This window comes from Castanea sativa, chromosome 6, assembly GCF_040712315.1.
Source record: "Castanea sativa cultivar Marrone di Chiusa Pesio chromosome 6, ASM4071231v1".
Classification (NCBI taxonomy): Eukaryota; Viridiplantae; Streptophyta; class Magnoliopsida; order Fagales; family Fagaceae; genus Castanea; species Castanea sativa.
The window spans coordinates 52,705,090-52,777,178 of NC_134018.1; the positions used below are offsets into that span (position 1 = coordinate 52,705,090).

The 72,089-nt window shown below is 34.9% G+C and overlaps 2 protein-coding genes and 2 pseudogenes across 4 annotated transcripts; 1 reads left to right on the forward strand and 3 right to left on the reverse strand.

Annotated features, from left to right (window-relative positions):
- The first annotated feature begins 2,811 nt into the window (after positions 1-2,811).
- On the forward strand, positions 2,812-4,419 carry LOC142641089 (zinc finger protein ZAT5). Its single transcript, XM_075815465.1, has one exon. It carries the CDS (start codon positions 3,085-3,087, stop codon positions 4,306-4,308), a length of 1,224 nt encoding a protein of 407 aa, XP_075671580.1. The 5' UTR covers positions 2,812-3,084; the 3' UTR covers positions 4,309-4,419.
- A 24,532-nt stretch (positions 4,420-28,951) lies between these two features.
- On the reverse strand, positions 28,952-32,998 carry LOC142640170 (monocopper oxidase-like protein SKU5; annotated as a pseudogene).
- Positions 32,999-38,900: 5,902 nt separating this feature from the next.
- On the reverse strand, positions 38,901-43,337 carry LOC142640171 (monocopper oxidase-like protein SKU5; annotated as a pseudogene).
- Positions 43,338-45,544: 2,207 nt separating this feature from the next.
- On the reverse strand, positions 45,545-51,881 carry LOC142638909 (ras-related protein RABC2a-like). Of its 3 annotated transcripts, none has more exons than XM_075812983.1 (6): positions 51,470-51,881; positions 50,581-50,649; positions 49,682-49,747; positions 48,846-48,925; positions 48,479-48,607; positions 45,545-46,152 (listed from the first exon to the last, which is right to left on the reverse strand). In XM_075812983.1, exons 1-6 carry the CDS (start codon positions 51,603-51,605, stop codon positions 46,036-46,038), a joined length of 597 nt encoding a protein of 198 aa, XP_075669098.1. In that variant the 5' UTR covers positions 51,606-51,881; the 3' UTR covers positions 45,545-46,035. The 3 variants fall into 3 exon arrangements, with proteins under 3 accessions (XP_075669098.1, XP_075669097.1, XP_075669096.1); XM_075812982.1 differs by having other exon boundaries at positions 45,545-46,146; positions 48,846-48,967; XM_075812981.1 differs by having other exon boundaries at positions 48,846-48,967.
- Positions 51,882-72,089: the final 20,208 nt, after the last annotated feature.

Sequence of the window (72,089 nt, forward strand, 5' to 3'; positions counted from 1 at the left end):
CATATCATCCAATCAAATTAATGAACCTCTATGATTGGCTTGAGCATAAATTATGCCGCAGATTATTTTATAAATCAAGTAGTCATTTGGTTATTCAAGAGGTGACACAATAATTAATGAAAACTAGATGGATGGGTGGGTCACTAGCACATGAACTGATTGATTAGAAAGGAGTATGCATAACATAATAATGCATTATGTAACAATCACAAAGATACTAATTTTTTTTTTATAAAGAAATTCTATGTTCATATATTTTTTGAAGCTTATTGTTTACAGAAGAAGTAGAAGAAAGCTAGAGTACACACTTTGTTATGAGTATTACATGCAACAGAGTTTAGATTGCAGAGTCTCAACAAGATACCCCTTCAAGCAACAAAAAAGTGAAAAAAAAACCGCAATACTCCTCCTCACTTTTTACTTGTAAAGGACCCCTCCTCTTTTCCATCTTAAATTTTCTTGCAGTCACTTTGATTGTGTAGAAACTAGCTAGAAAGACCCTTATCAAAAAGCAAGATTAATGAATATCTTAAAAGTAGAAAAAGTTTCAACTCTGAAAATTACATATCAATAATAAGGAAATGTAATTTGAGTGTAATAACCATTTCCAAATGAGCGAAATAAGAAATACAAAATTTTTCACAACATGATATAATTTGTTGTAATTCAAACATCAATTTCACCTAGATCTATCACTAACATCATTTTTATCATGCAATACTTACATATAAGCAATTATGAGAAATGTTATATTCTTACTTTTTTTTTTTCTCAATATTGGATACAAATAGAAGTGTAAAACATCATTGGATGGTGGATTTGAGAGTGTTTTCTTGTTATTGTTAACTTGGCTTTTAGCTTATTTTGGGTGAGTGTTAACTTTTGACACAATAGAAGTGTAAAACAATAGTGGATTTGAGAGTGTTTCTCTTGTTATTATTAACTTGGCATAGCTTATTTTGGGTGAGTGTTAGCTAGAAAAATAGAAAGAGGGCACACAAGAATTTGATGCAATGGTTGGTAATGCAAGCATGAGGGCAAACATAACATATTAAGAGAAGGGAGAAATTAAAAAGAAAGGGAAAGAAAGTGGAGGGAGCACCGCAGATTCCGTGGGTTCCAGGCTTGCACTCCAATCATCTCATGCACAATCGTTGAGACAAAGTAATGGGTTTTGCTTTGCTTTGCTTGTTACCCTTCACACACACACCCACCCTTATCCCAAATCTCTCTCTCTTTCTCTCCAAAATAGTATGTACACGTCTAAATTTGGAAGCCGTATTCAATGCATCCGGTGCATATATCCTTTTTCTCTCTCACATAAAAGTGGACCCCACACGTAATTTGCTCCTAAATCTGTCTGTTATTTGCTTTCTAGTTTCTACTAGTATTATTTTTTTCTTCAATAAAACGTGTGTGAAGTAACTAAATTAAAAGTATACATAGCACTGTTACTGATCCATACGCGCCTTCAAAACCATCACTACAGCATAATGTAACCTGCTTCCCCCTTTTTTCTCTCAGGTCCCAACCCAAATAAAGAAATCTCTCATGTACTCTGTGTGTTTGTGTGGGCTTCAAGTCCCAAGCTCTGTGCCTCATTAATTAATGAATAAATATATTATATTTCATGAATTGGAAAATAGCTTTAATATAACCAGGAAAAAAAAAGAAAATAAGAAGAAGAAGAAGACTATTGCTTCCTGTTACTAAAAAGGTTGGCACTAAAAGTAATGCAATTTTTGGTATTATATATCATAAACTATTGGAATAATAAATTTAATAATGATAAGGTGTAAAAATCCTTATTTCCGTCCTCTAGTATCATATGTCATATGTCATATGTCATATGTCATATCACACTCTTATTAATACCATATTCAACTAACATAATATATACTTTCTCAAAAAAAAAAAAAAACTAATATAATATATAAAAAAGATAAACGTTTGGATTCAATCAACTTCAGAAGATATGACCAAATCCTAATTAAATTCAATCTCAACTATAAATCATATTATAATTTGGAAATAAAATTAAGTACCATTAGAAGTATTATGTTCATAATATTTTCACAATAAATTTTAAGTAACAAGTTATTACGGGTTTTTAATATGAATCTATTATTAAAATTATTTTTTTTGCCTATTAGTAACAACCAATAATAACTTACCACGTAAAATTTGTTATAAGAATATTGTGAAAATATCGTAGACATAACATTTTTTTTAAGTATTATATTAAGAGAAATGATATGTCCACAACATTTTTACAACAAATCCTAAGTGGCAGGATGTTACTGGTTGTTATTGTTAGGGCAAAAAAGTAATCTTAGTGTTAGGTTCAAATTTGAACCAATAACAACTAACCACCTATGATTTGTTATAAAAGTATTCTGAACGTAACACTTCTTTTATATTAAAATCTAAATGATGATAAATAGCGAGTAATATGCTGACAGCCTTTGGAATGTGCTTGTGCTAGGACATGGGACAGTAGTAGCGCGTGAGGTTTGGATAAATATATATTTAAAATAGGCAAAAATTAGGGGGGGTAGCACGCTTATTTCGTGCAACTAAGCCTTGGTGGTGGGATTAGTTTTCAATTGGTGAAGAGTGCGTTGGCAAAGTGTGAGAAAGAGAGTGTGAAACGGACTTCAATACGCTTAACAACCTTCACCATTCTTTTCCATCCCTCTAATTTTGCCTATTTTCAGTTACAAATTTTGTTTTTTTTTTTAGTTTCCACCCTTTGTTTAATTTTGCCTAAATACAATCTCTTAGTTTCCAATTAACTCTCTCTCTCTCTCTCTCTCTGCTTCACTAAAAATCCCATAACTTCCCAATTCCATCCAAACTAGGCTAATATGTGTAACTTCGGGGGTTAAAAAAACTCAACCAAAGAATCATTGGCAGACTAATTCACACTCACTGTTCTATTGGGTATCCATAATATTTATATATCCCTTTCTCTCTATATATAAATTCACAACCCCACTCTCCTTCTCTTGCTTCTTTCATACCCTCCTACCTTTCTCACAAAAGCTCTCTTTTTTTGTTTGGGGTATTGGAGGAGAGGAACAAATGGAAGCTCAAGAAGAAGTCATGATGGGGTCTAGAGATCAAACCCACATCGCCAAAGGCAAGCGCACCAAACGCCAAAGGCCTCAATCCCCTATCCCTTTTGCCATGATCACTACTACAAGTGGAGAAGATATTATTGGTGGCGGTGGCGGCAGCGGCGGCACTACTACTGGCGGCGATTGTTACAATGTTGATATCCTCAATACCAACAATATTATCAATTGGTCACCTGCTGCCACTACTTCAACTGAATTACAAGATAGCACTGAGGAAGAAGAGGACATGGCCAATTGCCTAATCCTTCTAGCTAAAGGACAATCCGTTCGCAGCCGCGGTGAGTCCCTCAAACAAGTTGAAGAAGATGTTGCTGCTGCCGCTGTTGCTTCTGCTTATAAGCTTAATAGTCGAAGATTCTTAGAGGCGGCAGGCGCGGGGATAGGTCCAGGCACAGGCACAGGCACGAGCATGGGCATGAGTACGGGTACGGGTACGGGTACGGGTACAGGTACAGACACGAGTAATAAGGCTGGATGTTATATTTACGAATGCAAGACATGTAACCGGACATTCCAATCGTTCCAAGCGCTCGGTGGGCATAGGGCAAGTCACAAGAAGACTAAGGCCTTGGCGGCAGCAGCAGAAGAAAAGAAGCAATTTTTATTGTCTTCAGAGGATGATAGTATTGAAGAAGCGCAACAACAACAAGTGATCATCAAGAAGAATAATAATGATCATTTCTCATCATCTCTTTCTCTACAATTGAGTAATAGTTCTAGAGGTTTGTATAGCAATAACAACAATATTAACAGGTCATATAATACTAATAATAATACTAATAATAATAAGGTTCATGAGTGTTCGGTTTGTGGTGCGGAATTCACGTCCGGACAGGCCTTAGGTGGTCATATGAGACGGCACCGTTCACCTATGGGGACAAGTAGTAGTACTAGTTTGTCTTTGACAGCTCCAATAGCTTTGGAATCTGATCAATATCATCAGGAACAACCACCAAACAAGAAGCCAACACACATGTTTTCATTGAATTTGGATCTCAACCTTCCTGCCCCAGAAGATGATCATGATCATGTTCATGGAGTTGAACAGAAATTCCCATTTGCACCAAAGCAACAACAGCAACAGCAGCAGCAGCAACAACAACAACAACAGCAACAACAAACTAGTCTTGTTTTCTCCGCCCCAACTTTGGTGGACTGTCATTACTAAACAGAAGGGTCAGAAATTTTTTATTTGTTTATTTTCAATTTGTTTATCTTCCACGATTTCTCAATCTCATTTGAGGAGAATTATATACGGTAATTTGTTTTTTTGTTTATATATATTTTACCATTCAAAAACTATTAAGATTCTTTCAATTATTTTTTATTTTTTTATTATTTTATTTTCCTTCATATATATGGACTTAAAATTCTTTGTTAAAGCAAGTTGTGTTGTGTTCTTAAAGGCATGTTTGTAATTCATGAAAAGTGCATGATATAGAGTCCTTTTCATCTTCTTTTTGATTGGTTTTTGTTCTTTTCAGTGGGAGGGAATGTGATAAACACTTTGAGAGAGGGAGAGAGAAAACTATGGGTGTTTGGCTTGGGTTGTCACCTCTCACCACCACAACCAAAAGCGTGGTTTAGGTTTCATTATTTTGTTTACAAAGAAAGCCTCTCTCTCTCTCTCTCTCTCTCTCTCTCTCTCTCTCTCTCATATATTATAGCCAATGACAAGAATAGAATAAAAGTATAGAAAGCCAGTAAGTAACTGCAATTCCCACATGAATCCACCCCTTGTCCTTTTTCTCTTTTTTCAATAACAAAGTGGCATTAAAGTAATGTTCTTAATTACCCATTTTTGTTCTTTTCCTTGCTTTGTCCACCTCTCTGTTAGTTAACAGCCTACACATTACACCTAAGCAACATGACCCACAAGCCTTTACAATGCTCCAATAGGTTCTGAATCTTCTGATACACTACTTTAATTCAACTTCTCAACTTGGGGCATGTGAAGTTTGGTTTCATCAAATCTTAATTTAGTAAATCCGATCAGAGGTTTCTTCTTTAGCTGATTCAATATGATTTGCACCAATGCCACATTTTTTTTAGAAGGAAAAAAAATTAATTTACTAGTTAAACAAATTAAACCCATGATTAGAAATTTTATTTGGAAGTTAGTTACTAGATCTCAATTAGCGAATTTATTATTGTTTTTGCTTAAATGTGGTTGACCACTAGATATATTTGTGTAACTAAAGTAGGATGATTAGTTTAAAAAAAACAACCAACGGTTCACATGTAATAGGTAACAGATTTACATCATTTGTACTAATAAAATTAGTTTGAGTACATGTTAGCACAAAATAAGGGATAATGCCATTAATGGTAGGATTAAGTAGAGAGAGATAACCTTGTACCAAACCATCGTCCTAGTTTTGTGGCATTGTTAAACATCAATTAGCTGTTTTTAAACTAAGAGTAGGTGTATGTCTACCTCACAAAGAGAGAGAGAGAGAGAGAGAGAGAGAGAGAGAGAGAAGCAACTTGTGACTGTGAGGTTGCTATTGAGTATTGACTGTGCCAAGTTGAGCAGCGTGCTAAATTGGGAGTTTGGTCAATTCTTTGAGCCAAATAAAAGATAAGTAACTTGTGAGGTTAAAGATGAAAGTGCCAAATTAGGTAGTTATTTTTGTGATTTTCTTGAGCTACATATATTTTTTTCCCCTTAATAATTCTTCTTCTTTTCGTTGATATTTAATATATGTGGTAATCTGTGAGGGATTCACCAATTCAGATAGTTTCATTTCAATAAGGCTGTTTGAGTTCAACAAGTCAACAACTATATGTGGCTTGAATTTATGAAGCTAAAAGATTATGAATAAATATTCAATTTGGTAAATTACGAAAGTATTGGATTTTTTTTTTCTTTCTGAAAGATAGTTTCGACCTATAGTATCTGTTCTTGATAATTACTCTTTATGATTATTAGATTAAGATACCAATTAGTTTTTTGTGTAGGCAGTGATTGAATCTCAAATATCTTATTTGATGACAACAGGGCCAGCTCAATAGTATAAGCCATTGATGCGGCCGTCTAAGGCCTCAAGTGAAAAAAAAAAGGCCCCTAAATTTCAACCAATAGTATTAATTAAGCCAAAATATTAACCAATAAATAAAATAATATTTTCTTATCAAATGAAAAACAAATAAAAAAAGAGAAAGAAATGTTATGTCTACGACATTTTTCACAACATTTTTACAAAAAATCTTAACAGCATATTGTTAAAGGTTGTTATTGACAACAAAAAAATAATTTTAGTGGTAGGATCAACTAGAAAACAAGAAGCAACTTAACACCTAAGATTTGTCATGAAAAATATTCTGAATGTAGCACTTCTAAAAGAAAAAAGAAAAGAAAAGAAAAAAAGCAATTCACAACATTTTTCACAATAGTCAAGTTAGCAAATTTTTACTAGTTTTCAACTAGATTCACCACTGACATCACTTTTTTACTCATTATTATCAATCTGCCATATCAACAAATGTAAAAAGTTTTGTCAAATTTTTTTATGTTTATAAACTTTTTTTTAAAAAAATTCTACATAGCTAATGTTGATTAATAATAATTTTATATATAAAACAAGATAATTAATTTTCGCCTTAGGCCTTAAATCAGGGTGGTCGATACCGTACCGGCCAGTGCACCGGTACCAGTACACTTCTATTTTGTACCAAAAATATACCGGTCATACCGGTCCCGTACCAGCCATACCGGCCAATTTCGAGCAATACCTGTCGGTACCAGGCGTACCGGCCGGTACAGAAAAAAGCGTTTTTTTTTTTTTTTTTTTAGTTTTGTAATTTTTGAATTTTTGTAAGGGCATAATGGTAACTTATTTACATTAACTTATTAGTATTATTTTTTTTCTTAGTATGCAATAAACAACTAAGCTTTCTATTTTTTATATTTTTTTTTCCTTTTAATTGATACTAAAGTCTAAAATTATGAATAATTTATTCTGAATTGAGGTAATGTTTTATGATAAACTTTTATATTTACTATAATATAAGTGAAATATTATATGCTTATAAACATGGTTCTAGAGATTTTGGTGTGTGTATATAATATATATATATATATATATCGTACCGGTGGCCAAACCGGTACAGCCTCTGATACGGTATTGACTTCCTTGCCCCAAATGCATCAAGTCACCCCTACACGACAATAATTACATAGTGCCTTCACGTCCACTGTGGAGCAAGTCTACTTATTTATGCCCTTGTTATAAAAGTTCTTCAAAGAAAAAAAAATGATGGAGATATTAGTCATAAACCAACACACCTTTCACGTGTTCCTTTGAATTAACTTTTTCATGAGTTTATTAACTTATTTGTTAAGTACATTTAAAAAAGAAAATTACCAATTTTAACAAATAATTTGATCTGGCAAAATTGGATTCCAATCTGTTAACTTATTTGTTTATGTACATTTTTTAAAACTTTTATTTTTACCGACTTCTAACAAATTTCTAGCAAAATTGGACCGAAATTTAGCAATGAAAAAAAGGTTAGTGGTAGACACACACAAAAAAATAAATAAATAAATAAAATACGGAGCATTATAGATTTGTGGTGTGGCTTATTGAGTTTCCAAAAAAATTTCTTAATGAATAAATTCAAAGAAACTATTGCCTTAGTGTTCACTGTATAGTGATACTCAGGAAATTGGGCGTACAAAAAATGTCTTTGAGGCATTCCGAGTTTGTAATGTGCACGTCTGAGTTTGTAATTGGTTGCGTAAGAAAATCAGTCACCGTGGGGCGTGGAGTATCAAGTAACTCAGTTTTCGTGTAAATCATTTTTTTTTTCCTTGGAAATTAGCTTAGAGGAATTGGGTGGAAAATGGATTCCGTAAACATCATGAACATTGAGCAAATCAAAGTTGAAATGACAAAGGGACCAAATGAAATATTAGGAATTGTGAAAAGTTGAATGAAAAATAACAATTAAGATTTTGTTTTTAATTTTAAGACACGCTTGCATGTTAATGTTGACGTCCAGAACATGTTTTCCTTTTGGAAGTTCCATGAATTTTAGTATTTCTGTCCCGTTTGGACAAAGAATGATACTATAATTTCAAACTTTTGATTCTCTGAACCCCATATGGATCATAAGACCACAATATTATCAATTTAAAAAAAAAATTAAATACACCACAATATTATGAAATTAAGGGTAGTTCTATTACGTATTCAATTATAATAAGTTTAAAAGGTGAGACTCAAAAAATAGAATTGATTAATTTTAAGTCAAAATGGTCAAGAAAGTTGATCAAAGATTATTCTGTTATTATTCTCTAACAACCTGGAGTTAAGCATTCTTTCTTTTCCTTTCATTTTCACTATACCAAAATTATTGGGAAGAATTGGAATAAATTCTTGGAACATTTATCTTTGCCATAGCCAAACGCCAAAGGTTGATACCAAAAGTAAATAATAAGAGATTATAATAATATATTAAACATCAAGAGAATAGGTGAATGAATGCACATGGCTAAAGAAAGACATATTTTGGATTACTTACGCCCCTGTTTGGTAACACCACAAAAAAGATCCACACCCATTCCATTTGTCAACCCTCACTAGTCACTTCTCTCCCACAAAAGAGTCAAAACTCAAAACCCAAGTGAGAGTGAAACAATAACAAGAAATTGACTAACTCACCCCCAAATTAATCTTTTAAAGTATGCACTGTTAATAGACTAATTGTCTGCTTGGCAAAAAAAACTTTTTTGCTTTTTCTCTCAAACTTTATAAAAGCAAAAAAAAAAAAAAAAATTGCCATACAATTAGCATAAAAACTATATCTTTTTCCTCATATATAGAAAATAAACTACTAGAAACTATATATGGAATACCAAACGAAACAAGTGGTTGCCTATATTGATCCATGATTCCGTGTATCTCATTCTTTTCTCCCATTTTTCTTTAGAACAAAAAAAATAATCCAGAATACCAACTCCTTGGCCAATAGGTCATTAAATTTCTAATACTTATCCAATAAATCTGGAGGATGACTCTCCTTTACTGGCACTGCTACTATTTTGTTTTTGTTTTTTTTGGTTATTTTATACCATTTGGTCCATTCCTATCATTGGTGCCTAATGTTGAATATGGCTTCTCCCGTGGAGCATAAATCCAAGTCCATATGATCACGGCAACAAATTATTAATAATTGGTACTAAAATTGACAATTTTAAAAAAAAAATATTAGCCAACCTAATAAATTGTACTTAATGTGCTGCAAACACAATAATGGTCATACCTTTTAGGGACATTTAGAGGGCGTTTGGATTCAGCAGCTGCGTTTCCACGTTTCAGTTTTCACGTTTTGCCTTTTTTTTTTTTTTTGTTTATGCTGCAGAGGGGGACATGTGCGCACTGTGCGGCACTGTGCGCGTACTGTGTGGCACTGTGCGCGCACTATTCATGTACTTTTTCATCAATTTTTTATTAAAAATGGGTCCCGCATCACTATTCACACATTTAAAAATTATTTTGCTACAGTATTTTCAGTTTTCAATTTTCAATTTTCAGCAATAAGTTCTATCCAAACGAACCCTTACATAATTATGATCGTAATATAAATAGTGATGGCAACTACATGGTACATCAGCGTACTCCTATTTTCATAAGAATGAAGTAGTGAGTAAAACATAAGAGGTTTATATTTGGTTAAGTGCGTGAGTTTTTAGCTTTTAGTTTTTTCTTCTTTTTTTGTGCCCCTTAGAGCATCCACAACGTATAGGCCAAATGGCAAATGCAAAGCCAATTTCTCATTTAGCTCCAAAACCATCACTCCATTGAATATTGTAAAAGTCAAGAATTGTAAATATTTTTACAATCCGGCTACAGTGTCATTCTAAATGTAGAATGCACTGTAGCTTAATGGTAAATACAAACCATCACTTTCTCTCTCCTCTCTCTCTCTCTCTCTCTCTCTCTCTCTGCTCTCTTCCTTCTCTCTACAGACCCAAAACCCATAGCCACGGCCACCACACCACGGCGAGCCACCACACCACAGCAGACCGGCCTCTTGCTACCATTCGCCTTTTCACGCAACTTCTCCTGATTCTTCTCTTCACCTTCTTCCCAATTGTCTTCTTCCAATTCAAAATCAACAATTACGGTATCGCCGGAATCTCCAGCTTTCTCTTTGTCGAGCCTTCCATGGAAATTTGGGCTTCTTCGTCTTTGTTCTCTTCCACCGCCGTTTCTTCAATAATTTCAGTATCTTGATGGGTCTGAGTTTGCCGTGGGTCTGAGTGGCGATTGGGTGTGCTCGCCGTGGGTCCGAGTTTGCCGGCGTAAATCTGGGATTTGCTCACCCTGGGTTTACCGCCATGGGTTTGGGATTTGCTTGCCGTAGGTCTGCACTTGCTCACCGTGGGTCTGTCTTTTTTTTTGGTGGTGGGTTTTGTTCACAGTGATGCTCATCAGTGGTGGTGGTGGTGCAATGGGTTATGGTTAAGGTTTGTGTTCATGGTGGTTGCTGGGTATGTGGTGTGGGTTGGTTTCAAGTTCGATGGTTCTTTGTGTTTTGGGTTTCTTGTTTTGATCGGCGAGTGGAATGAGTTTCTTGTTTTGATTTTGGGTTTCTTGTGTTTGATCGGCGAGTGATTTGGGTTTTTCTTGTTTTGATTTTGGACTGAGAAGGTTGACTGAGAAGGTGGACGGTGGTGGTGGTGTGACTGAGAAGGTGAACGGTTGGGGTGGTTTGACTGAGAAGGTTGACAGAGGAAGAGAAACAGAGAACAGAGAGAGAATTGAAAAATATTTTTATACTTTTATTTTTATATTATTTTAATGTGTAGTATGGTAAAATAGAAGTTTGGATGTTGGTGAATTGAAAATTGGTATTGTATAATTGATAAAGTGATTTTTAAGATGGTTGTAAGTGCACAAGTGCACCTGGCCCCAAGAATAGTTATGGGCTCAGACCCAATGAGCCTTAAACAATATGAATTTGTAGAGTGTGGGCTTGAAACCCAGGTTAGAAGTGTGTGGGGATTAAATGACAAACTAGAGGTTGCAAATACTTGGAAACAACAAGGGATATTGTAAATCGGCCTTCTCGGACGTAAGCCAAGAACTGTTCTTATATTATATCTTTCTCCTTGTCTTTTTTTCTTTTTTAGGTTACAAAAAGTTCGTCCCTTTGTTCTGTCTTTGATTGCTCTTTAAATACTACTCTTTTGAATACTTTGTACACGTGTTGCCTCACCTCCCCCTTAGCCTAGATATTTCTTTTCTCAATGCCTTTGAATAGTAACCAGAAGTTTCCCTTCCACTGTTCAGGTGTCACTTCCCCATTAATGTGGCCAGGGTGGTAGGTGCAGGGTTTTTAATGTGGAGGTAGCAGCCTTTATCTTTGACATTTCTTCAACACCAGCGCTTCTGGGGCGTTCTAGGGTTCCCCCCTTTTAACCATTGGCCTTAACCGTGTCATCCCCTAATCCTTACTATGAAGTCCCGAGTTCTTCGGTGTTCATCCGAGGGTAAGGTCACCCTCGGCTGGATCCTCGGATCCTCGGCGAATGGGCCGACCCATAGTACTAACAAATTCTAAACCCAGGATCAGGTCGGCCTTCCTTAACACGGCCCAAAAGGCCCACGTTCCCATCAGGATCTTTTTGCCCCCCACAATAGCCCCTCAAAACTCTAATTTTCAACGTCCGAGGAGAAAAATAGGGTTTTGATCCGACGAGAACCTACTCCACTCACTTTGTGAGTAATGGCACGTGTGGAAATCGTTCCGCGTCCCAGAAGATGCCACTTGGCGGTTTTATTTTCAAAAACGCGCGCATTTATTACTGTAAGTTACTCTTTGTCTCCCACGTTCAACGATGAGATGGGCATCCAACGATCCTCGTTACTCCACGAAATTTTTAGGCGGGACAAATATAATTTCGAGGCCGCCTTTTCGCACGTCGTGACGCTTCGGGAACCCGCGCCTTCATTTAATTCATCAGGGATCAATCCCATCAAAACACCAACAATCATTCTTTACCAGCAGAAAACCGTGGAAACCCGTACCTTCAACTTTGTAAGTTCTTGCTCTCTCTATTCTTAACCCTTTCTCCTCGGATACAGTCCTCGGCTATCTTCGTAAACATTCTCCCCTTTAGAGTTTAACCTTTCGTTCTTTTCTAATGGGTAAGTTTAAGTATCTAGTTGATACCGCCGCTGGGATGGAAGGCTTTAGGGCCAAATACCGTATTCCCAGCGATGTAGGACTAAAATATTGCCCGGCAGAAGCCGTGGCTGGTTCTAGGAAAGAGGGAGAGGTTATCATCCCTATGATAGCCTTTATAGAGGGTGGGATGACCCTTCCAATGAAACCTGTAACTAGGGAGTACCTTCGCAACCACCGGTTGTGTCCCGATCAATGCCTCCCAAACGTTTTTAGAGTTCTAGGTAGTGTAGACGCTGCAAACGAGCAGGATGGAGTTTAAACCTCACATGGCACGATGTCGTGTTCCTATATGAGTCCCATAAACTTTCTAAGGTAGGTTATTATATTAAATCTCGGTCCCGGCACCGTTAGGCTAATCTCTTACGCCCAAATCAAACAAAGGCATGAAGGACGACTACTTGATCGTGTGCGGGAGCGGCACGGCGGCTTCGCGCCGAGTTGAGTGGGGGGATCCAGGTGCGACGCCGTAGGATTAATCTCCCCACAACACAACTTTTTCTAACACACACGAAATGCGTATTCGTACTAACTTAAATTTGTTAAATATACGTGTGAATCGACCGGGTTTGTCCGTTTTGACGTCGTTTTTTGCAGGATAAACAGCACGTGCGTCCTCGTGCGAGTCACCGCATGGCATCGAGATCTAAACCCAGTACTTCGCTGCGAGGTGTTCGTTAGTGAAGACTTACAACTCCGGGCTGCTCACCTTATTTTAGGGTACACTCCCCTTTCCTCGGACTTCCAGGAGATAGAGAACGCCATAATTGCGGGCGACCGAAGACGAAGGAAGATAAACGTAGCTCGGCCCCACTTTACGGACGACGCGACCTCACGGACGCTCACAACACCATTACGTACAACCGGCCAATAGCGGCGGTTCCCTGCTTGTGCACTCACTGGCAGCTTGTCGTTCCGAGAAGCGAGGTGTCTTCTTCACACACACTTGATGACGAGATAGATCAATTCCATCTCGAAGACACCGAGAAGACCTCGCGGGAACCGGTTTGTGGTACTTTCCGACGAGGAGGAAGAAGCCACCGAGGCCTGCGGAATTGCGGGGTTTGTGGTTGCCCTTCCCGAGGACGAATTTGAAGAAGACATGGGAAGAATGGAGGGTCTTCTCACCAATAAGCTAAAGTTGCGAGAGAAAAAGAAGGGGCGTCTCAGTTCCCCGTCCTTACCACCTCCCCCTCCATCCGAGCCAAAACTTCCGGCCGAGGATCCAAAGAAGAAGAGAAAGGGGGACAACGAGGGGACGATTAATAAAGACCCTAAGAAATCACGACAACAACTCCCAGAGCGGCAGCGAGAAGGTGGACAAGGGCAAGGGTAGGGCCGCTCGGTTGAAATCGGGGAATTCGGGGACGAGGGCGAAGTGCGCCGAGCACGACCACACTGGTCCCAGATCTAAAAGCGGGCCCGAGGCGCACCCATCTCCGCAGTCCGGTATAAGGGCGGTTCAACAAGGCCATGCCCACCACTTGGCCGAGGTTTTGGAACGCCCCTCCTGTTGCCCCGAAGGACATGGAGACCTTGGAAAAAATGGGCCGGCCACAACTATTCCTCTCACTAAAAAGAGATCTAGCGCTGGTAAGTTTTTCCCCTTTTTAGGAAGATTCCACTTTTAACAATATTTATAAGTAAGTTTATTTTTTACTATTCCTAACTCTGTCATCCTTTGTTATAGGCTATCCAGGAGGTCTTTGTAGCTGAGAAGTTTATAGAAGACACTCGGAAGGTAGCCAGAACTGAGCTCGAAATCAGGATGGAAACTGAGAAGTCCTTAGGCACAGCCCTTGATGAGAACGAGAAGTTGACCTCGGAGGTGGCTGATCTAAGAAGACAGCGCAAGCTCCTTCGTGAAAGAGATGAAGGGCTCTCCCAAGCTCAAAGGGAGTGCTCGGATCTGAAAAAGCAACTGGCGCTGATGAAGGAAGAAGCCAGCTCCTTCCACCTCTCTTGAGGGCGCAGCCGAGCGGCAAGTTTCGATGAAGGGGTAGCAACCACGAGAGGAGCGAGTGACGGAGGAATTCGCGGCTTTATGCGGGAATCTTGTCAAAAGTATGGGGGAAGCTTTAAACGTAGCGGAGTTCCTCCATCTTCGGATGCGAGGAAGTTCAGAGAACGTTTGGCTTCCTACGGAAATACGGGGGAGATTGAAGAGGCTCTCGCAACTCCTACCCCCGAGACAACTCTTCCTGCTCTTCCTCCGGTGGTCCCACAGCAAATTCCTGATCCTACAGAACCTTCTGGTTCCCACAAAGAGAAGGAAGGAGGAGGGGATGCAGAGAAGGACTTGAGCCAGACAGCGGAACCCAACGTCCTTTCAACGAAGACAGCAGATAAGGGAAAGCAAGTCTTGACTCCCTTTGAGCTGGAGTTGAGAAAGACCGAGGGCACCAGTACCTCTCAGCAAGATCCTCCTCCAAAAGCTTAGGACTTTAGCTTAGGGCTTCTCTTTTTCCATTTTTGAATTATATATGTAATGTACATTGAACAGATTAATGAAGAACAACCTCGTTTGCTTTTCACTTGGGTTATATCTGTTTTTACTTTATTCCTTTTGTACTTATTACAAAAGCTTCCCATTAAGTCATAGCAAAAGTTTCTCAGAGTACACAAATCTAACTCCAAGGATTGCACAATCATAACTTCCACATAATCATGCGTATATTATTAAAGATTCAATAAAAGGTGACATGGTTAATATATTTGAACAATGCCTCGATTAAGAAGAAGAGAGGGCCTCATATAACGATTAAACCCTTGTAATGCATAGCTCTGTTTCTAGTAAGATGTAAGATCCGAGGACCATTCCTTACACAAATTTGTTTAACAACCAAAGATATAAAACTTAAGATCCGAATTTAATAAACAGTAACGCATTAACATCCAGTCATAATAAGGAGACAACCTTGATCAAAGTTGTGGTCCGAAGATGAGACTTAACCAATTTTCCGTTTGATTCTTAAAAGTTATAACTTTAAATGTTAATTTTCCAAAGTAGGAGACCCAAGGACCCGACCTAACTAAGGTTCTGTTTAACAAATGACAAGACATCAATTTCCACAAGGTTTGTGGTCCGAGGACTGCACTTAACCAAGTTTCTGTTTGATTCTTAAAAATGATAACCTCAAATGTTAACTTTTCCAAAGTAGGAGGTCCGAAGACCCGGCATAACTAAGGTTCTGTTTAACAAATGACAAGACATCAATTTCCACAAGGTTTGTGGTCCGAGGACTGCACTTAACCAAGTTTCTGTTTGATTCTTAAAAATGATAACCTCAAATGTTAATTTTCCCAAAGTAGGAGGTCCGAAGACCCGGCGTAACTAAGGTTACGTTTTAACAAATGACAAGACATCAATTTCCACAAGGTTTGTGGTCCGAGGACTGCACTTAACCAAGTTTCTGTTTGATTCTTAAAAATGATAACCTCAAATGTTAATTTTCTCAAAGTAGGAGGTCCGAAGACCCGGCATAACTAAGGTTCTGTTTAACAAATGACAAGACATCAATTTCCACAAGGTTTGTGGTCCGAGGACTGCACTTAACCAAGTTTCTGTTTGATTCTTAAAAAATGATAACTTCAAGAATCAGAACTACTCATAACTTTGAAATATATTGACAAAAGCTCACTTTCATTAATAATAATACCTTCTAAGATTATTTACATTCCATGGACGTGGTACAATTCGTTCGTCTAGGTCAGCTAGCCTATACGACCCTATGCCTGCTATTGAAACAATGCGATAGGGGCCTTCCCAGTTAGGTCCGAGCTTACCCCAAGCTGGGTTCTTAGAAGCGCCTACAACTTTCCTTAATACAAGATCACCAGGCGCAAGCGGCCTTAGCTTCACGTGGGCATCATATCCTCGTTTTAGCTTCGCGATAATAGGCCATTTGGACCATAGCCGTGCCTCACGCCGTTCCTCGAAGTAAATCAAGATCTTTCTCTAGTAGTCCCTCGTTATTGTCCGGGGTAAAAGATCTTGTGTTTAGAGTAGGAAAACCAGATTCCAAAGGTATCACCGCCTCGGCTCCATAAGTCATAGAGAATGGCGTTTCTCCGGTGGATGCGCGGTGTGGTCCGGAAGTACGTCACGGGACATGAGGGAGCTCTTCTACCCATTTACCTTTCGCATCATCCAACCTCTTCTTGAGCCCGTTGACTATGACCTTGTTAACGGCCTCGGCTGCCCATTTCCTCGAGGATAATTTTGGGGTAGAATATCTATTTATGATACCCATGTCACCACAATATTGCCTAAAGGCGTTCTTGTCAAATTGAACGCCATTGTCTGAGATAAGTGTATGCGGTATACCAAATCTAGTAACGATATTTTTCCATATAAATTTCTTTGAATCAACATCTCGGATATTTGCTAATGGCTCAGCTTCAACCCATTTAGTTAAGTAGTCTATTCCCACGAGCAGCCAACTTTTGTTGCCGCACGGCCCTCGGAAATGGCCCTACAATGTCCAAGCCCCACTGTGCGAAAGGCCAAGGGCTGGAGAGAGGGTTAAGAACCCCTCCAGGTTGGTGGATATTAGGGGCGAACCTCTGACATTGATCACATTTTTTGGCATAATCCTGAGCCTCCCTCTGCATATTAGGCCACCAATAACCCTGAGTCAGGGCTCTATGGGCTAAGGACCTTCCCCCAGTGTGGCTCCCACAAATCCCCTCATGCAATTCCTCCAGTAATGCTTCTGTTGATTCAGGGTGTACACACAACAAATACGGTCCTGAAAAGGATCGTTTGTATAGCTTCTGGTCCTCGGACAACCAGAAACGCTGCGCCTTTCGATGTACCTTTTCTACTTCAACCTTGGCTTCGGGAAGAATGTCACTTTTAAGAAAAGATATGATCGAATCCATCCAACTAGGACCAGGCCTTATTAGATGGATGCGAGGTGCGTTAGCAGTTACAAGAGAAGGTTCTACCAAATCCTGAACGAGGATAACCCGTGGTAAACCTTGAGCCGAGGATGTTGCCAACGTAGCCAAGGAATCTGCATGAGTGTTTCCACTCCTAGAAACGTGAGCTAAGGAAAAGGAGTCGAATTCAGCCTGCTGGCGTTTGACCTGGGCCAAATATTCCTGCATTCTGGGGTCTCTAGCCTCCATGGTTCCCATGGCTTTGGTGACCACTAGCGAGAGTACGAGAACACCTGGATTTCCTTGCCACCCATCTTATGTACCATTTGCATGCCTACTAAGGCTTGCTTCATACTCGGCCTCATTATTAGTAGCGAGAAGGCCAATCTCAAAGATTTTTCGAAGACAATTCCTTCGGGGGGACATTAGAACAAGTCCGAACACCGGACCCTTTTTGATTAGCAGCCCCATCCACATAAACTCTCCAAGCCCAGGGGCGATACGTACGTGATCACACCAACTGATTTTTCACCCATGTGTGCTTCTTTTGAAGTTTCTTCTAACAATGGTTCAGTGAACTCTGCCACCAAATCAGCGAGGACCTGTCCCTTTACCGAAGTACGAGGCCTGTATTTAAAATCAAAGGCTCCCAAAATGGTTCCCCATTTTGCCACCCTGCCAGAATAATCAGCACTACGCAACACAGCCTTAAGAGGCAACTGGGTCAAAATAACCACAGTATGAGATTGGAAATAATGAGGAAGTTTGCGCGTGGCGTGGACTACAGCCAGAAGTGCTTTTTCCAAGGGCAGATAGCGCACCTCGGCCTCATTCAAGGACTTACTAACGTAGTAGATCGGTCTCTGTACTCCGCTTTCATTCCTTATAAGGACTAAGCTCACCGCGTGAATAGCCACGGCCAGATAAGCGAATAAAACCTCGTCCACCTCGGGGCGAGATGAAATAGAGTGGCCGAGAAAGATATTGCTTTGGCTTGGAAAGCTAACACGCGAGCCTCGGTCCATTGAAACCCTTTCCACTTGTGCAACAAGCTGAAAGAAAGGACGGCACCGATCGGTGAGCCAGAAATAAATCTATTCAATGCGGCAATCATTCAGTCAATTTACGGAATCTCTTTTGGGTTCCTAGGCGAGCAAATTCTGAATAGCCTTAACACACTGGGTTTACCTCATGCCCACTATGTGTAATCATATATCCCAAGAACTTTCCGGATCCCACGCCAAAAGAACATTTGGAGGCGTTAAGGCGCAACTTATACTTCCTTAGCACACGGAAGGTGTCGGCCGAATACGTCATGTGTGAAGGTCTTGTCTTACTCTTCACCACCATATCATCTACGTATACTTCGATGGTTTTCCCCGATTCTTGTTCAAACATTCGGGTCATCATTCTTTGATAAGTAGCCCCGGCGTTTTTTAATCCAAATGGCATGACCTTATAATGATAGTTCCCGGTTGGAGTAATGAAAGCGGTCTTCTCCCCGATCCTCTAACGCCGGGGAATTTGGTGGTAACCCTGGAAGGCGTCCAAGAAACTCATCAGGGGTGTCCAACGAGTAGCATCTACCGGTTGATCAATCCGTGGCATTGGGAACGAATCTTTAGGACGAGGGCCTTGTTCGGATCGGTAAAGTCCACACATACTCTCCACTTGCCATTCTTCTTTTAACAACAACGGTATGAGCCAACCATTCGGGGTAGAAAACTTCTTTGATAGCCCCGCCCTTTTGAGCTTAAGAACCTCTTCCTTCACAACCTCGAATGTTCTCGGGAAGATCGCCGAGGTGGCTTGCCTCCTCGGAACAATGGCGGGATTGACGTTTAAACGATGACAAATAAAGTTCGGATCTACGCCTGGAGCCTCATAGGGGTCCCACGCAAAGACATCTAAATTATCCTTGAAATTTCAGCAACTCCATCTTCTCTTGGTGTGGCAAAAGTATGCCAACTGGAAGAACCTCTGGATCATCTGTTATTACAAACTTCTCTAACTCCTCACAAACGGCCTCGTCTCGTCATCGCTCCGAGTGCCTCGAGGGCTGATAGTGCTATGACCCCTGGATGGGCAAAGTTAATGACTCAATTCCCGGCCCGACGTAGCACCGCGACCGATATGCATTGCCTAGCTGTACACGGCTGCCGAGGATTTCCTCAACATGCTCCCCCGAGGGGAATTTCACCTTAACATGTAAGGTAGAGGAGACAGCTCCCAAAGCGTGCAGCCATGGCCTGGCAAGGATGGCTGTATATGGAGAGTACGCGTCAACCACAATGAAATCTACCTCAACCGTTTCTGTGCCGGATTGAACGGGTAAACGGATCTGTCCCTTCGGCACAACGGCCCTTCCTTCGAAGCTTATAAGTGGGGAGTCGTAAGGGGTTAGATCTTCCAACTCCAATCTTAGCCCTTTAAATAGATCAGGGTACATGATATCTGCACCGCTACCCTGATCTATCATCACCCTTCTCACATCATAGTTCCCTATCCTGAGGGTAACCACAAGAGCATCGTCATGGGGCTAAATAGTCCCTACCTTATCCTCCTCGGAGAAACCCAAGACAGGTAAAGTGCCCCTTAATCTCTTCGGCCTGCTACCCACATCCTCGGCCTGCGAATGGGAAACCGCCATCACCCTAGTGGGACCTGAGCCGGTCCTACCAGGTGCAGCGAAGATAACATTAATTGTTCCCAATGCGGCGAGATGAAGCTTGTTCCTACGGTTGTTTGAACCAACTTGTGACCTTGCCCGGTTGAGACGACACAGAATCTTCTTTAACTTTCCCTCACCGACGAGTGCTCTAGATGGTTCCACGGGGTGCGGCAGGTTCTCGGTAGTGTGACCCACATCCGGTGATGCGACGAGAAAAGGTTTTGATTCCTTCTCGCGGGGTCCCTGCCATCTTGCCGGGCCATCTAAAGAAGGGCTCTTTATGAACTTTTTCTAATAAGCGGTACCTTTGGTTCTCGGAAGATAGTATTTACTGAGTCTTTGCCCGACCGGATTGTCCGAAGTAATCCCTCCTCGGCTTGTTGTTGTGATATCTGTCAGGCATCCGAAATCCCTTCTCTGGGGGATAACCTTCTCCTTTCCTTTTCCCTGCTGCTGGTCTTCCTCTACCTTTTTGTATTCATCAATACGATCCATAAGACGGCGTACGCTGCGGACGGGCTTTTTCGTCAAAGACTTTCTTAGGTCGTGATCAGTAGGGAGACCCACCTTAAAGGTATTAAGCGCCACCTCATCAAAGTCGCCATCTATTTCATTAAACATCTCCCAGTATCGGTCGGAGTATGCTTTCAGTGTCTCCCCTTCCTTCATGGCCATGGATAGCAACGAGTCCAATGGCTGAGGGACTCTGCTACACGTAATGAACCGTGAAGCAAATGCCCTAGTTAGCTCCCCAAATGAGCCTACAGATCTCGATTTGAGACCGTTAAACCATCTCATAGCCACAGGGCCCAAGCTGGAGGGGAAGACTTTACACATCAAAGTCTCGTTGTGAGAGTGCCTTTGCCATCCTTTGGTTGAAGTGACTCACGTGCTCCACGGATCGGTCCGGCCATTATATATGGTAAAGGTGGTGGGTGAACCTCCTGGGAAGCCTCCCCTCTCGATCCTCCGTGAAAACGGAGATTTAGGCGGTGCAACGCCTACTCATGGTATCGTTGCCTAAGCCCCTAGAACGAAGCTTCTTACGTCTGCGGGCTGGCGGGTCGTCCTCCTCACCGGAGGATGTTGCGCTGGTGGGGGAACATGACCTTGAACTATAGCCAAGTTCCCTATCCTTCTCCGAGGAAGAACTAGACGAGGACGGGGAAACCTTACGTTTAGCACGGCGTAACTTCCTCTTCAAACGATTGATTTCCTTCTGCATGGATTTAGAACCCTCATTATAGGTAGTGCTACCCCCTCCATGAGTACGGCTAGCCCCTGGGTATTCTGTATGGACGCTTCCCTCACGATCCCTATGATGTTCAAGACGTTCAAAGTGATCTTCCGGTTGTGATCCTTGTGACTCTGCATGGTGAGAGCCTAAGCCTGCCATAATATCCCTACCTCTTCTAGACTAGATCCCCACAGACGGCGCCAATTGTAAGTGCACAAGTGCACCTGGCCCCAAGAATAGTTATGGGCTCAGGCCCAATGAGCCTTAAACAATATGAATTTGTAGAGTGTGGGCTTGAAACCCAGGTTAGAAGTGTGTGGGGATTAAATGACAAACTAGAGGTTGCAAATACTTGGAAACAACAAGGGATATTGTAAATCGGCCTTCTCGGACGTAAGCTAAGAACTGTTCTTATATTATATCTTTCTCCTTGTCTTTTTTTCTTTTTTAGGTTACAAAAAGTCCGTCCCTTTGTTCTGTCTTTGATTGCTCTTTAAATACTACTCTTTTGAATACTTTGTACACGTGTTGCCTCACCTCCCCCTTAGCCTAGATATTTCTTTTCTCAGTGCCTTTGAATAGTAACCAGAAGTTTCCCTTCCACTGTTCAGGTGTCACTTCCCCATTAATGCGGCCAGGGTGGTAGGTGCAGGGTTTTTAATGTGGAGGTAGCAGCCTTTATCTTTGACATTTCTTCAACACCGGCGCTTCTGGGGCGTTCTAGGGTTCCCCCCTTTTAACCATTGGCCTTAACCGTGTCATCCCCTAATCCTTACTATGAAGTCCCGAGTTCTTCGGTGTTCATCCGAGGGTAAGGTCACCCTCGGCTGGATCCTCGGATCCTCGGCGAATGGGCCGACCCATAGTACTAACAAATTCTAAACCCAGGATCAGGTCGGCCTTCCTTAACACAGCCCAAAAGGCCCACGTTCCCATCAGGATCTTTTTGCCCCCCACAATGGTAAAATAGGATAGAATTAGAAAAAATGAATGCGGATGCTCTTACACTGTGTAAGAAAATTCAAATCTAAGTTTTATCTGGAGAGATCTTGAAACAATATCATTAAATTACAAAACTGTCGTCATATATGGTATATAAACTATTCAACAATAAAAAAAAAAAAAAGAAGATAATTTACACAATGTTAATAATATATATAGACCACACGCATACATTTTCTTCTCTAATATCTCGAAAGTTGAACACCATGTTTAGCCATGCAGATTAATGTAATTATTTCATATTATACTGCGTTTGACATGTGGTTCACCATAAATACATCTAAATAATTAAGAGACAGATTACTTCTATATGTAAAACTTTATTACCCAAGTTCCAAATTCTGGTACTCCTATCAAAATTCTATTACTAAATGTTTCAACTTTCAAGAAAATTAAAAGAATTTTTTCATAATTTATTTTAATTATATTTGATGGCAATAAACAAGTGTTCTTCGTCCATAGTAATCGTTCAATGTCAGAACACCCTTCAGAAAGGTAAAGTAGAAGTACACATCACAAACAAACAACAAAGACTTATACGCAGGTTCATCCATAAAAGATTCAGTCGTCCACACCATATTCAAGTATGGACGACCAATAAACACTTAGTAAAATTTTGAGTGTTTTCTAGAACTTTAAATGGTTAGACCACTAACCCACATCTCGGAGCATGGGGTGAATTTCCCGAAATTCGCTCCACTCTCTCCACTAAGTCCACACATCTCCCACAATGTCGATATTTCATGACAAATAGATCTACTCTCAACTCTTTATAAAAAGACCAAGCCTCATTCAACCAAGGTACGTTCTACTATTCACCCACTCACTATCCTTGTGTTCTAGAGAGAAAACTGACTTAACCGTCAGTAGGTCCTTAGTCGGTTCACTCTAATCACCCTTGACAGTCTCTTTCTTTCTCTTCAGGTCATCCAACCGTCGTTGTAGTCCAGAGCCTTCAGCCTACTGATTTTTGTGCATCATCAATATTAATCACTTAGCTTCTCTTCTTTTCTTTTTTTTCTCTTTATCTTTTTTTTACAATCTATTAACCAAAATAAATTTTTTTTCCTTGTGAGTTTAACTTACCCTTCTCTAGAGGTGGGTGTTCGTAGTATAGTTGTCAAACTAGCTATTTGTGTTAGCTTAGCTTGATACATTACAATTTTTATTGCTTTTTTTTCAAGAATACACTCTTTTTTCAAACTAGCTATTTGTGTTAGCTTAGCTTGATCCACACCCATTTGTCAACCCTCACTAGTCACTTCTCTCCCACAAAAGACTCAAAAGTCAAAACCCATTGAGAGTGAAACAATAACAAGAAATTGACTAGCTCACCCCCAAATTAATCTTTTAATGTATGCAGAGCCGGCTGAATGCTAGAGCAAAAAATGCGATCGCCTAAGGCCCCAAGCAAAAAAAAAGGCCTCCAAATTTTAACCAATAAGGTTATTTATAATAAATAAATAAAATAATATTTTTTTTACCAGATGAAAAACAAATAAAAAAGAGAGAAAAATGTAACGTCCATAATATTTTTCATAACACTTTTACAACTAATGTTAAGTAGTAGGTTGTTATTGATGGCAAAAAAATAATTATAGTGATCTTTTCAAATAGAAAACAAAAAGCAACTTACAACCTAGAATTTGTTATAAAAAATATTGTGAATATTGCACTTCTAAAAAATAATAATAATAAGAGTTGAGTTAGCAAACTTGTACTAGTTCTCATTTAAGTCTACCACTCACACCGTTTTTTTATTTACCACTATCAATCTGCCACATCAACAAGTATGAAAAATTTTGTCAAACTTTTTCTATTTATAAATTTCTAAAAAAAAGAAAATTTTTTACGTAGTTCATATTAATTAGTAGTAATTTTGCATCTAATATAAGATAATTAATTTTTACCTTAGGGCCCCAAATGCATCAAGTTGCCCCTGAATGTATGCACTGCTAATAGACTAATTGTCTGCTTGGCAAAAAAGAAAAAAATTGCTTTTTCTCTCAAACTTTATAAAATCAACAATTTTTTTTTTCATACAATTAGCATAAAAACTATATCTTTTTCCTCATATGTAGCAAATAAACTACTAGAAACTATATATGGAATACCAAACGAAACAAGTGATCGCCTATATTGATTAGTGATTCCATGTATCTCATTCTTTTCTCCCATTTTCTTTAGAACAAACAAAATCTAGAATACCAATTCCCTGGCCAATAGGTCATTAAATTTCTAATACTTATCCAATAAATCTCGACGATGACTCTCCTTTATTGCTACTATTTTGTTTTTTGTTTTTTTTGGTTATTTTATACCATTTGGTCCATTCCTATCATTGGCGCCTAATGTTGAATATGGCTTCTCCCGTGGAGCATAAATCCAAGTCCATATGATCACGGTAACAAATTATTAATAACTAGGAAGTTATCTATAAGATACACGGATAATATTGAAAATTTTTATGTAAAACGGTTTTAAAGACTGTTGTATGTGTATTATAACATAATTGTTATATAATTTTATTAGTAATGAGTTCATCATAAAAAAATAACAATTATAAATTGAACACACATATCCGTTATAATTATTCAATTGAAGCAATGAGAAGAATTTAAATATAAAAAAACACAACATCTGCAACAACTTTGAAGGAATATTATAGAATAAAAGTTGATATAGAATGTGTCTTTCTCTTTCTCTTTAATTCTAAAAAAAATACACATCCTAAACACTCACAATCAATCACATCATTTACAAAACCCTCAAATCTACAACGTTAGACCTTAACATCAAAATTGTAATTGTCAGTCAATATAAAATGCAAGCCCTTCTTCGTTGGTTATAGCAAACTCATACGGGTTGGGATTAGATAAAACAACAATGTTAGAGTTAGGTGGGTGTCTTTGAAAGATTGAAGGTAAATGATATTATTTTTGGTCTGTGTGTATTTGACATAGGATGGCATGAAGAGCTATGAGTAGGTATATATAAGGGGTAGAAGTGCAAGAAGTGAAAATAGTGAATTAAAATGCAAAGAGTTTTGTGTGCATGTGTGAGGGATGAAAAGTCTTGAAATATTGAACCAAATAATACAAAGAATATTACTGTTTAATTAGAAAAGTCTTGAAACATTGAACCAAATGAAACAAAAAAAATTAATATTTAATTTGTTCTTATCTTTAATGTGGCACTTGAGAATATTTCAATTATATTTGCATAGAATGTGCTACTTGGCAAAATCTCATACTTTTCCAAAGTAAGGTCTCTACTTTTATATATACTAGTCGCACACCCGTGCATTGCATGTGATAATTTTTTTAGAATTATCTCATATATATATATATTATTGTTTTACTTTTATCTATGTAACTTATGCATAATTCTTATATGGTAAAATTATCCAAATCATGCTATGTAATAAAATAATATTATATTCTTTATAATGCAATAGGATAACGTTTAACAATAAAAGAGAACAAAAAAGAAAAAAAAAACTTAAAACACAAAACTAAATTGCATCAACTCAAAGTAGAGTTTTTAAAAATACAAAAAAATTAATAACCTAAAGCAGAGATGCAAGAAAAATAAAAATGTTTCACCCAAAAACTTAGCGTAAATCAGTACTTATCCTTTGCAAGTCAAGAGGCTACACATACAATCTATCATACATTATTACCCAACAATGTTTCAACTCACCACACAGCAAAGTAATCATATAAATGAACTTTAAAATATCCATTTAGTGTTACGATCGATGGTATGTAGCTTTCAGGAAAAAAATATATAGTAGTGGTAAATTAAACGACAATACTATTCAATTATTCAAATTTGTCACGATATGAGGAGAATATGAATGCATTATGATCCCTTTGTTCCTTATGTTACAATTGATTTTTAATTCAAATGATTTAGATGACCTAATTAGTAGGGTATATGCTCCACAAACTTTCAAAAGATTAGTAACATTAGTTACATAGACAGACCAAATATTAGTTTCTCTCACACTACTTTTAAGGAACAATGTATAACTTAGAGGAGACGATCCCTATAAAGCAAATTATTGTAGAATTTATTTTACTTTTATTTTATTTTTCATATTAATTGCTCAATAGAATCCATGGCCCATACAAAATTTAAACGGTTAGAATAAAGAAGTAGTAGATTTCTAAATATATAAATATAATAGCTTTTGTTAGAAGTCAATCACTGCATATGAGGAGAGAAAAAAAAAATCAAATGAAAAGATAACGTACCAAGTCTAAAAGGAATTTCATAGAACAAATGTCATGTTGTACAAAAATAACATATATAGAACAACTAAATAGGTGAATTTAAAGCAACCCAAACTAAGAATTTAAAGAAAAACACATGTAATAAAATTAAAAATTTAAAAGAGAAAAAAAAACTTAAATCACATAACTAAATCGCATCAGCTCAATATAAAGTTCTAAAGAACACAACAATTATCAACCTAAAGCAGAGATGCAAGAAAAATAAAAAATTCACAAAAAAATTGAGAGAGAGAGAGAGAGAGAGAGAGAACCTTTTTTGTGAGGAAAAAGTATGTAAAGAATGGAAGAAAGAATGACAAATTTATAGTAAGAGTGCGTGAATAAGAAAAGACAAAAAAAAAAAAAAAAAAAAAGGAAGATATAGAGAAAGATGAAGAGTGATATTAAGGTAGAGGGTAGTAGGGAGATGAAAAGATAAGGTAAAGGGTAGTGGGGAGATGAAAAGTGATATTAAGGTAGAGGGTAGAGTGGAAATGAAAAAGTCATAAATAGAGAGGTTAGAGAAAGTGTAAATATTTTTTTTTTTAAAGAGTAAATGTTAAAAAAAATTATAGGAAAATTGGAAAGAAAAAATGATAATGATGTGGATACTGATATGGCTCAACTGAAGCAAAGCAACAATAAATGCTACACTTCAGATTTTAGATATAATATATATATATTGATGATTGATTGGTATTAAAATTTACAATTTTTTAAAACAATATTAGCCACCCTAATAAATTGTACTTAATAATAATGGTCACAACTTTTAGGGACATTTACATAATTATGATCATAATATAAGTAGTGATGGCAACTAAATGGTACATCCGTACTCCTATTTTTCATAAGAGTGAAGTAGTGAGTAAAACTTAAAGGTTTATATTTGGTTAAGTGTGTGAGCTTTTAGTTTTTAGCTTTTAATTTATTTATTTTCTTCTTTTTTTGTGTCCCTTACACCATGTAAGAGAATTCAAAGCTAATTTTTTTTTTTTAGAGAGAATTTGAGACAATATCATTAAGTTACAACTCTCGTCATATATATATATGAAATATAAGCTATTTAACAACTAAAAAAATGATAATTTACACGTTGTTAATAATATATATAGACCACACTGGTAAATTTTCTTCTCTAATTTCTCGAAAGTTGAACACCATGTTTAGCCATGCAGATTAATGTAATTATTTCATATTATACTGCTTTTGACACGTGGTTCACCATAAATACATCTAAACGATTAAGAGACAGATTACTTCTATATGTAAAACTTTATTACCAAAGTTCCAAATTCTGGTACTCCTATTAAAATTCTATTACTAAATGTTTCAACTTTCAAGAAAATTAAAAGAATTTTTTCATAATTTATTTTAATTATATTACATCACTTACTTTGTTTTTTCTCTCTTTTTTTTTTTTTTTACAATATATTAACCAATTAAAATTTTTTGTTTCCTTGTGAGTTTAACTTACCCTTCTCTAGAGGTGGGTGTTGGTAATATATAGTTGTCAAACTAGCTATTTGTGTTAGCTTAGCTTGATACATTACAATTTCTATTGCTTTTTTCAAGAATACACTCTGAAAATTGGCTTATCATTCTGGATGAGATTATACATTCTTTACATTGCCTAGTGTAAGGACCTGTATTTCTTTTTTTGGCTTTCATCCATAAACTGCCCATAAAATAAGAAATTCCTTGTAACTAGGACAGTTCCAAGAGAATTCTCACAAAGCGCAACTTCCAAAAATTATAGAGCCCCAAAGTTCATGAACGATTTCACATTATAAGGAAGTTCGGTGAACATTCCTGAATAATAAGGAAAACACCACCTCTTACTGTTGATGAATGTAGAGAACTGTCACAATTATAATCATGGCATTGTGGAACCTACCAACAAGAGCAACAAGAGACGAAAAGATATGTTAGTGAAATGATCAAAAGGGCAATTATTTAGAATCACAAGAAATTGCATATTCTTGCAGTACTGAGACCACATAATAAAACACGTGGAAATAGTTTCATAGCAGATTCAACATCTTGATTACCATGATATTTGTGAAGACAATCCACTAGCCGACGGTGGAGGTGGAGGTAGGGGTTGGGGTGGGGGAGCTAAAGGTTGGTACTTTCCTGTAAACAGCATTAATTAAGAAACAAAATAAGCTACCGAAACATAACTTGGACAAAAAGAAGATAAAAATAAGGTTAACTTATTAAAAGGAGATTTTGAGATTTTTAACATTAATTCATTATAACTTTTTAACAAATGTCCAATTTGTTACATCTGTTAATTTTGTTAAATATAAATGAGAACAAATTCAATGAAGAAATTGATTTGAAAGTTGGATGATTTAACTTAACATGATTAACAGTTGAGAGGTCAAATATATTGGAGGGAGAATAAGGAAAAAGTTTTTCTCATGATAAGTTTGAATGAATCTTCTTGCAGTGATTTATAAAATTGTCCACTTATATAAATCACATAATTTATTGAAATATTTAAACAAGACACATAACTTATTAAATAGGGCATGCACTAACCACAAAGAAGGAGATTTTCTCGGGGGTGGACGCTCCTTGGTAAGGTTGGGATCAGCATCGTAAACTCTTAGATAGAGTTCTTGGCCCAAGTACCAATTTTTCAAGAGTTGTGATCTCAAGTTCCACGTTCCAGGATTGTCAATATATATATATATATATATATATATATATATATATATATATATATATATATATGCACTCCATCTTCCAGGGTATACCTAAACATGCATGTACACTAGATTTATTACCTTGTGTTGTAAAGGCCCTTAAGCCTTATGTCTTGTGGGGGAAAGTGGTTCTAGTTAAAATTACAACTATTATTTTGAAGAGAGAGAGAGCGACCTGAACGGTTGAACGAACAACAGGATCAAAAAGGTTGTAAGTAGAGCGTGATTTAGGTGACCATTTTCCTTTACCAAAGCTAAAGATAGATTAACAAAAGACATTAAGTAATGTTAGAATGATAATAGTTAAATAATTAATCCATCATATTTTCTAATAATTTAAAATCTTGAAACAAATCGTCATTTATCACATAATTTTGCAATATTATTTTAGATTTGGCTTTTGTCTAATGTAGTGAACTGCTATACGTGATACGGACACAACACATATCCAAAATTGACCACATGTCAATTCTCGTAACTTACTCATTACTTTAGTGCACTAAACTGAAGCCTTACCCTATTGTTTCAAGGATCACACGGTTTTGACAAACCGTCTGACCTTTAACCTTTGCCAACTGATGGTAGGGAAAATCCAATTAAGCTTCATGAATCATGATGGAATTAGTAATGAAGAGGCTTACCCTACAACATAAAATCCGAAACCATCAAGATGCCAAGCATCTAGATCATTTTTAAACACCAGTTCTATCCAGCCTTTGTGCTTTCCAGTTGCAACAAAAACTCCCATAGACTCAGGATTCGTAAAATTAGTCGAAAACTCATCGAGTACGTAAACACCAGACCCATTGGCAAATTGATCAGCCAGTTTTAGTGGGGTATCTGGGGTCAGATAGGACACATTGTTAACTGTGTAGCGAGGTGCACCATTGATCTCTGCTGTTGATGCACTGAGAATGAAGGTCTGAGTCTCTGAGAAAATGTCACGTTTGTTACATTGAAAGTTCCTTGTGGGTTAGGCCTTGCAGCACCTGCTGTCATGTTCCATCTTCACAACAACAAAAAAGACAAGAAATTGTTAGACATTTATGGAAAATATACAACAATGTTACAAAAAAATCCAAGTAGAAAGCATTCTTTGTTAGTTCATGTGTCTTTTAACCAGGTACTATAAGAGCAAACTTTAATAGGTACACTTTTTTTTTTTTGATACAGTAAGTACACTAAATATATGGGAAAGTTATCAGAAGAGAGCCTAAATCATACCTTGTAACCTATAATAACGCCTCAATTATGTGGGCCTCGGTTATGCCAAAAAAGCAATCTTAAGAACACAATTTTTTTACAACAATTTTCACAACTTGTTAAGATGGTATTTTTTTTTTTTTGAAAGGGAGTTAAGATGGTATGTTGTCATTGTAATAATATGACTTTCAAATAGACCTACCACTAATATCATTTTTTTTTTTTTATGTACTAATTATAGCTGATCTTGCCAACCATTGTAAAAAAAGTTTATACCTAGACTTATTGTATGCAATATAAGAATATATACTCGAACTTTTATTAAATATAAACTTAGCCATAATTGGGAAGAAGAATCTCACGAAGGCGTGGAGGAACGTAACATTACCTAATGGATCTAGCTTGATTGATGGAGAATTCGAGATCAAATGGGTCAGGCCCACTTGGAAGAGGCCCAGTAGGAGGGGTAGTAGAGTTAACATAGTGTAGCACACCAATGCCCACAAGCCCACTTATTTCAGTGGCATTAGACATTTTAGGACTTGCCACAATGAAATAATCTGCAGTGACCTGATCGGCTGTGACAAGAACCATAATATTATCTGACAATGAAATAATCAAGAGAGTCCAAAGTTATCTGATTTGTGTAAGATCCTTCTGTTTCAACCACCACCATTCTATGATTCTGAATTCTGAAATTGAAACTCCACGCAATACCTACATTTGATATCCTAAACCTGTATGTCTTCCCTGTATAAAACCATAATATTGTCAGAAAAAATTAGAACTATGTTGAATAGCCCAATGGGCACAAAAAGTTTGGCTTAATGGCCCATTGGACAGTCAGAAATTTTGTCTTTGTACCTTGTGTGACATTAAAGGACTCATAGGTTTTTTTTTGATAGAGGGTTCAAAAATGGGCCTTTGCCATTCATAAGCATCATATCTGGGAGGCTGCTATTGGCTACAACCGTGGTGTTCATCGAGGACCTGACTGTAACATTTTTTTACCACTTTTATTTAACATTAGTAGTATGAGCTTGCAATGCACGTATTAATTAAAAATTATATATAAAAAGAAAATTATCAAATATTTAGTGAGTCATTTGAAATTTTAATAGAGTTTCATCTAATTAGCTTATTAAAATGCAAACATACATTGGGCTACTTCGCTTAAGGATCGTATGTAATGTGTAAATTCTATTATATTAAAATAAAAAAATAATTATGATAGATGATAAAAAAAAAATTAAATTAAAAATTTTAAATTCTTGAAATTTCTGTTGATATAATTTTAGTTGGAGAATTTTATATTTCTTAATATTTAGCTAATAGAGTTTTGCCTAAGCTGAATTATGGTTAGAGTAGAATTTTAAATTTCTCAAAATTAAGTTTTTTAAACCATTTTTTTGTAAGGAGGAGATAACCATTTGACACAATCATGGTTTTTAGACCCAACTTTTCTTAGATATTATATGATATGAGATTGCAATTATTATCAAATTTACAATAAAAAAATAAAAATAAAAAACTTATAAAGTGACGTGTCAATAAATGTAACTAGTCTCAAAAGATGGTGAAGTGGAAACATACCTTGTAGCCCAATCACCAATAAGAAGATCAAATTCAACTTCTGGTTTGGGAAAGGGTACTTTGTGACTTCCCGATTGTTAACTCGAATTGGCCCAAACCCACCACCAGCTTCATGGAAGTTGATAGAGGGAAAATAAAAAAAGCTCCCAATTTGGTCCTTGGTCTGGTACATATAAGTCCAGTTCTTACTGGGCTGGATTGGGCAATTTGTGCCAGACACTCCATCTTGCCATGAGTTCAATCTTTGTTGTATGCCATTCCTGCACCACCACTATGGTATTTATCTATATCTAAATTTTCTCTTCTCATCTCGTATTTTTATATGTTTTGAATAAACATTATCCAGTTGTGGTGGATAAGAAATAAGAATGAGTTTCATTTTGAAGATCAATGTTATGTTTATCTTATAAACACTTCTATGAAAAATTCTAGGACCATCAAATAGTAAGTTTATCAAGTCAAAATTGTGATAGGTTATCCATTTACAGTCTATCACGTTAAAATTGTTACAAAAAAGTTATTATGAAATAATTTGTGATCCTAAAGCTACTTGTTTCATATTGAATAGTAGTTGAAAAATATTATTATTCTTTTGAAATTTCATTTTCAAGGTTTGTCTCCCTAAAAGAGAAGGGTTTTTTTTTTTTTTTTTTTTGCTGAATTCAAATAAAACCAATTATGTAAGAGAGAGAGAGAGAGAGCTCTATACCATGTTATCAGTAGGGACTCATCCATATCATTGAACACGTTTACATGAATATTATCATTGGTCGATGCATTGATAAGGGGTCCAGGAATGAGGAAACATTCCATTGATGGTAATGATCTGCATGAACACACACACACACACACAAAACTAGGATTCAAGCCACCACCAATTCCAGCTATCCCTTTTCATGGGGTTTTGAAAAAGATGTTATTGTATCATTTATTACCGGTTGGTCCATGGACACTGGCTTGATTGTTGTGTCAACTGCGATGTGCCATTCCAGAAAAATATCAACACCATTGGCTGCTTTCAGGAGAGAAAGAACAGTTGCACACACAAGTAGCCATGAACAATCATAAGGCCAAGCCATGGCATAGGCTTTATCTGATTAACTTGCCCTCCTGTTGGCTCATATAGCTATTTATTTGAACTTCAAATAGATTTGTCTCCTATTTGGTTTTGATGTAGACAACCAAAAATAAATAAAAATGAAAGTGTTGGAACTTCAAGGGAACACAAAGAGCCAAGCATAAAAATTAAAGATAAAAAATAAAAATAAAAATTAGGAAGAGAACGCCAAATGAGTAAATGTCAAAGATTTGAAATAACATAATGGTGTTTGCTTCTACGGCAGGCCTTGTTTATTCAGCACCTATGAAGCACGGGTGCGGGTGCGGGTACGGGTACGGGTGCGGGACTCGGCAATTTTTGAATAAGGTGGGTGCGGGTGCGGCGGGACTCGGCAATTAAAAAATTATTAAAAATATTTTATTTATATTTTCTATATATTTTTACTATTAAAATATTCTTAAAAAACATATTACTAATTTACTATGCCTTGATTCACAAAACAAAGAAAGAAAAAAGCAAGAAACACAAAACACAACACAAAACCAAAAAGAAAACACAAAAAAAGCAACAAATATTCAAAATAAAATTAAGGAATGATAGATTTAGGGTTTTTGGGTCTCATTTAGAGCTGTTTTCGGCTGTTGCAGCATGATTCGAGGCCTGTTTTGGCCGTTTCGGTCGCCGGCCAATACGTTCCGATACGGCCGATTCTGGCCGAATCGGCCTGAATCTGCTCGAATCGGCGCCGCGTCGGCACGATTCAAGCCGCGTCGGCGCGAGTCGACTGGAAAAAAAAGGACAACACGTGGCCGACGTGGCCCGACGCGGCACCGACGCGCGAGCAGCGGCGTCCCTTGCGCGTCGCCGCGTCGCGCCGCGTCGGACGCGGGTGCGGCACCTCCGGCGCCGCGTTCGTGCTTCCTAGTTCAGCACAATGTTTTAGCTTGCACCAATGAAGAAATCAAAGGGGTTTTTTTTTTTTTGTTTTTGTTTTTGTTACCCATGAATATTGTTTTAGAAGAAGTTTACCCATGATGTGATTTAATAATATTCTATATAAGAGTAACGTTTATTCCACGAATTTTTGGATAACAGGTTTTGTTGATCAGAATTTTAGAAAAGTATCTTTGCTGTGTCGGTTTTCCTGGCTGAAGCCTCTCAGGCCAAGTCTCTACCTTGTATAGGACTCTTTATTCAAATTATCTATAAAATTTCTATCTTTTATTTTAAATAATTTTAGAAAAGTATCGATTTAGTATTTGTTTGAAAACAACTTATAACTTTTTGCTGAAAATGTGAGAAACAATAAGATTTTAAAAAGCTGTACGTAAAAGATAAAAGTTAAAAGCATTATATAAAAGATAAAAACATTACATAAAAGATAAAAGCTAAAGTTAATATCAAACAAACTCTTAATATAACGTCTCAATCACTCTAACCGAACACTCCAAATAATTGGACAATAAATTTAAGTGCGATGTTTTATATTTAAATATAAATCAAATAAATTTCTAAAAAAGATTATCAATAAATTTAAGTGCGATGTTTTATATTTAAATATAAATCAAATAAATTTCTAAAAAAATTACCAATCAAAAAAATTTATTTAAAAGTAACCAAGCCAAGATTATTTTGATATATTAAATACATAACTTGATAATTTAACTAATCAAATCAAGGTTAATTAGGTTAATTTCATATAGAGTGATAAATTGATGATCAAAGTATTGTCTAATTTTGAACCCCGATTACGACTTAAGTAATTTTAGGCTAATTTGACAATTAAGTCCAATTATCAAAATGATTAATCAATTAACACAATCATAGATAATAGCATGTAAAACAACCCAAGAACTGGGTAGAAAAAAACTCTCAACAGCTTCAGCAACAAAATTAATCCACTAGAATAGATTGTTACAGTAAACTACATATACAGAACCCTTCAAGTTAAGATGCAAGCAATGTACTCAAGTCCTCCAAACCCCTGCTTGCAACCAACTTCGCGAGTCCATTCTCCACTTCAGCTTTGTATCCACAATTGAGCTCCTATTGCCAACACCAAGTCTCATCGGTAATTCAATTCTGAGTTGCTCCAATGATTCTCAAGTTTCAATCAACACTCACAACTTATAGGTAGTGATGTGTATAATGACCTTAATCTCCTCTCATGGTATATGGCTATTTTGAGAGGGATAAGGTAGATAGAATTGAAAGTGTTTGGCTTTTAAATTTGCTGGATCTTCTCTCACATTTCAAGTGGGAATTAAGGTTTGATTTTGTGGGAAAATGAGGTATATATATGATGGGCAAATGTTGGAACAAAAGGATATTTCTTAACTGAATTCTCTCCAGTTTCGTCAATTTTACTTGACCAAACCCCCCGCAAGTGTCCCGTGAACTTGTTGCCTTAACCACTTTGCAAAATCCAATCACATGCTATTTCACTAGACAACCAATTTCACTCGACCGAAAATGATGACTTATACAACTTCAATTTCTAAAACCTCAACTCAATTACAATTAGACCCACAAATTACAAAGTGATTGAATGATTAATTATATAAAATAAAATAAAATAAACTTTGGCACAGAATATGCCAACACTCTAAGATCCTAACATAGGAAATCAAACATCATAGTTCAAGTATAAAATTTAACCCAAAAAAAAATGAGAATTTTTTTCTTTATAAATAGAGATTTACTCTAGTTTGGATATAAGATAATGTATGGTAGAATAAAGTTGTTAAAGTCTTAAAATGTTAAAGAAAATTACTGATCATTAATGATTTGACACATTTACAAAAAGAAACTTCAAAAATTAGTGTAGAGTTAGAGATGAGAAAATTAGTGTATGAACATTTTTTTTTTTAAATTCAATTATTATCATTAGATTTGAGGTTTTTTTTCTCAAATTAGGGTGTGGACTTTTTATAAAGAGAGGTTCTACATCCACAACATTTTTACAACATTTTTACAACATTTTCACAATAAATCATCTATGGTTGGTTGTTATTGGTTCAAATTTGAACCTAACACTAAGATTACTTTTTTGCCCAAACAATAACAACCAATAACAACTTGCCACTTAAGATTTGTTGTAAAAATACTGTGAAAATATTGTGGACATATCATTTCTCTTTTATAAAGGGGGTGAGAGTTTTTGTAACAAAAGCTTAAGGCCGGCCCTAAAATAAATAGGTGAATAACTAAATTGAATTAACACATACCAAATAAAATGTGGGGTACATGAGTGATTTACAAAAGGTTAAAACTTGGTAAACTCCTCTTATTTAAATCTCTCTCTCTCTCTCTCTCTCTCTCTCTCTCTATATATATATATATATATAAATTTATCCCCTTATGTTTTTTAATACATAATCTAATAATCCTAGTTGAAAACAAGATTAAAAAAGTTCTGCTCTTAACGAAAAAAAATTTTATTTTATTTTGGATGCAAGATAGAATTTCTACTCGAGTCTAATCTAAGTATATATATGTGTGAAGCTCCTTCTTGGATATTTGAACTCCGGCCTTTACCCCCCATACTTCACAAGCACTTATACTTGTAGAGTGACCATCGCACTTAACGAAAAGTTAATATGCTATGTAAACTCCTATTATTTAATTCTCAAAGAAAAAAAAAATCTCTTATGTTTTTTAATACATAATCCTAGATGAAAATGATATTAAAAAAGTTCTAATATATATAAAATAAAGTTCAGCTGCAAAATTAATTGTAGCCTTAGGTTATAGCCTTAATATATTTTTATTAAAAGTACATTTTGACAAATCCACTATTGGATTACATTTTCTTCTTATATCCTTTATGCTTGTAAAATTTCTAGAAAATTAAAGATCAATAGCTATGTCATCATTAAATTGTTTAAATTACAAGTTTTTGTATTTTAAAATTATGCATAAAATATAATTTTATAGATCATATAATAAATAATATTCGATTGGCACAAAATTTGATATATGTATTAAGAAAGTAAAGAACATACAATCCAACATTTAAATTTTTGAAATATATAGTAATGTTAATGATATTGAGTAAGGTTATAACCTTAAACTACAATAAATTTTGCAGCTAAATTTTGTCTATATATATATATATATACATATATACATATATAAGGCTGGATTCAAGCTACACTTGGTATAACTTTAAGTAATGTTACATCACTCAATATTTTTTAATTGGATGCGAATTTTGACAAATCCATCGTTAGATTATATTATTTTCGTATATTCTCCATACTTGCAAAATTTTAAGATGATCAAAGATTAATAGTCATGTCATCAATCAATTATTTAAATTCAAGTTTTTGTAATTTAAAATAATGCATAAAGAATGAGTCTATGGATCGAGTGATAAATAACATCTAATTAACATGAATGTTAAGAACATATAGAACGTGTAAGTCAAGTAGTCAACAGTGAGATTTTCAAAATATGAATTCTATAACATGTTATTGGATAATTCATTTCCATTTTTGACATCTCCTCCCTTCACCTCCCCCCTTGTGCACGCATCTAACCAAATATCTGAATCAATACATATTAGCCCATTAATCACCACAATTAAAAAAATAAAAGAGTTTCTTTCCTTTTCAATGTTGGATTAAACATTCCATTAACTTCTTATTTTCCATATTAACTCACACATATTTACATTTATATTATAATATATATCCATTTTAATTAATAAATATTAAAATGCTCCAACAAAATATATATATATATATGAAAAACATAATTTAATAAAAATATTTAAATTAAACCATTATAATATTGGTATATACGAATGGAGAAGAAGTTATTAAAATGATTTTTTTTAATATACCATAATCGGTTGATTAATTTTAAAATATCTATTTTTTTTATAAAAAAAATATATATATATATATATATATATATATATATATATATATATATATATATATATATATATATGCACTCTCTTTCCATGGAACACATGTAGCATGTTATATTAAGTCTAAATTATTATATGAGTTTAGAACTATAGTATTTTTTTTCTTTCCAAATATATGTATAATGCATATATTATTAAAATTTGAATTTTAAGGTAATCTTTTGAATACTTATCATTTTTATTGTTTTTTAGGACTTATATAAATAATTTCTAATGCCTATTTTGTTTGTATTTTTTAGCCCAAAACTAAAGAAATGGGCTCAAATATAATAAAATTTCATAATTTTCAACTCAAAAATTAAAGGCAAATAAACAAAATTTTTATGCAAAAACTGGGAAACCTACAAAAAGAATTAAATTAAAGTCCAATTACTCCAAATAGACCGAATTGGACCAAATAGACTGAATGGGACCAAAGTGGATCGAATCTGACCGAAGCGGGCCTAAATGGACTGAATTGTAATCGAATTGGACTGCATTGGATTGGATGGACCTAAATTTACCTAAATAGAATGAATTTGACCGAAAAAGACTGAATTGGACCGAATTAGTTTCTTCCGAAACAAAAATAATCTCTTAAAAAGACGAGTTCCATGTTTTCAAAGTAAATCCTACCATTCGTTTCCTTTCTAAATAGAGCATGATATAAGATGATCACATAAGCTTAATGAGTCAATGGCCTAAGAACTCTTGCCCTGCAGTAGTTCACCGCTCAGTAAACTCTTTCAATTAGACATAATTAAGGAACTTCAACTTGTACCTATTCTTCTTGAAAATCCACATGAATAAATGATTAGGAGTTTCTCGGGCACGGTCTAAATTGAAGTAAAGAAAATATAGCATTCTCATAGTTGTCATGATCGAGAAACCGAATAGTATTCTGTTAAAAATAAAAATTATTATCAAACTTTGCGGAATATCAATACCAGACAAAATGATGGATTCAATTACAAGGTTATAATGATTATACATAGGCATTATTGCATCAAGACCGAATAGGTATGGATCTAATCACTATTCTTGTCCACCCTGCAACCTGAGATGGTGGACTTGCTGGAGGAAGAGAATGAGGATCATCATACATACCTGTAAGTAGGTGACCACAAAAGAGGTCATTTTAGAGACATAGAATAATAATGAGTAAGACTAAGCTAAAGTACTATTAGAATTGTGTGATTAAATGATTAAATTTACGATATCTCAATAGCTTAAATTTTTGGGACCATCGGTAATTTAGCAAGTACCATAAAGAATAATGTTTATATTAAAAACCAAAGGAGGAGCTTATTAAAATGCACTAATTACCACATCGAAGGAGATTTTGAGGTGGTGGGCGCTCTTTGGCAGGATTAGGATCATCATCATGAACTCTGAGGTAGAGTTCTTGACCCAAATACCAATTTTTCAAGTTTTGTGACCTTAGGTTCTACATTCCTGGGTTATCTAAGAATGCATAAACTGCACTCCATCCTCCTGGGTACAATTGTACAGTGGATCGAACAACAGGATCTAAAAGGTTGTAAGTCTTGCAAGACTCCTGTCCATTCTCCATTGCCAAACCTAAACATGCAAACAAACAATTAAGGTAATGCCAGGGATGGAGCCGGAGCCAGAGCCAAAGGTTTGGAGGGGCAAAGTTTGGACTTAAAAAAAATTGCCACTTCAAAAATAACAAAATTTTCTGGTCAATTTAATATTTTATCATCTACTTGGGTCAACAATTCAAATTGAATTGTTGAGATTGGGTATGTTTTTGAAGACCACATTATCTAGCTTCATGTTCTATCATAGGCTCTTCTCTTGCCACATTAGCTAGGCATTTTAAAGCCCAATTGACACTTTTTTTCTTTTTGAATGCTATTGACACTTGGTTTGACAAATTCGATCAACTTTACAATCTCTCTAATATCATTAATTGACTTTCGTAACTCATAAAGACAATAAACATCACTGATAATGTTACAAACAACTAACATTTCTCCACTATGGTCATCAATGGATTCAACGAATATCAAGATACTCAAAGAATAAACATTCAGCATAGGAGTAGCCTTTGTGCAGAGCAGAGGAGTAGCTTACGTGTGGGGATGGGAGAATTTTTGTCTAATATTTTGGTCATTAAAAAATAGAATTTAGGCTAATTTTGATATTGAGAATCCAAAAAATGCAGTATGAGAAATTGATTTGGGTTAAAATTAAAAAGCTTGCTTTTTAACTCATTTTGTTTTGTTTCATTCCATTGCTCTGCCCCTTGTATAGATAAGCAAAGCTGTACTTTTCCTATTCGTTCAATGAGAAATTTTTTTCTATCATCTTCATCTCCGAGTGGGAAAGAATAATAATGACCAAGTATAATTTTTTTTTTTTTAGGCTAATTGAACATTAAATATACCTATAAAAAAAATTTCCCCAAAATCCAGGGGGGCAATGGCCCCCCTGGTCAAAGAGTAGCTTTGTCCCTAGGTAATGCATAACTGTTTGTATGATTGTTAATGACATATATAAAAGAGTTCTTCTAGGATCACAACTTTTTTGTCACAATTCTAATGTAGTTGTTTATCACATGGAACGCATATTTTTTTCTCCACAATGTAGAGTCAATCATATTAGGATTATGACCCAAGAGTTGTTTCCAACGTATTTTCTATAAATAAAACTATAATTTCCCAACCTATGAATCGTGATATATTTTTGTTTGTACTATTGAATTTAAACTATAAAATAGATAAATTTCACCAATGATATGTATCACACTTACCCAACAACATAGAACCCAAAACCATCAAAATGCCAAGAATCCATGAAATCCAAATGATTCTTAAAAACAAGCTCTATCCATCCCTTGTGATACCCATTAACGACAGAAATTCCAAATGAGGCATTATCATTGACAGATTTAACCAGAAATTGATCAAGGTTGTACACACGAGACCCATTGTTTAAGCAATCAGCAAGTTTCAGCGGGGTATTTGGAGTTAAATAAGACACATCGTTCACAACATAACGAGGATGGCCTTGAATCTCAGCCACAGAGTTTTGGAGAATTAAGGTTTGCGATAGGGTCACATTTGTTACATTGAAGGTTCCTTGTGGGTTAGGCCTCGCAGCTCCTGCGGTCGTGTTCCACCTATTCATGATTAAAATGAGGGATACGAGACTGTGAGTGCCGAAATCCAAATGTTAAGCATACATAGGAAAGTTGTTCTAGTTTAAGTATTTTAACACTCAAAATAAAGCAAATAAGAAAGAGATTTTTTTTTTTTTTTTTTCATGGAAAAAATAAACTATATGTTAAGAAAGTTACAACTGAAACTATATGTTAAGAATGTTCTAGACACCTTTTTTTCTCTTTTGCTAGATAAATAAGGGAAAGTAAGGTTCGACTAAACATGTTAATACTACTAGATTATTACTCAAACCCCAAACTCGCATATTATTAACTAAGAAAAGTAAAGAAGAAAATAACTCTGAAAATTGGGTTCCATCATTTTGACCTCTACAAAACCAACATGTGTATTTAAAAGATAGTAGCGTGGCAATGCTTTAAATAAATAATAAATAAAATAAAACAAAAATAAAAAGCATCTCTTTAATCAGACACACGCATTTGTTTAGCTTTCTGATTCAAAATTGGCTAGAACAAAACTTAGGTTCAGTATTTAGGTGTTGTTCCTTAGGTTTTTCTTTTAAAATTCTACCATATGACTTTTTTTCTCATGAGAAGCGTATTTTTAGTTTAAGTACAGCTATATGGCTAAATTTTAAGATGAAAATTTAAAGAACAGTATCTAAAGTATTGTACCTAAATTTTGTTCAATTAATTATTTGCTAACATTTTTTTATTCAGGCATTTTGGGCCAAGGATAGATGATTACCTAATGGATTTAGCTTGACGGACTGAAAACTCCAGATCGAATGGATCAGGCCCGGTTGGCAAAGGCCCGCTAACATTTGTAATGGAATTGGAATAGTGTAGTACCCCCACACCGTCAAGGTTTCTAGAACCAGTATTGTTGATCAACTTAGGAGTTGCCACAATGTAATAATCAACCTCGTTTTGATCTGCTGTGACAAGAACTGAGTAGGACTGGCCAACATGCACGTCCAGTGAGTCCAATGTGATCTGATTGGTGCACGATCCTTCTGTTTCAACTATTACAATCTGATGGTTTTGAATCCTGAAATTGAAGCTCAAAGCAGTCCCCACATTCGATATCCTGAACCTATAGGTCTTCCCTGCCATGACATACAAATGAAACTCAATATATAGTTTTATTGTACCATGCCTAACCAGCCCAACTCTATCTCACAACTTTTACTATAATCATGATATGTGTGATTATAAATAGTGGGTTTATATAAAAGTACTGGTTCACTAATCACAGTGACAAATATCATCAAGTTATGGCAAATTCAGTGATCTTAAAAGAACTGTATGTAAAATTGGACGCAAAATATACCCACATCTTTTAATGTACCTTTTGTGACACTGAAAAATTCATAGGATTTTGAGAGTGGGTGCCCATAAGGGCCTTTTGCATTGATCAAAATGATATCAGGAATAGCCTGAAACGCCATTTGCTTGTCCTCCATTATCAACGACCTAGTCAACTATATCACAATTTCATGTTCCAAAAAAAAAAATGAGTTAGCATTAAAGAAACCCGAGAAAGAAAACAATTATAACCATGAATAAATTTTCAAGGCAGAGACATTGTAGCTATCAAATATCCAATCACCAATAAGAAGATCAAACTCAGCTTCTGGCTTGGGGAAGGGTATTGTCATTGTAGACACGTATGGGTCCAAAACTTCCAGCAGCCTTGTGGAAGTTGATGGAGGGGGAAATAGAAGAAGCTGCCAATCTGGTCCTTGGTTTGGAACACATAAGTCCAGTTTTTGCCGGGTAGGATTGGGCAGTTCATGCCGGACACTCCATCTTGCCACGAGTTCAACCGTTGTTGTATGCCATTCCTGTACACCAATAACATCCCATTAGAATAATAGTTAAATAATTAAATTTATTATTTCTTAAGACGTACGAGTTTATATATACCATGTAAAGCGTAGTGGCTCTTCCATGTTGTTGAAGACGTTTACGTGGACAAAATCATTGGTTGTGGTATTGATAAGGGGTCCTGGGAACTTCCCATTGATGGTGATTACCTGTTCACACAACCATTAGGCATTATATCTCATTGTCCGTAAAAAAAAAAGCACATAACACTTGCGTAATTTTTCACATGCAAAGAAAGCATTAGTAAATATGTTATACAGGTTGCTTTAGGGACACAGGTTGGATGGTATTATCGAGGGCAACATTCCATTCCAGAAAGATATCAATAGCATTGGCCCCTGCAACAAAGATCGCAACCAACGTTGCAAATGCAACTCTGCCCATGTGGTAACCAGTGAAAGCCATTAGAATGGTGAAAGGTTTTCCTTTTGGCCTCACTAGGAGATGGGAGATATATATACATAATGGACCTATGGCTTAAATGTATATAGCAAGAGGTGATCTAAAGGGGTGGATCTTACAAAGAAAGTGAGTAAATAAAATAACCAGAAACTAAAAACGGAAAGAACTTTACATTTGTACCAAGGTAGACTCTTTCTTACAATGTGGTTATTCAATGCAGTTTTGAACCAAGCAAGCTGGCAGATTATATAGTATAGTGAGATTGTGACAATAACAAAATGTTTCTTTTATATCATAGTTTTGTTCAACTATTCTTGTCGCTTGTGCCTCGGCCAAAAAAAAGAGAGCAAAGCTGGCCTAGTTGATACTGGATACAGTCATGCAATATTAATTTTCTTTCTTTTTCACACATTTGATGGTCGGATTGTCCTATTGGAGTATAATTGTCAATTGTTCTTTGCCTGTCATTGACCAAAGGTTTGTAATAGTTTACATAATAACAAGACAAATCACAATTTTTCAGGTGGGTTATGGAGCATTCAAGGAACACTCATAGTCATTGCTTTAAAAATGGTCGTAAGTTCTAGTAAATCCGGCAATAACTCCTGAGTTGTTCAATTTTCCTTAGGAAGTTCCAATCAATTCAAACTGGTAAACCAGTGGATTATTGCTGATCAGAGGTTATATTAGATCCAAGAACAACTACACCAAATACCAAAGACTTATCAGAATTACAGCAAGGGGATTTTCCAATGCTTAAGTCAGTAACCAATTAGAGAGTTAAGAAGTTGTGTAAGGGTGTATCTTGTAACTCAAGTTGATGATGGGTGCTATTTAGTATTTATATTGCTATTGAAGATTGAATTATTTCGAAATTTGGGGGATTTTATCCCACTCATTCTCATCCCTTTAATTTAGGAATCTCAATTTAAGGGTTTGTGGCATGGGATTTGGAGATGACACGAGGATACGGGAAATTATTATTTACACCGAGAAGACTGCTGATGTGGTCTTCCCTAACCGATGAGATGATACCATCTATGCAAATGAATATGTGAGCTTCCTAATTAGTACAATGAATAAAAAATAAAAATTACTAGATAATGTCACATTTACATAAATAACAGCATTTTATTGGTTTGGATGTTAGGGAGGATCACGTCAACAATCCTCCTAGTGGACCTAATAATTTCTCCGAGGATACATAGGGCTTCCCATAAATGTGGAATCTGACCTTGGTGAACTTGGCTGGTTTTTGGATGCCTTGTCCGAGCTAACACCTCATCGGTCCGAGCTGCCACATCAATCGCTTCATTAGTTGCTGAGCTAATTTGATACGTCATAGTTATTCTCCATCAATTACTAAAATGTAAAATATAATTTTAACTACGGACACATTTAGCATATTGAATGGAGATTCTGTTAAGAATAATAATCTTATTATTGGTTATAAAAGATGTTATTATAAAATAATTATTTCTATTCATAAATTTAAATTTGGTTGATAATTAATAGAAATTTATACAAAATGATGCATATGAAAATTTTGTATATTTTATAAATATAGTAAATTTAAATGGTGTTGTGTGTATTAACTATTAAGGAATAATTATTATAACCATTTTAGATAGGAATAACTATTCCTCAATACATTTCTATATCTATAAATATTTAAAAGTTGTAGTGTAACATTTATTGTTACTACGCTCCTATCAAGAGAGATCAATGTAACATTTTGGTCCTTTCGTTCCATTTCAAACCATTTGGTCAACTGTCCGTTCGGTCCATTTGGCCCCACTCTGGTCCCATCTGGTCTCATTCAGCCCAGTTCGGTCCATTTTAGTCCACTCCAGTTCACTTTAGTGATGCTTTGAGAGGAAAGCTTTGTGTAGAAAGATGAGCCACTTCATTGACAATTATATATCACCTTCTCAGCAGAATGTTGATAGATTCTTAATAAAATTACATTTTTCGTATGTTACTGAAGTCTTTAACCTTGATTATGATATAATTGTCAAGGAAATAAAGTCCATCATCTTGATAGGTTCTTGAAAATGATATTCCCTAGATTTTTTGTATGTTATTAAATGTCAGATATTTGTGTCCAATGGCTTAAAATCCAAACACGTGTCCAATTTTAAACACGTCTGTATACTAGTGTGTCCAGTTGAACTAGCCATTAGACACAAGCCCAACCCATATTCCCATACTATCATTTTCAAGTTTATCTTTTCAATTACATAAATATCAGAGTTCTGACTAGTTATACTCTAGTTTCACAAGAAAGCAAGCACAATTTCTGTATTCAGCCTGTACATCCGCTCTTACATGAACATACTATATACTATAAACCGTTTTGAATACAGAACCATTATTACACTTCACGATCCATATATTCTTTTTACATGTTTCTGATTCACCCAATGTCAAGCTAAACCTTACAGGCTAACAGCATCAAGTAAATTCAACAACGTTACATATTTACATGAACCACAAGATGTTACAAGACCCCAGAAATTCCCATGACTATAGAAGTGAGAAAATGACTTGCAAAGTTTGCTGGTACGTTCCAACCCATTGTGAAATTGTCTTAAGATGATGTGGTTCAACTGCATGCCAATTCTGCCACTTCTTGAGGTCTTCTGTTTTGTTGCAGCAAGTTGTAGTTTTTGGTGTTGTACCTTGGCATGCAACATTTAGATCAAGAGCAGCAACCACCACTATGAGTTTTTGAGTCCACCTGCTTCTGTTGTAATATTTGTTTCTTCACAACTGAGGATCCATTTTCTAATAAACTTGGAACCTCAAGTATCTGTAACTAATTAAACTCAGTTAAAATATGTGTAAAGCATCAAATCAATATATATATAAAAGCAGAGACCTCATGCAGAAGTGCATGAGGTTCTGCCACGTGGCGCTTTGTATGAGTACTTTCTCATTTAGCTTTCATCTCTCATCTTCTTATCAATGATTTGTTTAAGCCATAAATGTAGAAAATTAAAAGATTTTGTTCTACTCCCTTCTTCAACTTCTTGAACTCTTCCACTATTAAATGAAAGGTTTTCTCCATTCAATGTTAGTTTTCATATTCTTTTATATATTCCAGTTTCACAAAATATCAAAAGGCCAAAAGAAAAATAGGACTGGAGAGATAGAGAGACAAAGAGTGAGAAATTAGTGTCAAAAGAGTATGAAATTGCTTTTGGTTTCAAATGCATATGCTCTAAACTCCTTAACAACATTATCAAAGCTTGATACAATACTTTCACAACATATGGGGTTTCTAAAAGATATGTGTTTTTTTGTTTTTATTTATATTTTTGGAAAGTGTTTAATCTTTGTAAGTGATTAAGGTACTTAGATGTAAGTAAAATTAAACTTAAGATACGAAATAGTATAAGTTTATATTTCCCTATTCAATTATTGTTTTTTTTTTTAATCTCTTCACATGTATATTTAGTTTTAAGAATTAGAAACCTTAAATTTTAGATGTTTAGAATTCAAAAGTTCATGTGTTTTCTTTTAAAAAAAAAAAAATACTTCTTAAAATATAAAATGAAATAATAAAAAATTTATATTGGAAACAGTCAAAAATGTAAGAACTATATACATGTACACGTGATCAAACAAAAAAGGGCATGTAGTGACATTTTTAAAGTCTAATTAATTATTGTTACTTATGGATATATTGTGTTACAATTTTTTTTCATTCATTATTTTAGTGATGTATAATACATAATTGAAATTAATTTTTCCAACATTATAATACACATGAGTATTATAAAATAACTAATAATGAACACGCGCATCGCGCGGGACATCCACTAGTTAAATATAAGTCATGAAAATGAAGAAAGATTCTGTTAATGCCATTCTAGATGTAGTACTGTAAAACAATTCAGGAAGTGGCATTAATTTAGGAATATAATGCTAGACATTGGCTGCTATTACTAGCATTCATCTTATAACAGCATTCGTCTAGCTGTTTATAAGTTGTATTTTGCATGTTAGTTTAACAATATAGAAAAAATTGTGCCAGGACTATTACTAGAAGTACCATTATTACCACCAATACCTTACAAGTGATATGAAGTCAATATATATGACCATACATCCCAGCAATGACCACTAGCCAACATTGTAAAATTGAATAATGTCATTGCATCATCAGTGGGCTTATTTCTAACTAGGTTAGAGAACATGACTATAGTACTGCCAGCCTCAGCAGAAACCAAGCTGACTTATTTGGTTCAAAGTGTCATTGCTGTTAAGAGCTTAATGGTTTTCATAGTATCATAGGCCACATGGCCCACATCAGACCTGAAATTTGCTTTTCCCAACTTTATTATAACAATGTCTGATGTTGAGTGGATTCAAGGCTCAGGAGGTTATTAAGATGTGGCAGAGTATACTTTTGGTGCCAACTTACTAACTTAAGTAACTTAAGGTGAACCAAGCTGACTTATTTGGTTCAAAGTGTCATTGCTGTTAAGAGCTTAATGGTTTTCATACTATCGTAGGCCACATCAGACCTGAAAGTTTTTCCCATCTTCATTATAGCAATGTCTGATGTTGAGTGGATTCAAGGCTCAGGAGGTTACTAAGATGCAGCAGAGCATACTTTTGGAGCCAACTTACTAACTAAGGTAACTTAAGGTGCATTTGTCACCAAAGCATGTTTTTTAATGACCACAAAAAGCAGTGTTCTTGATGATAAGACACTATTTAACATTCATAATATATTTCAGCAACACAGTTAGAAGGCCCTTTCAGGTTGCAAAAATCATGTTGTAGTACAGAAATTCTTGCAACTCTTGCAATTATGAAACAGAACTATACAATGGACATAATTAGTCCTTTCATTCACTGGAAAGCTCCATTCTAGAAGTACTACATGGGCTGGTAGGTTCTAATAAAGTAATGAACTATCATCAATCAAAGCAATTCAACTCCGCTCAACTAAGCATTAATCCCAATTAAATTAGGGCCGGCTATCATCAATCAAACCAGTGAGGAATTCTTTCACCCTCCAATAGATAACAACAGGAACATTACCAAGTGAGGCAGAGTCTAACAAGCTATTGGAACATTGCTGATACAAGATGACAGTTAAATAAAATGTAAGACTTTCTGAAATAGAATACCTTTAGTGTGAGATCTTCAAAGCATTGCCGAACATTCTCTCTATTTTTAGCACTAGATTCAAGGAAGAAACATTTATGTTCCTGTGCAAGAGCCAACCCCTCTTCCCTCGTTACTGCCCTCTCATTCTCCTAGAATATATTTCACACCATAAGAATGAGAAATATCAGCTGCATGAAATGTGTATAATTTCACGTGATGTGACAAAGGGAAAGATGAAACTTGTATCTGTTATAAGATATATAGGTTATAAATTAATACAAAATAAACTGGGCATTATTTATACATTATGGGCACTAAAATTTTATTCACATGAATGTAATTGTGTCTATCAACAGTAGGAAAAGACAGTTTGACCTTAGAACTTACCCTATCAACTTTATTCCCCAGTAGAATCTTGATACACTCCTGATTAGTGGAGTAGAGCTGTACTTCCTTTGCCCATACATCTGACAAGTTTGTAAAGGTTTCACGCCGTGTCACATCATACACTAAAATTGCAAGTAATCACAAAACAGTTAGACCTACATTCCTTATTGAAAGAGAGTAATACCAGAGTCATGGAATTTAAGTAGTTTTGAAGTCGATAAAAAGGCAACAACATGTAAAAACGTTGAGTGAATTTGTGCCTTATTTTTATTTAGCTTCCAAGTCAAAAGCCAACAAGACAGGAAGAGGGGAGAAAACCCGAGAAACAATCCTTATATAAAGTGAATAAGACTAGACATAGTGATCTATCTCAAGAAAAGGGGGCTAACTATGTTATGCAACTGACATGCTACTATATCTTATAACAAGAACCAAATGTCATGAAGTACCAACAATGCTTGACAAGCAAAAGAAAGAAAGCAGCATATATGCATGCATAATCAAACGAAAGTTGTTGGAGCTCATAAACCTGTCCAACAAATTTCAATATTTTACTCTACAAACCTACTTAACTCACAATATAGGATAAGTCTTCAGTACCAGAATAGAAATTCCTTAATAAATAGATTTAGTAATATGCTCATTCGTTTAACTATTTTATAATGCAGTTAAATTTCATGGTAGCATCAAGCACTAAAAAAGTTAAATTATTTTGAAAAATATTTTGAACCAAAAAATCTTGAAGAAATAAAAGTACTAATTAATTTTTAAAAAATATAATCATTCTTTTTGCATAATTGTAAAAAATCTTCGAATTCACAATTGCAGTGGCATACCAAGAATAATTCCATGAGCGCCTCTGTAGTAGGAGCTTGTTAATGTCCCAAACCTTTCCTGTCCAGCTGCAAATACAATAGAAATTGTTAACCCTAGAAAATTCAAAATCAAAGTTGAAATTGCCCAAACTTATACAAAGGTATGACTTACAGCTGCCAGAGCTGATTGTTTTTACAGTATTCAACCATATAAAAAAAAAGACATGCAGTCAGTCTTAACATGAAAACTTGCCTTATCTATAGGTCTATGATATATGCAAGTTTACTTGTACTTAAAGCTTCATTCATGTGTGGACTTTCTAATGCACTGCAATCCAAAATCTGTGTTATGGAACTCTGTGTTATGCATATACAATGTCAAACATTTGTTTTAATACATGAATAGCATCATGGAATCAGAAGTGCGTTGCACTTCACAGTTTTAAGTGGAGATGTCATTAGCATACATTTTTCCCCAATATACATGTCTAATACCTTGTCCTAGAGTTTCTTTTGAGTACCTTTCAAGCCAAAGTCTACACTTCAAAGTTCCATTGATCATTTTCTCAAAATTTGAATTTCCAGAATATTTTTACCTTCTTGTTGATATTTCGACATCCAAAGGTTAGATGTTTCTATTAAACCCAAAAGTTCACCTAACCAACCTAACCAAACATCATACATATTCTCCTATCTTTCATCAATTGTCAATAGCTCTACTTCTTCAGGTAACCAACCAATGAGTGAAACATACTCTCTAAAAAAGTGGAGGGTCTTATGCAGAGATTAGCTAATGTATAAACAATCTATTTATGCATCAAAAGCAGTGACTAACTTGTTCCCAATACTATCACTTCTAAAAGGCATCATTAATAAAAAATTTGAATGAAACTATAATTCAAAATAATTCCACCAATTACCAGTGTCCCAAATTGTAAGCTTCAATCTTTTCCCACCAATTGTGAGCAGCTTGACCTTAAAATCCACACCTGGAAATGGTTAAAACAATAATGAAGGCTCAAAATAAAATCTAAAGATTGAAAATGGTGAATCATTAGAAAAAGAGAGAAAATGGACACGAAAGCTCTTGGTGCACCTAATAGTACTGAGACTTAGGAAGCTATTGGCATCCCTTGATAAGGTTCTCAGACCAAGCTAACATTGACTATTTAACTCAAACGTTTGGATAGTGCACAGTACAGAATTGGCAATAATGAAGTCAAATACAATGAGAATTTTAAATAGAAATTGATTAAGCATGGCTCTAACTTTTACGCCCAAATGTTAGTCCTTGAGCTTCCTCTAGTGCAATCTCCTATTTCATCTCCGCTGTTTCCCTTTCTATGTGAGTAATAAGTTATATAGCCTCGTATTTTCTGCTCAACTTAGTCATCTAAAGAAACAAATATAAGATTAGTCACAATTCAATACCCCTATGAAATTAAATATGCATTCCCAAGAACTACTATGTATACATGAGAGCCACCAAAAACTCTATTTTTTCCACCCCTGATTTAAGAAATCATCTTTTCTAAACCTTCATTATTCAAGCCACATGCAACACCAAATGGGTCTTTCAATTATAGTCTTTTTCATAAAACCTACACACTTCCATAGAGATTGCTTTAAAAGAATAAGTATAATCTTATTAAATGCTCAATTTCTTCAACAACAAAGAAACAAAATGCAAAACGACAAAAGCTTCCAAACACCCTCTTAATATTCTACAAGAGTTTGGAACAAAGGTTTTGGAAGATGAGACTGGTCCTGAAAATATAGTGGAGAGAGTCAGAGAGACAGAGAAGGTACCAATGGTAGGAGAGAGGTCATGAACAAAGTTGGAAATGAAACTGAGAAGAAGGCTGCTTTTGCCAACACCAGAATCACCAATCAACAGTACCTTGAAAGAGTAATCATAATTGTTATTCCCTACTTTTGAACTCATAATTCTTTTTTATACTACTCAACTCAAAAGCTTTTCTCTTTTTTCTTTTTTCTTTTTTCTTTTTTCTTTCCCTTTTCAGTTCTCTGCAAAGTGTTCCTCTTCTCAATTTTTATCAGCTACAAAACACTGTGAAAGACAGAACTTTGAGAGACACACGCACAAAAATGCGAAATTTCGTGTGGGGTGGATGAGAATTGAGACAGTGGTGGTGGGGTTTGCGGGTAGTACTGGTTTACGTACATGCATGCGTGAGGCATGGAGTTCAACAATGTGGCAATTCAGAATGGTTTTCTTTAAGGACAAACGTCTTTGAATCCTTTGAACTGGTTTTCGGATCTTTCTATAAGCTCCACGCGCTTCTGCAAGCGCCTGCATTTGCCGGTTTTTTGGCATTTAATATTTTGTCACATTGTGAGTAAGTGTCACAGTGGAATTTTTAGCACAGTGACTAGCTTCCGACATCCATAAAAGCAGCTGATAGATTTTGTTGGCCTAGATCAGAGCACTACCATTTTCCCAAAAATAATAAAAAGATCATAGCAATACCAGGTACATAATTTTTTTTTTTTTCTTTTTACCATTTGTTAAAATGGTAAATTAGAATTGTTAAATACTTTGGATGAGATACAAGTTAAATGTGAAAGAAAAAGCACCAAAAATAAAACACAAAATAATTACGTGATTCTCCGTAATAATGACCTACGTCTACCTATTGAATAAACTTTTAAGGACTACGTTGTAATTGATATCAATAATATGATAGTGAAAAACAAATCATACACTAAGCACTAAATCCGTTGGAATGATGACATATAAGCGAAAATAGACACATGTCACTATCAAGCAGTGGCGACGCCACTCAGTAGCCAGGGTGTTCCTAGGAACACCCTGGCCTGAATTTTTTTTTATATATATATAATAATTTAATTTTTTTTATTTGTTTACCCTTAAAAAAAAAATAGGAACACTCTCAAGCAATATCATGAACACCCTCAAAAATTTTATGTCAAACAAATTTTGAACTAAAAGGCATGCAGAAGTAGGGGTGTGTGCACACATGAGGTGTGTGCTAACGCACAATGGGGTGTGTGCTAGACTTCTAATAGTTAGTAAAAAAATGAATGAAGCAACTAAACACCAATAATTAATAATTTAATTAACTAATACATTATAAAAGACAAACAAATTAAATTATGTTAGGCTAAACAACAATTAATAATTTAATAATTAATGAAACAACAATACAACAAATTATAGTTTATAAAAGACAAACAAATTTATGAAACAACTAAACAACAATAATTAATAATTTTATTAATATTTCAAATAAACTTATAGTTTATTGTACTGGTACCTTTGTTCATTAATTTCTTTTCTTTTTATTTTTTTAATTTTTTTTCCTTTATAGGTTTTTCGGTGTATAGAATGCAAATTTGTTTTGGTTTTAAGAATTTTTTTTTTAAATACAAACTTCATGCTTGCCAAATTTTAAATTTCGGCTGGTATTTACCGAAATGTCCCGAAACACCTGAAATAGACCGAAATGACCCAAAAATTTTTCAAAGTGGAATAGGAACATCCTGGACAAAATTCCTGGGGTCGCCACTGCTATCAAGATAGGTCTAATGCAATTGTATACTAGACCAAAGCTATAATCATGTTACAATAAACCCCATATAAATATATATAATAGGCTAAACCTTAAACAAACCATACACTAAGCATGAATAATAGACTTGCAGTACAAGTATAATAGAAATGGGTTTAGGCGTAGCATATTGGACTTGATATATCTTTAATATCTCTAACAAGGATTAATATAACATCATTTTTACATGCACTTTTTATTATGCACCAACAATAAGATTAAAAAACAAAAAATCATTTCAACTATTATGGATAATTTTTAATGTCATTAACCTTATTGTTTGGGCTAAGTTATACAATAACTAGTTTTCCTATGTTTTGTTGCAATTTGAAAGAGATGAGAGGAGAATGAAAGATTATTAGGATGCACTAAATTTTATTACTCGTTCGTTCTTCCCCTCTAGTTTCTCTCTCCAAATTCCCTTCCTTGGAAACATACCAATACCTTTAGACTTTGGTAGGTGCTGCTCAAAATCATAACCTATGATGTGGAATTGCTTTGTACATGCACTAAATTTAGATGATGGCATAGCAAAGGTAATCGCTGTGTGTTAAAATAAACATAAAAACTCAATTTATTTTTAGTGTTTTGCTAGCAAGTTTTTAAAAATTTAAAATTATGTTTGGTAACAGTTTTTGTTTTCTATTTTCAAAATTTTTTTTTTGGGAATATAAATAAAAAACAATTTTCTTGTATTTTTTTAAATAAAAAACATGTTTGGTTAGTTGAAATTAAAAAAATTGTTTTTTGAAGAAAAAAATATAAAATACTAAAATATGTTGTTAATAGGATTTGAACTCTAATAATAACTTGTTAAATGAGATAAATTCATTAAATTAAATATATATATATATTCATTGACTTTTGAAAATTAGAAACTAAAAACAGCCATTTTCATGTTTTCAGTTTCCTTTACAAATTGAGTTTTGAGAACAATTTTTGTTTTCTGTCTATTTTGATTTGCCAAACAAGTTTTTTAGTGTCAAAAATAGAAAATTGTTTTTTAAAACGAAAAATAAGGAGGAAAAACAGTTACCAAACGTACCCTAACTTTTTAATCTTTTTTTTTTTTGTTAACAGAATAATTTAATAGAAATTAGCTATCCCACATGGATCCTAAAAATAAGATTTTAAATTGTCCCTAGTCATTGTTCATCTCTTTATATTCAATTTAAGAATACCAATTTTTGGGGGGCTAGTGTAATAAATAGGATTCAAATGATATATATTGTTATAATAAAAATAGGTAAATACATTTTAATCACTCCAAAATAGTTATTAAAAATCCAGACCGACCACTAATCATTTGACCCAATACCTAAGAAAGTACGGTTCTTTGATTGGACTGCTTATGTAATTAAATCGTTAAAACTCAATGGGTTTTTTGCAACCTGAACGGATCGTTTTTGCTCAGCAAGTTTTGTAATTTTGAATAAAAATAACTTTAAGGGTCCATTCCAATATTGTTTTCTAAATGATAATAGTAATAAACACATAAGATTTTATAATGAGGTTGAAGTTGGAATTTTCAATAAAAATAAAAATTCAAGTTTTATCTCAAATCATAATTTTATATTTTATAGAGTTCTTGCTTTTGAAACATGTCTAGTTTTTTTAGACTAATTTTAATTATAAATTTAAGCATATCTATTTTTCAATTTACATATTTATTTTATAATTTTTCTAACTTTTTTTTTTATTTGACCTCACGGTTCAATTAATGGCCTATTGATTGAAACGATGACCCAATAACCCAGCCCGTACACCTGGCTAACATTTAGTATAAGTTTAATAACTATTCTCTAAAGTTGGTGTTGTTATAAATTGGTACCTCAAGTTTTAAAGCTTGGAATTAACTCCATCAAATTTTTGAATTACTTCACAATTTGCACCCGAACCCAACAGCATCTAAGGAACAGACCCAAAAAGCCCAATAAAATGAAATTTATAGAGAGTGGGCTTGAAACCTAAGTTCTATGGATGTTGGATAGCAAAAATGATGGGCTAGATCCCCAATTCACATGCAACGAACTGTTTATGTAACAGAAATCCTCCTTGGACGTATGTCGATGACAGTTTGCATTGTTTTTTCCTCTTCTAAAGATAGATTACAATTGAAGGTGATGTGTACAGTATTTTTCTCTTTCTTCTCCGATTCCCCTTCTTAAATGTCTTTCTTTTCCTTTTATATCATCCTCCTTCTTCCCTCCATCCTCCACGTATGGATCAGATCACCGATCAAGATACTTGTCTCATTCACCGCTCTCTTGAAGTCTTTAAACAATAGCTGTAAGGCTGATCGCCACTGTTCAGATGTCATTTCCTCATTAATGCGGCCAGAGAGGTAGGTGCAGAGTCTTTAATGCGATGGTAGCAGCTTTCTCTAAGATATTTCTCATTCGTTCTTCCTCTCTGTGTTCTTGTGGAACACATCTTCATCCACCAAATCTCTTAGAATCCCTTTCTAAACATCATGGCGTATCATATGATCTTCACTTCATTTAGCCGAGGAGATGCCCCTCCTCGGACTATTTCCATCAGCCTCTTTCGCAACAGTTTACTTGTGGACTTTTAAATCCAGTGTCGTTACTACCATTAAACCCTCCTCAAACAAGTTAATACCCTCAGATCAGGCCCAAGACTCAAGAACAAGCCCTGGACCTTCTGTCCTTACAGCTATTATTTTAGTCCCTCAAAATTCAAATTTTGAAATTAATCTCCGTAAGTTTCAAGTAATTACTAATTTTTTCTTCAAGTTTAATGTTTTATCAAGTTTTATTTTTTATTTTTTTTCTATCGGTCCATCTCCACATGCTATCAAATTATAGCAACACCAACTTTATCATCATCATCGTCGTCGTCGTTGTCGTCATCATCATTATTATTATTATTATCATCAATGGAATAATGAATGTAATTGGATATTTTAATAACATAATAAATGCTCCCATTAAAAAAACAATAGCTTAATAAATGCATATTAAATTTTTTTTTTTTAATTTATGACATATTTATATTTTATAATGAAGTTTATAATATCCATACAATCTTTCTAGAAAGTATACGCAGCTGGACGTGGCCTAAATTTGGTTAGAATGTAACATCAATAAACAATAATCAATTTTTTTATTTGAGAGGTATAGTTTTAATTTATAGTATCCAATCCTAGAGATTGCATTTTATCATTAGTTTCTCTTCAAAACACTTAATTGATTTTTTATTTTTTAAATGACAAAAAACTTTACCTATTAAGTTAATTACAATGCACAACAATAACCAAAGTGTTGAGATAGGCCGAATTTGGTTAGAATTTAACACCAATAAAAGCTATGACTAAGGAGTAGGATGGGACAAATAGTAACTGTAAGAGCCTTCAAGGGGTACAGAGCTAAGCTAAGCAATTTTGGCAAGAAACAAGTAGCATTGCCACAGCTAGACAAGTGTGCACCATGCAACCAACACGAAACTACACCTAGCTACCTACTCACATCATCACGCATGCACGCAATACAATTTTATCTTATATTCCTTTTCTTTTCTTTTTTGGTTAAATTATATTCCTTTTCTTGTTTTCTTGTATGATCACCTTTTAAAAAATATATATATATATATATATATATATATATTTCTGAATACTGGAGTTTTAATAGACATTTCATCTGATAATTGGGCCCAACTTGCAACTATAGTATTGTAGTTTTCAGATGGTCTAAAACATTTATTGTATAATTCTTCATTATTTGGTGATGGGTGCATTCGTGATTCTTCAGTATTTGTCACTCATAAGAAATTTTCTTAATTAGAAAAGGGAAATTGATGAGATTTAGTAAGTATATATATCAAGGTCAATTCATGGCAAGAAATATCATGTACCACCAAAAAAACTTTTTTGGAAAAATTCACCTGAATTAAGTTTGACCCCTTTATTTTTGGGTACAGAGGTGAAGTTTTATTTATTTAACAGATAGTTTAGAAGAGTACATAGTTTGTTATTGTTAGAAATACTGAATGATTGTATTGTATTTCTCAAGTAATAGAATATACATAAGTGTCTCTATATAGAAGGTATAGTGTGCAGTACAAGTAAGTGTGCTATACAAGTAAATAAGGTGGGCCTAAAACTCACATACCCTAATACACGTTAACAACCCCCTTCAAACTCAAGGTGGATGTGAGACCAACTTGAGGTTGTCAACCAAAGTACGAAAGCGTCCCTTAAGGTGTGACTTGGTGAAGATATCTGCAAGTTGATCTTTAGAGGAGACTAAGATCAGCTTGAGAGCACCATAGACAAGATGATAACTAATAAAATGACAATCGATCTCGATGTGTTTAGTCCGTTCATGGAAGATATCATTGTGAGCAATATAAATGACACTTTGGTTGTCACAATAAAGAGGCGTAACAGAAGATGTGGACACACCTAAGTCTTTGAGAAGCTATCGTAGCCAAAGAAACTCAAATATGGTATCAGCAAAGGCACAATATTCTACTTTAGTACTGGAACCGGCCACATGAGTTTGTTTCTTACTTCGCTAAGAAATCAAAGAAGAACCAAGAAGAAAGCAATAACCAGTGGTAGACCTGCGATCAGTGGGATCTCCTGCCCAATTAGCATCAGAAAATGCACGGAGAACAAGAGGAGACTGAGCAGAGTAGAAAAGACCATAGAAGAGAGTGCCCTTTAAGTATCAAAGAATGCGCAAAACAGTAGTATAATGAGTCGATCATGGAGCAAACAGATACTGGCTCACTTGGTAAACAGCATAGGAAATGTCTAGACGAGTGACAATGAGATAAATTAGGCTGCCAACCAAGCGTCTGTAAAGAAAGGGATTAGATAATGGTTTCCCCCCTGAGGGAATCAGATGTGAATTAAATTCAACTGTAGTGTCAACAGTCTTGCTATGAATGAGTCCAGCTCAAGACAAGAGTTCAGAGTCATACTTGGCTTGAGTAATATAAAGTTCATCTGTAAAATGGGTGATTTCAAGACCCAAGAAGTAGCTGAGATGTCCAAAATCCTTCATCTCAAATTGCGACTGAGAAAATCCTTGAGTTTTTGAATGCCTCTAAGGTCATCACCAGTTATGATCATATTATCCACATACAAGAGAAGTAAAATAGTGCATTTGTCAGTGCGACGAAGAAATAAGGTAGAATCATAATAACTGGCCATGTAACCCAAACGAGAGATAGTAGAGCTGAATTTGGCAAATCAAACTCATGGAGCTTGTTTAAGGCCATAAAATGCACGTCCAAGGTGACAAACTTTGTTTGATTTAACAGAGAGACCAGGAGGAGGTTGCATATAAACTTCTTCACTTAAATCCCCATTAAGGAATGCATTTTTGACATCCATCTGAAAAATGTCTCATTTATTGGCAGTAGTAACAGCTAAGAGGGCACGAATAGATGAGATATGAGCAACCGGAGTAAAGGTCTCTTTATAATCAATCTCATACTCTTATGTAAACATTTTGCAACAAGACGAGCTTTGTAGTGCTCAATGGACCCATCAGAGCGAATCTTAATGTTCTAGATCCACTTACAACCAACCACAGATTTCCTAGGGGGGAGAGTCACCAAATCTCAAGTATGGTTTTTAGATAATGCATCAAGTTCTTCTTTCATCGCAATCTACCATAAAAGAGTTAGTGGAAGCCTCATGATAGGTGTGATGCTCATGCAGTGTAGCAAGGGCAGTGTAACAATGATAGTCAAGTAAATGTGCAGGAATGGATCTTACCCCGAGTTGAGTGATGAGGTGGAATGTTTTGTGCAAGATCTCCAGGCAGAGCAGGAGCAAAGGACCCAAGCTCAGGGCTGGGTAACTCGTTTTCGACTTGTTCATCTTCCACATGTTCATTAAAGGGTGAACTAGGAAAGGGATCAAGTATATCTAGTGGTTGGATAAAGAAATCTATAGGAGAATCGTGAGCAACTACAAGAGGATCAGGAGCAGCTATAAAAGGAATATGTGTCTCATCTGGAAAAAGATCTAAGACAGAGAAGGAAGATATAAAGGCACAAAAGAGAGAGAGCTCAACAAATAAGCGATGTTCCCAAAAGATAACATTGCGAGAGACACAAAGATGATGAAAGACAGGATCATAACACCAATACCCCTTTTAAATTTCACCATAGCCAAGAAAACAATAAAACCTTGACCGAGGCTCAAGTTTGTTATGCTCATGTGGCTGAAGAAGAACGAAACAAGTAGAACCGAAAGAACGAAGGTGATGATAATCTGGAGGTGACCCAAAAAGGCACTCATATGGAGTTTGATTTTAGATGATAGGGCTGGGAATGTGATTAATAGCATGGACAGCATGAAGTGTAACTTCGCCCCAAAAAGGAGTAGGAACTTTGGTAGAGAGAAGGAGAGCACGAACAGTGTTAAGAATATAACGAAATTTTCGTTCGGCTCTACCATTTTGCTAAGAGGTACCTGGCCAAGTTAGTTGATGAACGGTCTCATAAGAATGCATAATGGCTTGGAAAGCATATTGAGTGTATTCAAGAGCATTATCAAATTGAAAATTTTTTATGCGTTTGGAAAACTGAGTTTCAATAATTTTTGCAAAATTACAATATACTTGCAATAATTCAAAACGATGTTTCATATTAAAAATCCAACTATAGCAAGAGTAATCATCAACAAAGACAACAAAATATCGATATCTACCAATACTAGAGATAGAGGAAGGCCCCTAAACATCAGAATGAATAAGGTCAAAGATATCAGTGGATATTGATTCACTAGTATTGAAAATGCAAAACTGGTTGTTTTCCTAACTAACATGAAACACAATCAAAAATTTCTGTAGACTCTAAACCTAACAAACCTTTAGAAGCCAATTGTTGTACCTGAGAGGAAGATGCATGACCAAGTTGAGCATGCCAAAGTGCAAGAAAAGGAATAAATGAAACTGCAGCAACAGAAATAGGAGCAACAAGTGGAAGACAAAGGTTGTCCACGAGAAATATGCGCCCAACTCTGGGACCAATCCCAAGCTCCTGTCCCATCCTCGGATCCTGCACAATACACCTAGAATAATCAAAGATAATGCGATAGCCCAACTCATCTAATTGTCCCATAGAAAAGAAATTATGAGAAAGGTCAGAAACATTAAAGACCCTAGGAACCAAAAGGTTGGAGGTCAAAATGGAGCCTATATTATGACCAAATATTGTAGAACCATTTGTTGTGCAAATATGAAGAGGGTGTGGTGTTGGTTTAAGTTCAGAAAATAAGGACAAGTGAGGTGTCATGTGATAGCAACAAGTAGAATCCATAAGCCAAAAGAAATGAGACATACCAAATAAAACTAAGAGAAAAGAGGAATAAGATGCATTACCAACCATACGAATAACATTAGCGATGATATTTTTAAGGTCATCTGTGGAAATGGTAAAGGTGCATCCTGAAGACTTAAACTATGCAGAGACAGGAGTCATTGGTTGGACACTCTCAGTGTTAGCAACAGCAGCAGCAGCAGAAATTGAAACAGCTGATTTGTTGTGATGATAGCAAATTTCAATATTGTGGCCAAAACACTTGCAAAAATTGCAAAAACGTTTGCTGGTTTGTCAGTAACGATTATTGTATTAAGAAGAAGATATGTCCTTATTCTTCATTTAGTAGCAAAATTTACAAGAATGGTCTGCAAAAATGAAATCTACATGAAAAACTGAGTAAAGAGCACCTAAACAGCAAAAGTCAACTCTGACAAAAAGTAAACAGTCAACCTCGGTCAAAGTCAACAGTCAACTCTATAAGTCAACAATCAACACTGTCAAGTCAACAGTCGACAAAGGCAAGTCAGCAGGCTAACTGGAAGATGACATCAACAGATGACAAGACGCTGACATCAGCTAGGGTTGACGTGGCAGAGCTACTTGGTGCGTGTGGTGTGTGGCGCGCGTGAGGCAGCAGTGACAGCGCATGAGCTCGATGTAGTGTATTTTGGCGGTGCATGGGAGCGCATGAGCTATCTGATGAAACCGATTCTTTCTAGAAGATTTAGATCGAAGCAAGATGATTCCCATGGTGGCAGCGGCAACAAGATTGGAGCAACCTTAGTGGCACGTGAAGCGTGTGAAAGATTTTGCCAAAACTTTGGCCGGCGCGTGGATGCTCAAATGAGGATGTGTCCGACGATGTTGTGTAGAGAGATTGAAAATCTACACGATGATATGGCTTATGTCCTAATTAGAGGTCAGAGGTGACAGATCCGATGATGGTAGTGGTCTTGGCGGTAGAGGAGGAGCTTCTGGCGGCAGAGATTCAACCCTAAGGACCTTTGACGGCAGTAGAGTAGTCGGGAGAGGACACTAAAAGGGCTTACTGACCACAGAAGTTGAGGTAGCGGAAAAACCGACAAAGACAATACTGTAAGACTCGAGAAAATTAGAGCAGTAGCTCTGATACCATATTAGAAATACTGAATGATTGTATTATATTTCTCAAATAATATAATATACATAAGTGCTATTATACATGAGGCAAAATGTGCAGTACAAGTAAGTGTACTATACAAGTAAATAAGGTGGGCTTAAAGCTCACATACCCTAATACACTTTAGCAGTTATATAGCACTTTTTAAAAGTGTCCATTTAACAAACATCCCTGCAATACTTTTCATACACAAAACTCGACCAAGACTTGTATACAAAAATTATACTCATTTGCAAGCTTCCTTTTTTAGCTAGTCCATCAGCCACTCTTGCTCCATTAACCTCCTAGTATATGTGAGTAGGAAGTACGATTCACTCATAAGTGATAAAAGACCAACCATTATTAATTAAGACATAAAGTTATGGCACAAGAGTTTGACCCTTTGATTCAGCAAGAAGAAAGGCTTACTTTTGGGTGGGTAGGTATATTATATATATCAATGTTTGAAAATTCCATCAATTCTCTTTATTTTTTCTTTTCTTTTCTTAATTTCTTTTAAGACGGAAATACACTTTTAGTCCTTACATTTTGACCCGATTTCTATTTTGGTCCCTACATTTTATTTTTACCACTTTTAGTCCCTAAACCAATTAACGCGTGACATTTAAGTCCTTACCGTCACCCAACTAACAGAAAATGTTGACGTGGCTGACGGCACAATAAAATAATAATTAAAAAATCTATTTTGGCATTAAAAAATTGTCACGTCAGCGATTAAATTTAAAAAAAAATTATTTATTTATTTTAACTAAATAAAAAAAATTAAAAACAAAAAATCACATTAATTGAGATCTAAAAGTGCCTTGAACAAGAATAATAAGAACACAAATCCAAATTTAAGAACAAGAACATTTTCCTTTATTTTGAACTATTGAATAAAAATAAACAAGAAGATGAAACATCACAGGAACACAAGAAGATGAACCCAGATCACAAGAACACGAACCCACCTGCTCTTCCTTATTTCCATACCCAATATCTACCTCTTTCTCCGATCTTTCTTATCTTCTTCTCCGATCACGCAAATGTCTCTCTCTCTCCCTCCAACCCATTTCATGCTTTGCCTCCAAACTCGCTAATTTCTTAGACCCACATCCCACAATTTGTTTTACCTCTTATTCAATTCCAAAAATTTGCTTTCACTGATCAAAAAAATCCCTGCAATTGTGGCTTATTAGAGCAATTTCGAGATTTTTCTTAACTGGGTTTCAAAGAGCATTGTGAAAATGCTATCGGTTCCCATTGAACTCTTTATTCTTCCTTTGGTTCCTTCTTTGACTTGCTTTCATGGTGGTTCATCTTCTCATCGTCTGAAATGTCTTGAGAAAGGTGATCGTCGTGGTAATCTTAATTAACATTTGCTTTCTTTTTCTTTGTTGTTGTTGTTGTGGTTTTTTTGTTCTTTCGGTGAGATATTTTCCTGGTTATTCTCGTTTCGTGAGCGATTTGTACGAGATTTGAAGTGGGGTTTTCAAGAAATTCAAGATCTGGGTTCATCTTCTTGTGTTCCTGCAATCTGGGTTCATCTTCGGCCGCAAAGAAGAAAGCTCCGGCGAGCGTGAAGTTAGGGTCTGGTTCCATCTCGATGGAAGGGAGATTGTTGGTAAGTGCTGGGTTCAACTGGTTTAGTTGGTTGGGATTGCAGGGTTTGTTGTTGTTGTTGGTCTGATCGGTGTGGGTTTGTTGTTGTTGGTTTGGATGTGGTTCGGTTTGATCTATTTTGTTGTTGTTGATGTTCATGTTCTTGCTTCTGGGTTTGTTGGTTTGGGTGTGATTCGGTCTGATCTATTTTGTTGTTCTTGATTCTGGGTTTGATGTTCTTGATTCTGGGTTTAATGTTCATGTTCTTGATTCTAGGTTTGATGTTCATGTTCTTGATTCTAGGTTTGATGTTCATGTTCTTGATTCTAGGTTTGTTGTTGTTGTTGATGTTCATGTTCAATTTTTTGTTTTTAATTTTTTTATTTAATTAAAATTAATTTAATCGCTGACGTGGCAATTTTTTTAATGCCAAAATAGATTTTTTAATTATTATTTTACTGTGTCGTCAGCCAAGTCAGCATTTTCTGTTAGTTGGGTGACGGTAAAGACTCAAATGTCACGCGTTATTTGGTTTAGGAACTAAAAGTGGTAAATATAAAATGTAGGAATCAAAATAGAAATCGGATCAAAATATAAGAACTAAAAGTGCATTTACACCTTCTTTTAAGGCGTGAGTTTCAACCTAATAAAAATCAGACTTCAAACTTTCTCATTTTTTAAAGTGAATACACACAAAGTGCCCCAGATGAATGAATATATGGTCAAAACGGTAAAATAAAAAAATAAATAAAAAAAGTGAAGGGTTTCAATCTGAAGGTGATAAAAATAGGAGATGGGTATTCTTATAAAACTTGAAGGGACGGAGAGTATGAAGACGGATCGACACCGTAGGTGACTCGACTGTGATGGTTAAATTTGCCGAGTATCCGTCATGTACGGATTGATTGAAGATTCCAGATTGTATCATTTGATATGCCTTAAATCAACTTTTGCTTTATCCCCACGCAAACGTGCACACTTGGACTTCTTGCGACACACGTTTGAGAAGACTCCTATATGGAAAGGAACTTGAGAAGGAAGTCGTATCCTAAAAGAAAGGTAACTCCACTCAATATACCCCAGAAACCCTAAATATGAAGGTACGCACAATATTCTTAACTCTGGCACTCTAGGGTTAAAGGAACAAGATTCTAACTTGACCTTCGGAGGGTTTTTGGCCGGCACCACACCGGTGCTCTCTCTCTAGGTCCATTATTTTCTTTTTGCAGATATTGCTTCGGCTTGAGAGGTGCTTGCAACTCACTGGTGATTTTTTCGGCATCATCACAATCATCCATAGATTCCATACCAATCTCCTCGGGCCTCATAGATTTATTTATTCATTCATGACTGTTTTATCAAGGAGGGCCACGCAGGCTCCATGCAGTGGCAAAGGCCCAGGACTTGGACATGTGCCACCAGGGACACCTAAAACTAAAATGCTAAACTTGTGTGAACAAACCTTTGTACCTTACATCCTTGTTTGCCCAGTTCCCTATCTACTATCCAGCAGATTTGTTCAAGTTTTTGCATTGCAAGTACACAGTCACATACTTGGTGCGCCAACCAACCAATCACAGTGTACTAGAAGGTCTGTGCACAATTTGTACACAACCTCTTTCCCTTTTCCCTTTTTTCTCTTTCAATTTAATGGGGGTTGCTTTAAAAAAAAAATTTAATGGAAATTGAATTTGTGCCTCTTCTCCTTTATATTTGTTTATTGGAGGGAAAAATTACTAGGTGGGAGTGAAATGTGAGTAGATGAAAATGAAAAAGTTTTACTATAAATATTTAGAGTTGTTTACCAAAATATATATATATATATATTTATATTTACAGTTATTTTTTTTAGTCTATTACATAACAAATTATAAAATTATCTACGTGTATTCTTTATAAAAAAAAAATCATAAGATTCATTAAAAAATGTTGTGTTATTAAAATTACATATAAATAATCATATAATTTATTATTTAATAGATTGAAAAGGATAACTTTAAAATATATTTAAAACCAAATAGAAGGAGGAGTGGAGGGAAAATTTGGGTCCTCACAATACAATTTAAGGATTATTATCAAGGTAATGAGCAGTGACAATTTTAGACAAATTGAAACCGAGTAGTTTTGATGGAGCATTATGGGACATATTTTTATGTTCATGTAGATACAAAATGGATGAGTAAACAAAAATAAAATAATATGGTAAGTGTGACATGTTAAGTTTAATAATATGTCATAATTACTAATTTAATTGATAATAATTAATATTTTTCTTATATATGATTAAAAAATTATTTTTTATATACTACTATGTAACCGGCAAAAGGATATTATATTTTGAATGTATACTCTTAGCTCTCTCACAACACATAGGACTCACATACTAGTGGGTCCCACGTGTTGTAAGAGAGTTGATTGTATACACCCAAAACATGACATACCCTTTCATGTAATAGAGTCATAAAAAAAGATATTTTTGTTGAGAACTTTGAATTTCTGACTATTCTTATATACTATGTCATGTTTTGGTGTGTGTGTATAGATATATTGTAAGGGCACAACTTGACCTACAGTCCAAAAATAACTTGGACAGTAGCCCAATAAGCCCACCACAATAAATTTATTAGAGAATGGGTTGGATATTGATCACTCAATAAGTTAAAGTTAATCACATGAGATAAGAAGCAAATGAAATGACTAGGGCAACAAATTATGAAGAAAAGAGGCTCATCGGTCAAGCCCGAAGAATGTATATTTTATATATGTGTGTTTCTTTCTCACTTATACGAATATTTCAGTTATTGGTTACAAAGTCTTTTTCTTTTTTTTCTTTTTTTCTCCATGTATCTTCCACCTCTTGCCATAATTCTGTCCAGTAGAGAATGAGTTGGATATTGATCACTCAATAAGTTAAAGTTAATTGTCATGAGATAAAAAGCAAATGAAATGACTAGGGTAACAAATTATATATAAAATAGACATTCCTCAGGCCCAACCGAGGAGCCTCTTTTCTTCATAATTTGTTGTCCTAGTCATTTTATTTGCTTCTTATCTCATTGTGATTAACTTTAACTTATTGAGTGATCAATATCCAACCCATTCTCTAACAAATTTATTGTGGTGGGCTTATTGGGCCACTGTCCGAATCATTTTTGGGCCGTAGATCAAGTTGTACCCTTACATATATATTACTTTTTGGGATTGAAATTTGGTGCCAAATATCATATAAAAAATATTTTATATAAGAGAATTTAGGGTAGCCTCTAATTTCAATCCCTACAATAATTTGTACAAAATTTAGTATTTGATAGAAGATTAATTTGAAAGGTAGTAAAACCTAAAAATTATTATTATTTTGTCTTTCTTTTGTTCATATTATGCTAACACTGAATAGACTTAAGTTTTATCTTTATGTATTATTTATTTATTTTGGATCTTTGTATCATTCTCACTATTAAATAATGAAAAAAATTCTAGCTCCGTCCAAGCTTTATTTGAATTTTTTTTAAATTAAACAAAACATTTTAACTCATTTAAAAAATATTATAACCATAATATTACCAAACCAAGATAAGATATTGATCACCTCACACACAATAATAATATTCTAAACACACAAAAACACAAAAAATTACGTAAAAATTATTTATCAAAAAAACCATTGAACCAAATCCTAACAAACTCACTTTAATAAATTTGATACAATCTGTTTCCAAATTTATACCTAACTTGAGAACCACATTAAATACATGAATAACAATTCTCTCATTATTATTAGTATAATTGATCTAAAATATTCAATCACTACGAATTCTGCAAGGTTACAACACACAAAATCTTCTCCCATAAAAAACTGACATGTATCTTTCTTTTCTTTTTTATTGTTTCTTCATTATTGTGTGTCTCACAACTAAAACATTTTTTTTTTTTTTACTGCAAAGATAGAAAACTTTATTCAACCGAAAGAAAAACACTACATACAAATATGTCAATCTATTCTTGTCAGCCAATGTAAGAAATTCAACCCATTTGAGTTCATGCGGAGCAGCAAAAGTTTTTCTTATTTTCTTTGTTCTCACACAAAAGCAAGACATTTTTTCTCTTACTTTTATACATTATACAAGTCTAACAAGCAAGACAAAAGCAAGTTCTCTTTGATTTGTACACTATACATAAATTTGTTCCATCTCTCCCTCTTTTGCGCTTGCAATACCTTCCAAGTGAAAATTCTTCTTCTTTTTCTCTATTGGTTTCATGCTCAATTTTAAGATTTTTTTCTTATGTCCATTGGGAAGGATCCTAGTCCAAAACCGTCAAATTCTTTGCAATACTATCAATTTATATATTTTCAATTCATATTCTTTGGTGGATGATAAACGCATTATGATGATGCTGAGATTGTCAGTAGAGGGGTTCGTCCAAAAGACTTCCAATACACGTTCGTTCAAGTTCCTACAGGGTAAGTGAAAAAATAGGGATCCTCTCAAGTGGTCATTGGTGTGAACAAAGTCTTTGATGATAAAGTCAGTGAATGGAACTCAGCAAAATAGAGAGAATTCAGTAATGAGAATGAAAAAATGATCAGTGTGTATGTACCTTGTCTGGGATTTAGCAGGTCCTATAAATAGGCTCTTCTTACTAGCCGTTGTCACTCTTAAATGACTTGAAGGTTCATTTGGTAACGTCTCAGGCCTATTTAATTTGGTCTTAATGGAGGCTCCAACGGTCTCATCCCTAATATCTAACCATCGGGGCATTAAGTACCCGTCTTTTTGGCGCTCTATCCTCGTCTAGGTTGGCTCTCTGGACAACGATAATTGCCTGGTCTATCACATTAGTTCTTTGAAAATTTTAAAAATACATAAGATTATACTTATTTAACCAAAAAAAAAAAATTGCTTCACCGTTAAGGAATAAACTTTTCTTCCATATAAAGAAAATTCAACAATAACCAATTTAATTTTCCTTCTTCACCAAGAAAACCCAAGTAACTAACCTAGACATAATAGAAAATTGAGGCAGTTTCCCAACATCAATTGCTACATGGCATGCGTAAATATGAATCTAATAGGTTGATTGGATGTCTCGAACATGAATCTAATCCATTAACTTGGTATCCCTAATTGATAATGATGACTGCCAAGTGCTAAGCAGTGGTCAGATTCAACATCATCATCACTCATTCGAAGAAGAAGTGAAGCACTAATCTTGTTCGAATATTCTAATTTAGAATATGCCATTCATAACAAGGGTCACTGTTGCATACCCTACATAATAACATCTTTAGTCTTTGTGTTAGACTTTTCTTGAGCATAATTTACTTTTAACTGTTCTCACAAAAAAGAAAAAAGAAAAAAGAAAAAAGAAAAAAGAAGAAGATTTTTTATCAAAGAGGAGGGGAAAAAATAATTACCTGCGAACAAATAACATTTTTTAAAAGGCTAGTGTTCATTTGTTTATTAACATAAGGCTACTTTAGTTTGTTAACTGTGATGCGAATTATGTCCTCAAGTACATGGAAAACCATGCTCGTGATCAAACATGAAAGGGCTTGGTACTCAAAAGCATAGTTATTAAACATTTAAACCCAAATTAGGCCAGTTGGTTGGACCCGCAATCCGGAGAATTAATGTCTAAGTCGATCCGATTATTTAATTGGACTATTTATGTAATTGGGCCGATAAAATTCAGTGAGTTTTTTGTAACCTAGATCGGTGATCTTCACCCAACTAGTTTTGTAATTCCGAACAAATTACATTTATAAGTCTATTGCAATACCATTCTTTACTTCTCTTCTATTTAAAACGAGACAATTTGGTAATTTTCTAGAAATAAAAACTTAAAAAGGAGTAAAAAAGGCTAATTTTCTATATAAAAAAAGAAGAAGAAGATATCCATTTGTTCACTTGTCAACCTAGACATTAAATAGGCCTTTTTTTTAGACATTAATATAATTTTATTTAACAAAGACTTTGTTATAATTTTATGTTATTCTTTTATTTTTTTTGCTTTTTATTGTTTTTTTTTTTTTTTTAGAGAGTTTCAAACCTATGGCGTTCGCTCTAGATGATAGCTCTTTATCATCAGATCAAGACACCAATCAGTTTTTGGTGTAGGCGGGGATTGAATCTCAGATCTCTTATACAACCATCAGAGACTTTATCAGTTAACTAGAATCCACTTTGCTTTTTATTGTTGGTAACTTGTGAAATATTGATTTTGATTTATTCTAGACAACTAGTTTTTTAGACTGATTTTTTTTTTTTTACTCAGTTTTTTAGACTAAATATTAGTTAGTAATTTAGACATACTTTTTTTTTATTTAAATATTTTGTTACAATTTCTCAAACTTATATTTATATTTGTGCAATTTAATCGGTGACCTACTGATTGAATCAGCAATCCACTAATTCCTAAATCGGATTAAACTTCCAATTCGGATAAAATATCTAGGCTGAGATTTATTTATTTATATTTATTTTAGAATAAGCTAATTCATAATTCTGGAGGTCCCACGAGCAATTACTTGGCTTACGGGTAAAGTCTTTCAAGTCTTTGATGGAAAGGTTTTGTTTATTCCTTTGATTTATGGTATCCACATATAAATTCCAGCAAATACAAGAAAAAAACAGTGAGTGCTTTTCTAAGTGCGCGAACCAAAGTGATCGAACTTACGGCAAAACCTCACTCTCATGCCAAAACTTTTTCCTGTGTATGCTTTTCTGGAATGTGCACTGTCCACAAGTTATACAGACGAACATAGATTCGGATCTCAAAGATTCAGTCGCCCACGGACACGTGTGGTGCCTTTCATTGTCTTGAAAGTGTTGTGAGTTGTGAGTTGTGAGTTGTGAGTGCCACAGCTTATTTTACACTTTCTTTCCCAATTTGCTGAAGCCAGTTGTGACTTAAATATAAAGTATCATTAATTTTAGCTATATATATAAAAAAAAGGGTCCCTAATAATAACAAAGTTGTTAATTTTGCTTTTTGAGAAAATGACACTGGCACTGAGTTGGCTGCTTGACTGGAAGAGATGGATTTTCCACCTGGGGTATCACAGTCATTTATTATCCTAAGTTACTTTCCTAATAAGAATTTATAGGTAGGTTTGTCTCATAATTGCTATTTTTTCAATAAAGGGTTTTTTTTCTTTTTTTGTTTGGGTAGAAATAAAGGAAATGTCATTGTCACACAAAAATTGAGTACAAGTGTATAACATATATGGATGCTAACTAATTTTAGTTTTCCTCAAAAAAAAAAAAAAACTAATTTTAGTTGATAAAGTCATAAAATAGTAAAGTATATTTAAACTTGTACCAATTATTTGATATTCGCCAAACCCTACTCACGTAACAAATAGAGAATTTATGAGAGAGAAATTATTATTTTATTACCAAAATAAAAAATAAAAACACAGTTATGAGATTTTTAAAAGAAAAAGTTATTACACTTTAAATATGAGAAGATGTTTCATTCACTTTCAAATTTTTTTGCAAACTATTAATTCAACATTTTTTTTCCCTGTAAAATAGCATAAAGTCCAAAATATAGTCAAAGAAGTCCAAAATTACCCTTACTAGCATATGAACCGATTATGCAAAATGAGATTTTGATACAATGTTTGTGTAAATACACTAGTCATTGTAGCTTATGCAATTTTATTTATTTATTTATTTATTTGTGTTTCTTGTTGGTGAAGGAAGAAAGTATATAATGCTTGTATGTGAAGAGAGAGAAAGATATAAAGAAACAATTAAAAAAAACATTAAGAAAACTGATACTTTAATGAAATAAAGTATAAAATAGATCATTCTAAAAACAAAAAGTATAAAATAGATAATCAAATGTAGGTATTTTGAAAACGACTAACTAAAATAGGAAAAAATATAGGTTTTTAGTCTAAAATAGACATTAATTTTTCCATATTTACCCAACACATACATCAAAGATGAACTAGTTGCCTTTGGGTACCTCTCAATTAAATGTTGGTCTAGCCTACTACAAGGATCCTGCATCGAGCAACCTAAATTTCTTAACAATGAAATATGTTGGATTAAAACATGGATCATGCTAACGGGTGCTCTTAGGGCAGTGGTTAATAATCCATTTTAGTAAAATTTTGACACCACTTTTGTGGAAAATGGAAAAAGTTGTCAAAACATTAATTGTTTTTTTTTTCTCATAAATTTTTTTAAAAAAAAATGGATTATTAACCATTACCCTAAAGGTATTTGGTAGCATTTCCCTTAAAACATACCTAGCTCTAACTCAACCTCGTTGGGTTTTCCAACCCATGTAACTTTAATAACCAATCTAAGCCACCCTATAGAATTAGGTTGGTCAATCCCAATGAGGAAAAAAAGGGATTTCAATTAACTACTTAAACCCATTATTCAATAAATGATACAATTAATGCACTATGTTTAGTATTCAATTTTCATCAATGCTAAGTCTTAAAATATAAATCAAACAAACAAATTTAAATTAATTCTCAAAATCCAAAATATATCAAAATGTTAAAATTTTTAAAAAGCATATGTGTTTTCATAATATCAATATCGTGCGTTGTTTTGCTCGAGTTTGTAGAAAATAGTTATATCATAGGTAGACAAAAGGTAAATAAACCAGGGTTATTATTGTCTCATCAAAAGTTACCTTTCATAAGTTAAATGAATATCAATACCTATCTTTTTAAAAGTAATCAATATACCTATTAATTGGAACCTTCATAAAACTAAACTAAGGTTAACACGGATGAATCTTCGTTTGGAAATCTAGGCAATGTAGAGGG

What these genes read in the sequence shown, in the direction of transcription:
- LOC142638909 (XM_075812981.1), bottom strand. Translation starts at nt 51,605, where the DNA reads ATGAGTTCAAAAGTAGGGAATAACAATTATGATTACTCTTTCAAGGTA. An exon ending in TGACCTCTCTCCTACCATTG is followed by an intron (nt 50,650 to 51,469) that starts GTACCTTCTCTG and finishes AACCATTTCCAG; the next exon opens with GTGTGGATTTTAAGGTCAAG. An exon ending in TTGAAGATCTCACACTAAAG is followed by an intron (nt 46,153 to 48,478) that starts GTATTCTATTTC and finishes GAGTTTAATTAG; the next exon opens with TTACAGATACTTGAGGTTCC.
- LOC142641089 (XM_075815465.1), top strand. Translation starts at nt 3,085, where the DNA reads ATGGAAGCTCAAGAAGAAGTCATGATGGGGTCTAGAGATCAAACCCAC.